The sequence below is a fragment of the Leucoraja erinacea genome, chromosome 8 (assembly GCF_028641065.1).
Source record: "Leucoraja erinacea ecotype New England chromosome 8, Leri_hhj_1, whole genome shotgun sequence".
NCBI classification, from domain to species: Eukaryota; Metazoa; Chordata; class Chondrichthyes; order Rajiformes; family Rajidae; genus Leucoraja; species Leucoraja erinaceus.
Window position 1 is genome coordinate 53,291,899 of NC_073384.1, and position 72,089 is coordinate 53,363,987.

Genomic DNA, 72,089 nt, shown 5'->3' on the forward strand with positions numbered 1-72,089 from the left:
TATATGTTTGACAGTATTTTGTAAAGATTGAATAAGTAGAAGCTGTGGGTAGGGTAATGAAAGACTGTCAGTAATGATCAAAGGTATAGTCTCTCTGACACGGTTGTAAATCTGATATTCCAATGGGGTCTAAGCAGAGTGATTGGTAATATTGTGAAAAATGCTGTGGAAGATGATGTGATAAGAATTTCATCCTGTTTCTATGGCTGAACCAATGTTTGAAGGGAGAAGGGCAAGGACAAATCTCAGCCCAACATTCTTGAGCCAATGGAAGGTGTCCAATAAACTTCCAGGCTTCCATGTGCAGGTTTACTTTCACATCACATCCTCAATTCCATGACCATTTCTGACATCAAGTTACAATGGAGGACACCTTCCTTCATATGAACATGAAGGTGGAGACTGAAACTGTTAGTTTTGAAGTCCAGCCCATAGTTTAATCACTTCTTCTTAACATTTGTATAGTTGGACATTGGCCTCTGAGTTGACCAGGAGGTATGATTTCTATTCAACAAGTTTTCCATCATTCCTAGGCACACATTTATTTGCTTCTGCTCAACATATTCGCTAATTAATACCTCTTCTCTGTCATTTCTTAAACCGTTCCTTGAAGTCCATCTGCACATATTGCCCTCAAACCACCTGTTGCTGTTTCATTCTAATGCCAGGCATCTGGTCTTCTTACTGCTTTCATGTAAAGAGCCACAGGACATCTTGCATGTTAAAGACACTGTATACGTTGTTTCCTTGAATTCAATTCTCATATTTCAGTATATGGATCGACTGTAAAAACAGCTGGTTCCTATACAAGTGAGAGAGGTCCTTCACACTCAACAGAAAGCAACAAACAGCCACCTTTAACTTTAATTACAAACACATTTGAAATGTGATGGGAAGAAAAAAACACTTGGAAATTATAATGTCCGGTACTTCAAACAAAAGCTGTTAATTCCCCGATAAAGACTTCTCATTGCAATATTGCAACAATATTGCAAATACTTTTGTTTTTGCATCAATAAAATGTATTTTTCAAATTATTATTGATGGTATGCACTTTAGTTCTCTTCCTTGTTCAGCCTTTGTGATGCTAGGATTTGTTAGCACGGTAGCGCAGCGGTTGAGTTGCGACCTTACAGCGCTTGCCGTTCCGAAGACCTGGGTTCGATCCAGAGTATGGGTGCTGTCTGTACGGAGTTTGTATGTTTTCCCCGTGACCAGAAAGGTTTTCTCCGAGATCTTCGGTTTCCTCTCACACTCCAAAGACGTACAGGTTTATAGGTTAATTGGCTTGGAATAAGTGTAAATTGGTGCTAGTGTGTGTAGGATAGTGTTAATGTGCGGGGATTGTTGGTCGGTGTGGTCTCGGTGGGCCAAAATGCCTGTTTCCACGCTGTATCTCTAAACTAAACTAAAATGAGGAGCCGATTGTGTGGAAAATCTCAGGCAAACACTTCAGTCCAGGTCTCCCTGAGTTTTCAGGTGGTGTATTGCACTTTCCTTGGTGTGCAGTCCAGAAGCAAGTCATGGCTGACATTGGGTCTGGGCAACAGGTTAGTGAGTGAGCGTGTGCAGCATGTGCACTGGTCTTGAGGTAGAACTGCAAAGAGTGCAACTTAGCGAAAAGCTGCACTGGGATTGGAGTTTCATATATGTGGGATGATGAAGAAGGATTTTCTTGTAAAAACCACCTAAGGATGCTAAGCTAAATCAGGGTTCATGTTTTTATGCTTATTTCTGTATGGAATTTTGAATATTTTTGTTTGCCCGTTGAGTAATGAAAGGTGTTAGCGTGAAATTGGCTGAGAACTGATGCCGAATCCTACTGTGTTAAGGGATTTGAATCAGTAAATACATTTAAAATAACAAACATTACAAAAGTGCTCAAGAACAATGTGTGCACTATTATTGCATAGTTATTAATTCAATTTATTATGTTCAATAACTCGTCCTAACTGGTCCTAAATAAATAATCAGATTTCAAAGTTAGCCTTGTTTCTTTTTAAGTTGATCTCCCATGAGTAGCACACAGGTTGCATGGCATCTGCATTACAGATGTGTTGCTTGGTTGTTAATCTGGTCTGTTCCTCTAACATTATTACTTCGATGCCTGAGGGTTTGGTCTAACTAGATCTCAAGCTCTATCTGATTTCAGCTATTTTCTGAAAAGCTGCAAATATCCACCTTAAGGTCAGAAATATTGTGTGCCTTAACAAATATTAAAAAAATATCTTGATATTTAGTCACAATTACTTCCATATCTGTAATACGACTATCAATACCTAACCATAGAGTGGTGATTTTTAACAATATAAAAGTCAACGCTTGTACAGTTATGAAAAATGTTATGTCAATATTCTCAAATGACATAGAAATAGCAAACAATAAAATAGAAGACTATTTCAGCTGTAATAAGATGGGAATGGCCTACTCATGCACATGTTGTCTATTCAAATAAAACATTTTACTTTTTTTTTGTACTTTTACTTCCTCGCTTCCCACCGTTCATTGCTCCACGCCGCGGTTAACTTGCATTTCTTCTCATTTAGTGCTTTCTACAGTCATTTCTTATAATATAGTCTCCATTATGTTTGAAATCCAAATGTAGCTGAGAGACTACTTTGCAGAACACCTCCATGCAACAATAAATCAGAGTTGTGTAGGAAGGAACTGCAGATGCTGGTTTAAACCTGCTGGAGCATGTAAGCGTCTCTAGAGAGAAGCATCTCTGGAGAGAAGGAATGGGTGATGTTTCAGGACGAGACCCTTCTTCAGCCTTCAGCTGTGTGCACAGTCCCTTACTCTACTCTCTCTATGCTCAGGAATGGTCGCTCTGTGCAGACAATGCTCCAGTTTCATCTTTAAATTTGCCAGACCACACTTAGTGTATTGTGTGCAAATCTATAGGCAGGATGTAATTAACTTGAAAGGATGCAGAAAAGATTCAAGAGTAAGTAACTGGAGGGCTTGAGTTATAAAGAGAGAGTGGATATATTATGTATTTTTTCCCTGATGTGTGGAAGATTGAGGAGTGACCTTAGAGAGGTATATAAAATTATGAGTGGTGCTGACAAAGTGAATGGCCACAGTTGTTTCCCCAAAGGGCCTGTTTCCATGATGTATAAATCCATCACTCTATGACTTTATCTGGATCTAGCTCTCTCTCTCTCTCTCTCTCCTCTCTCTCTCTCTCTCTCCTCTCTCTCTCTCTCTCTTTCTCTCTCTCGTCTCTCTCTCTCTTTTTCTCTCTCTCTCCTCTCTCTCTTTTTTCTCTCTCCTCTCTCTCTCTCTTTTTCCCTCTCTCTCTCTCTCTCCTTTTGATGTAATTAATTTATTTTTTCTCTTCTGTTTCAGACTGTTAGTTTTTAAAGTAATTGTTATCCTGACAACTTTAATTGGCCAGCCTAACATTCCCTCTTTCTCCAATCCCACACTCCCACCACATCTCCCTGCCCCCCCTCCCCACCCCCTTCACTGTTGTATTGTAGCAATTAACATGCCTATAAATGTGTACCAAGTAAGAATGCAATTGTTCTGGTCCAGGTGCATATGAAAATTAAACACATTTGTTCAAATGATCAAATTTCCGATTCCCATTCCTGTTCTGATAAAGGGCCCTTGGCCTGAAATGTTCATTCTGCTCCTCTCTTCACTGATGCTGTTGGACTTACTGAATGATTTCCAGCATTTTATGTTTCATTTCAGACTTTTAGCATATTCATATATTTGCGTGATCTACACATGGACATTTATTCATCGAGTGTAAATTAATCACTCAGGGGACTAGTTATGAATAACTGAAAGTTCTGAAATAACCTGTACGATATCTGCATTCTCTTATACATACCTTATGGGCCTGTCCCACTTAGGTGATTTTTCAGGTGACTTTCGGCGACTGCCAAATTGCCGGCAGTCGCCTGAAAAACCAGCAACTGGAACGGCGACTGTCAGAGTGGAACACACATACACACACACATCGCTTCCTTCCCAGTCCGTTATTCAGGCGGGGGGCCTCGCCTTCCTCATTGGATCCTCGATTTCCTCATCCACAGACCACAGTCTGTCCGTATTGGTGGAAATGTGTCATCCTCGATAACAATCAGCACAGGAGCACCTCAAGGCTGCGTGCTCAGCCCCCCGTTGTACTCACTCTATAATCATGACTGCGTAGCTGGACATAGTGCGAACTCCATCATCAAATTCGCCGACGACACCACTGTTGTGGGACGAATCACTGATGGTGATGAGTCAGAGTATAGAAGTGAGATCGACCAATTGACCAAATGATGTCAGCACAACAACCTCGCTCTCTACACCAACAAAACCAAGGAACTGATTGTGGACTTTGGAAGGGGTAGGATAGGGACCCACATTCTCGTTTATATCAATGGTGGAAAGGGTCAAGAACTTTAAATTCCCGGGCGTGCATATTTCCGAAGATCTCTCCTGGTCCCAGCACACTGATGCAATCATCAGCGCCTCTACTTCCTGAGAAGATTACGGAGAGTCGGTATGTCAAGGAGGACTCTCTCGAAATTCTACAGGTGCACAGTAGAGAGCATACTGACTGGTTGCATCGTGGCTTGGTTCGGCAACTTGAACGTCCAGGAGCGGGAAAGATTGCAGAAAGTTGTGACAACTGCCCAGTCCATCATCGGCTCTGACCTCCCCACCATCGAAGGGATCTATCGCAGTCGCTGCCTCAAAAAGCTGCCAACATCATCAAGGACCCGCACCATCCTGGCCACACACTCATCACTCCTTTGCCATCGGGAAGAAGGTACAGGAACTTGAAATCTGGAACATCCAGGTTCAGGAACAGCTCCTTCCCCACAGCCATCAGGCTATTAAACTCGCCATCAAACAAACTCTGAACAATAACAGCCTTTTCCACTTTATCTGTTTATTTATTGTGTATATATATATGGTCTATGGTATATAGACACGCTAAACCTTTATCTCCTGTTCTGTATTATGTTTACATATTCTGTGTGCTGCAGCAAGCAAGAATTTCATTGTCCTATTTGGGACACATGGCAATAAAACTCTCTTGACTCTTGACTCTTGTCTTGACTCTTGACAGGGCAAGTGGGGGGAGTGCTGTCTGAGTGAAATTCACACGGTGCAAAGCCAAGGTGATACCGCGATGAACAGGAAGGTTGACGCTGTAATTAAGATGGCTAAGCACAATGTACGGTAAGTCCTTTAAAAGAGAGGGGGAGATGGGGGGGAGAGTGGGGAGAAGGAGGGAGAAGGGGGAAGAAGGAGTAGAGACAACTTTTAAGAAGCCAGAGATACATGGCTGTGAGGGTCAGCGGACATTCAACGTTGTCTGGCGGTTATCCTTGGTTCTGAAAACTACTGCTTATGTTTTTTTCCCCCAATGAGCCAATGAAATTCACCGGTCAACACCGGCTACAACCTACGAGAACTTTCGACCTCCTGGCGACCCACCTACGGAACGAGAATTCTCGCTACTCTCCATGGCGGCTTCATTCTAGTCGACGTTAATTTTTCAACATGTTGAAAACTTCACGGTGACCATAATGAAGCCACGACTAGTTCCCAGAATGCGGGAACTCCTCACGACCATGAAGGCGACTCCCCGGCAACTACTCGTGAACATGTGGCGACCATGTGGTGACTGCATAGTCTCCTGCAGTAGCCTAAAAAGTCGCCTAAGTGGGACAGGCCCATTACCCTCTTCATCACATCACAAGCTGCAATGCAACCATCCATCTGGGCCCTCAGCTTCAGAATTTCCTTTCTAAACAACACCATCTTTTAATCGAAGATAGACACAAAAAGCTGGAGTAACTCAGCGGGACAGGCAGCATCTCTGGAGCGAAGGAATGGGTAACGTTTCAGGTCGAGACCCTTCTTCAGACTGCCTCTCTCCTCTTTACCTGCCTTAAAAACTAACCTTCTTGAATTTTCTTCTTTAGTTCAGGGTGAAATTTTTATATACGGTCCTGTGAGTGTTTTTACATTAACAACATCACATAATTGCAAGCATCAATTGGGCACGGTGGCACAGCTGTAGAGTTGCTGTCTTACAGTGCTAGAGACCCGGGCTTGATCCTGACTATGGATTGCTGTACTGTATGGAGTTAGCATATTCTCCCCGTGACCTGTGTGGATTTTCTCCAAGATCTTTGGTTTTCTCCCACACTCCAAAGACGTACAGGTTTGTAGGTTAATTGGCAAGGTATAAATATCAATTGTCCCTAGTCTGTGTAGCTTTGTGTTAAAGTACGGGGATCGCTGGTCGGTGCAGACACAGTGGGCTGAAGGGCCTGTTTCCGTGCTCTATCTCTCAATTAAACTAAATCAAACAACAATTTACATAATCACAAGTTTTCTAATCTCTCCTTTTCAATATTGTTATCCTATCCAATGATCTTTAGTTTTCCAGCTAGGTTTCTCATGGAGATCTGGAAAGAGAATACATCACCATCACCTGCATAAGAAAAGAAATAGGGAAAAGATCTGGAAAGGATGATCAGTAGAAAATGTAGCAAAAGCAATGGTCCCTTAAGAGGTTATGGAAAATTGTAAGGAAAGTAACAAAATAGAAATGCTGGATGTTGGAGCTCTGGTGCAGGATGTCATTGTGACTTAAGTAGCAGCCAATGCAAAGGTACAAATTCACAGGGATGAAGGGTGGGCACAAAGGCTGGTCATTGAAGTAATGAGATGTGAGAAATGGAGTGATCTGAGGGGCAGAGAAAGAGCTTAAAGCCAGGACTCTGAGGCTTAGGGGGGTCATTTTTATTTTTGATAAAGCTTTGGTAATGGATCAAATTGTTGCGATTCTCTCTGCACAAAATCTAGTTTCTTCTTAAAATGCTGGCCAGGTAAAAGTTGTAGTCATTGGTATAATTGCATCACTCTGCTTGTTCCATCATTCTGCTGTTCTTCACAGAAATCGTGCAACACATTTTCAACACATTTTAAAACATCCATGCAGCCTTTTCAATTGAAAAGATTTTGTGAATTTTCTTTTGGAAATGAGTCCCGTTTGTGCAACAGACTCCGTTAACTTAAATGCGCTAAAGGACCTCTCCTAAATGGTTAACAGATCTCCTCATGCTACAATTGGCTGCTATCCAATGTAGCCTTTCAAAGACTTCAGGTCTCATTGTTTTTGTCTAAGTATTTAGTTTTATACACGAGCACCGATAAAATTGGTTATTGAATACAGAAGCCAAGTTATTTCAGAGGCGTTTTGGTGTGTTTTGAAATGTCCTCAAGTAAAAATGCACTGTGGTGCACCACATACATTCTCTGAAAGCAGTAGCTACAGCAATAAAAACCTTAGACAATAGCAGTACTGTTACCGTACATCTGGAACTCTTGTGAAGGCATGGAGTAAAGAAATTAAAAGGAAAGATCCAGATGGCAAAAATATTGATTAATAATCAAAATAATAAAAGATTGAAAATCTCGTTTTAATGGCCTCAAACAGCTTTGCACAAAGCCACTCTGGAATCAACGGCAACAGTAGACAGTGTGGTTCCCCCAGGGTCAGCACGAGGACCTGTGGCTTTATTATGATTTGGAGATGAGTTGCAGGGTAAAATTTACAGATGACATTGAATTTTAACATGTGGTAAAAAGTGAGAAAGATAATGAGAGACTGCAAAAAGGCACAGATTGGCAGGGTCATAGACAGATGACAGACAGATGAAATATAATACTGGAAAATGCACAGTGAGACATTTTGAAAGAAAGAACGAGGAGAGACAATAAACTGAACTGCACTTTCGTAAGGAATGTGCAGAAACAGAGAGATCCGGGTGTGTATTTGCATAAATCTTTATTCAATTCAACTTTAATGTCATCGCACAAATACAAGTATGAGTACAATGAAATGCAGTTTTGCGTCAGGCCGTAGTAGTTGTGCATAAAGAAATAAAAAAATAAAAAAATAGAAAGAGAGAAGATACAGAATAATCAAAAAATACAGAATAATTAAATAATGGGGACGGAGGGACCAGAGAAATCTATCGGCTGGACTATATATTATGATGGTCTTTATGCAGGTTCTCTGTTTAGACCAGTTACAGACCAGTTACAGACCAGTTAGTCTAACATCGGTGGTGGGAAAAATTTTGGAGCCAGTTATTAAAGATGGGATAGCAGCACATTTGGAAAGTGGTGAAATCATTGGACAAAGTCAGCATGGATTTATGAAAGGTAAATCATGTCTGACGAATCTTATAGAATTTTTCGAGGATGTCACTAGTAGAGTGGATAACGGAGAACCAGTGGATGTGTTATATCTGGACAAGGTCCCACATAAGAGATTAGTATACAAACTTAAAGCACACGGTATTGGGGGTTCAGTATTGATGTGGATAGAGAACTGGCTGGCAGACAGGAAGCAAAGAGTAGGAGTAAACTAGTCCTTTTCAGAATGGCAGGTAGTGACTAGTGGGGTACCGCACGGCTCAGTGCTGGGACCCCGGGTATTTACAATATATTTTAATGATCTGGATGAGGGAATTGAATGCAACATCTCCAAGTTTGCGGATGACACTAAGCTGGGGGGCAGTGTTAGCTGTGAGGAGGATGCTAGGAGGCTGCACGGTGACTTGGATAGGTTGGGTGAGTGGGCAAATGCATGGCAGATGCAGTATAATGTGGATAAATGTGAGGTTATCCACTTTGGTGGCAAAAACAGGAAAGTAGACTATTATCTGAATGGTGGCCGATTAGGAAAAGAGGAGCTGCAACGAGACCTGGGTGCCATGGTACACCAGTCATTGAAAGTAGGAATGCAGGTGCAGCAGGCAGTGAAGAAAGCAAATGGTATGTTAGCATTGATAGCAAAAGGATTTGAGTATAAGAGCAGGGAGGTTCTACTGCAGTTGTACAGGGTCTTGGTGAGACCACACCTGGAGTATTGCGTACAGTTTTGGTCTCCTAATCTGAGGAAAGACATTCTTGCCATAGAGGGAGTACAGAGAAGGTTCACCAGACTGATTCCTGGGATGGCAGGACTTTCATATGAAGAAAGACTGGATAGACTCGGCTTGTACACGCTAGAATTCAGAAGATTGAGGTTGGATCTTATAGAAACTTACAAAACTCATAAGGGGTTGGACAGGCTAGATGCAGGAAGATTGTTCCCGATGTTGGGGAAGTCCAGAACTAGGGGTCACAGTTTAAGGATAAGAGGGAAGTCTTTTAGGACTGAGATGAGAAAATCATTTTTTACACAGAGAGTGGTGAATCTGTGGAATTCTCTGCCACAGAAGGTAGTTGAGGCCAGTTCACTGGCTATATTTAAGAGGGAGCTAGATGTGGCCCTTGTGGCTAAAGGGATCAGGGGGTATGGAGAGAAGGCAGGTACAGGATACTGAGTTGGATGATCAGCCTTGATCATATTGAATGGCGGTGCAGGCTCGAAGGGCCGAATGGCCTACTCCTGCACCTATTTTCTATGTTTCTATGTTTCTATATCACAAATCTGGAAGATAATCTGCATCACATAATGGTTTATGACATATTTTAAAGTCATTCTGGGATTGTGGACTTCGATTCTAATGATTTCAATTGGGTCTATGTTTTATTTGTATTACTGCTCAGAAGAGCGTTTAAAAGGTCTCTATACAAGCTCATCAGCAGTACTTCTACAAAGGGGATATGTGCATGTCATAATATGATAAACAGCCAATCATGAAATATTTAGATAAAATATATTTATTTGAAAATTAACACAATTTCAGAAAACCAGGTTTCACTAAATTATGTGTTCTGTAATATATCACATCTGTACATGTGGAAGATTAAAAATAGCTTGATTGATTAACTAGGCAAATGGAATTCAATTCAGAAATGTATGTGATAATGCATGCAGGTATGTGAGGGCAGGAGGATGAGGGGTGGCCTTATAGAGGTGTATAAGATCATGACAGGAATAGGTAGGGTAAATGCACACAGTATTTTATGCAGAGTTGGGGCATCGAGAACCAGAGGACATCGTTTTAAGATGAGGGGGGAAAGATTGGAGCTGAGCGGGCAACGTTTTTACACAAAGGCTGGTGGCTATATGGAACAAGCTTCTGGAGGAGGTAGTTAAAGCACTACCTTTATTGATAGAGGTGCTATCACAATGTTGAAGAAACATTGAGAAAAGTGCATGGATATGACAGGTTTGGGGGAATATGGACCAAACGCAGGCAAGTGGGACTAGTGTAGATGGGGCATGTTGGTCGGTGTGGGCAAGTTGGGCTGAAGTCCTGTTTCCACGCTGTATGACTATGACTCCCTGTGCATCTGGGAAAGACAAAGAAGGTGAATGAATAGGGGTACAGTGGAGCCCTATTGTACTAAGATTTCTGATGCAAGCAGGAGATGTACACTAGGTGGTTAAAGAAGCATATGGAATAGTTGCCATTATCAGCCAAGATACAGTACAGAATGCAGAAGCAACAAAGCCACACTATGACTTTATAAAACATTAATTAGGCCTTAGTTAGAATGCTGTGTCCAATTCTGGTCATGGGATAATAAAATGGACAATGGACATTTAAAAGGAAACAAAGGAGACTTAAGTTGATATTTTCAGACTGGAGAATTTTAGCTCCAAGGCGAGAATTGGTAATGTGGACAAGCAAACTTTTTGCTGCAAAGCATCTGTCTGTAGAGAATTTAAATTACCTTTCCTCGATTAATTTGTGGACTTCAGAATGGACCCCACCCATTTCTCAAGGGCAATTAGGGATAGGCAATAAATGGCCTTGCCAGTGACACCAACATCCAGGAAATGAATAGAACAGAATAGCTATTCTGGTATTGGTTTATTATTATCATGTGTACTGTGCCATGCATCTCAAAATGAGAAGGAAAGGACAGATGGAGAAGGCTAGTGCAGTAATTCTCGACACTGCCCAGCTCTGGACAAACAAGAGAAGGGAGACTGAGATGCATTAAAGACTGTACTTGGAGAAACAATTATCTTACATTTAATGGGTTAGTTGAGTTTTTGTAAACAGGGAGAGAGGAGACTTTATCAGGATTTCAAGGTCAACAGGGATTTAATTTGAAATAAGTAGGGAGGGGGAATCGACGTAGATCAATGAGGAGCGTTTGAAGGCTCTGGGTCTGTACTCGTTGGAGCTTAGAAGTATTTCTCATTGAAACCTACTGGATAAGGAAAGGCTTAGATAGAGTGGATGTGGATAGTATTATCCTAGTAATGGGAGAGTCTCAAACCAGAGGGCACAGACTTAGAATAAAAGGACACCTACAAAATGGAGATGATGAGGAATCTCTTTAGCCAGAGGGTGATGAATCTGGCAGCTGTGGAGGCCATCATTGGGTATTTTTAAGGTAGAGATTGATTTGGAAGGGTGCCAAATGTTAAGGGCAGACGGCAGGAGATGGAGTTGGAAAGGAAAAATGAATCAGCAATGATTGAATAGCAGAGTAGACTCAAGGAGCTAAATGACTAATTACTCTCCAATATCTAATGGTCTTGAATGAATCAATGGATAAATGGAACTTGGCGCAGCTTACAATACAGGAAGAAGAGACGCATCCAGATTTCTTTTGCCTTTCCTTTTTTTTTTAGTATTTTTCTCCCTACTTGACCTTCTAAGAGCCTCCTCAATTTACAGCACATTCGTAAATAACTGAGCTGCTGGATTAAAATTAGTTCAAATCAGCAGGGCATCTGCAACATTGATACATGATGGTGTTTTTTTTAGTGAACTGTCTGTCAGCAATTGAAATTGGCCATTTTAAATATTAATCACAAGAGAAAGCTTTCAGTATCAGAAGTACATTTATTTCTGTAATTCACCACTGTATTGGAAATATGAGCACAAACAGGCCAGTATGCTGGATCACTAAGTTCATGGGTGAGCCAATCTTAGCTTTAACAGCACTTTCCTGCCTTCCCCACATGCCCACATCAAAGCAATGGCCAACAAAGCACACCAACGCCTCTACTTCCTTAGGCTTAGGAAGTTCGGCATATCCCCAACAACCCTCACCAATCTTTCTCTGTCAACTTTTTATTTTCACAGACATTAGCCTGGCAAACCTCTGCACTGCCTCCAATGTAAGCACACCACTCCATAAATTATAGAGAGCAAAATGATGTGTCGTAGTCAAGTTGCTGGTTCACCAGTGCCCTATATCTTTCAGCAAAATATCTCTACTTTTATACTACATAGGCCTGGCAAATGTGGCTAACATTTCATGACCTTTTAAAATTACTTGCATGCCAACATTCTAGGACCCATACTCCTTTGTACAGCAACGTTAATAATTTGCCTTTTTAAAGTTTTTTCTTCGAACGAGGACAATCTTACATTTTCCACATAGTTTGTAACACGTTTCAACTTTTTATCCACTCTAAATGCCTTTGCAAGTATGCTTACTTTCAGTGACTGATGTACAAGGACACCCAGGTCTTGTTGTACTTCCCCTTTTCTCAAACTGACACCATTCAGATAGTAATCTGCCTTCCTGTTCATTCCACCAAAGTGGATAACCTCACATTTATCCACATTAAACTGCATCTGCCATGCATCTGCCCACTCACCCAACCTGTCCGTCACCCTGCATCCTCATAGCATCCTCTTCACAGTTCACATTGACTCACAGCTTTGTGTCATTTGCAAATTTGCTAATGTTTCTTTTAATTCCTTCATCCAAATCATTAATTACATTGTAAATAGCTGCGGTCCCAGCACCGACCCTTGCACTATCCCACTAGTCACTGCCTACCATTCTGAAAGGGACCTGATAATCCGTACTCTTTGTTTCCAGTCTACCAACCAATTTTCTATCCATGTCAATGCCCTACCCCCAATACCATGTGCTCAAATGTTGTCCACTAATCTCCTGTGTGGACCTTATCAAGGTTTTTCTGAAAGTCCAGGTACACTACATCCACTGGCTCTCCCTTGTCCATTTTACTTGTTACATCATCAAAAAAATTCGAGAAGGTTAGACAAGCATGATTTCCCTTTTGTAAATCCATGCTGATTTGAATCAATCCTGTTACTGCTATCCACATGCGCCACTATTATATCTTTAATAATCGACTCCAACATCTTCCCCACCACCGATGTCAGGTTAACTGGTCTATAATTCCCTGCTTTCCCTCTCCCTCCTTTTTTAAAAAAGAAACAGCTCCTATATCCTCTAGTATATTACTTCAGCAGCTAATGTTAATGTTCCAGGACAATGCAGATTGGCTATTCAGGTATACAGAAGGCATTATTGACCCTAATACTATCCCCATTTCTACATCACCTTTTTATTATTTATGTTTTATGTGCCATTCCTAACTGTCACTGAATGTTATGTTGTCACTTGCGGGCAGAGCACCAAGGCAAATTCCTTGTATGTGAATACATGGACAATAAACTTATTCATTCATTCCGTGCATATCTCCAGCTCTAGAATTGCTTATTTTCATGAACTGGTTCTCTGCTTCTCTCTGAACACCCGAAACGTTGTCTAACCATTTTCCGCCACAGATGCTGCCTGATCCACTGAGTTTCGCCAGCTGCTTGTTTTTTAGTCGCTGTTCCAGCGTCTGCCATCTCTTGAGCTTCCAGAAGAGGTCAACCACTCTTCTTAATGCTGCCTCAGGAAAGATGACTATATCAACATGAGCTGAAGTGAGTCTTTCTGTTTTATTGTTTGCCTTGGGAGGTTTGATAAGTTAACAGCAGCATTCATTGCCCATCTTTGGTTAACACAAGGGCTTTTCGTCCCAATCACATGGTGTGAGGATTTTGTCATGCACAATCTATAATTTTGGTGGGAAGAAGTCATAGTCTAGGCCCCAAGCTGAAAGACATGAGTCACCCATCTATGTTTTAAAAATGATTCAGATTGTACTTAACTTTCAAAATCACTTCTCCAGGCAGTATCCTTCTGCAGTCATCGTGCTTGATGTGTCAACCCAAGGCGTACTATCAGCAGGCTACTTGAGCAGGAAGGATGTGAGGATCGTGCCCAATGCTGACATTCACAGAAACATCAGCTTCAGCAGGAACCATGGGAGTGCAGCCAAGGATGAACAGTCAGGCAGTCTTTTATGTACAAATACTAAGGCCAATTGTGATTCTAAACTATCTCCGCCAAAGCCATCCCCACTCCTACTCAGAGGCCGGCTAATTCAGTACATCCGAGAGATATGCTCTCATCAGTTTGACTCACTTACCGCATTGTCTGCTTTGGTTAAAAACCTGGAAAATCAAAAACACTCAGAGAAAAAAACAACGTCGACATCTTCTTCTCCAGAAAGGTAGAACATCATCAGAGATCATGTGTTACAATGTGTAGATAGAAGGCTACGTCTGTGGTGCCTCTGTGAAAGAACTACTGGTTAGTCATATTCTTCTGATGTTTCCTCATGGTATCACAGTTTTAAAAACCAATGAATATGCATTCACTTGCCTTTTCTAAAAGTACCATTGAATCGAACTGCAGAATACTTCTAGACTGTACATTTCACATCACTACTTCTTGTGTCAAATAATTCTCATTTGTTTCTGGTTATCACACCAGGTATATTTAAATGTTGCATTTGGTTAATGACCCCACTGATTTATGGAAACATATGCTCCCCATCAAAACATTTTGACCTGGAATTGTTGTGCTCGGCAATAATATCTGAAAGAACTGTGAAAATTGATATTTTACTTAAATTGGTTTGCACTCTGTGTGGACCGAAGTAGACCAAAGCAGCATTTGTGGCTTAGAGGTGGACTGCCTGAGCAAGGTGCTTGGTTGTTGCTGGTAACGTGACTCATGTAAGGAGCTCTTTAAGGTATACTGTATATTTACTTGGTCCTCCTTTGAACTCTCATTTTTCCCCTCCATAGCCAAAGTCCTAAACTTGACAACTTTGCTCATGTCTTGACTCTGCCTCCTGATGATACTGATGCAGCAAAGCCACACCTGGTTCCTCATTGCACCCCCCCCCCCCCCCCCCCCCCCCCACCCCCCTCCCCCCCCATCCCCCCCCTACCACTGTCTACTGAACACCAATCGCTATCACTTTCATTGATTACTACGGCAACCTCACTGTCATCTACCCAGCCACCTCATCCCAGGAATGAGTAGGTTAACCTATGATGAACGTTTGTCGGCACTGGGCCTGTACTCGCTGGAGCTTAGAAGAATAAGGGGGAAACCACATTGAAACGTACCAAATAGTGAAAGGCTTGGATAGAGTGGACGTGGGGAGAATGTTTCCACGAGTGGGAGAGTCTAGGACTAGTGGTCATAGCCTCAGAGTTAAAGGACGTTCTTTTGGGAAAGAGGTGAGGAGAAATTTATTTAGTCAGAGGGCAGTGAATCTGTGGAATTCTTTGCCACAGAAGTCTGTGGAGGCCAAGTGGACATTTTTTAATGCAGAGATAGATAGATAGATAGATAGATAGATAGATAGATAGATAGATAGATAGATAGATAGATAGATAGATAGAAAACAACAGCTCCTCCTGAGTCACGTGACCGCTGCTTCCGAACGCCAGGTTCGATAACTGCGTGCGCTAGGAGGCACCACTACATGGACACCCCCCTGAATCTGCAGTATGGAAACGCACGGGTAAATGGACGGTACGACCGGAACGTGTAGTCCGAGGTCGCAGGGCGAGCGTAACACTTGGGACCAGTAAAACAGTACTGGAGGGATGAGAAAAATGCAAACGAGGGACAGGCGTTACAAAAGGGACTGGAGAAACGCGACTGGAAGTAACGGGTGCAGAGGGCGGCAAAACAGCAGGTGGACGTCCTCTACGCCGTGGAGTAGCCACTGTCAATGGGCTATCCTCGTCAACGTGTGCAAGGGAAAAAACGTGCGAAAACAACAGCCCCTCCCGAGTCACGTGACCGCGGCTTCCGAACGCCGGGTTCGATATCTGCATGTGCTAGCAGGCGCCGCTACAACACACTATTAAACTGTGTACAGCTCTGGATTATTTAACTATTTTGTTAAAGCCTATTCCCAAAACACATGAATCATGGGCTTTTAAAAGACCAAAGACAATGAATAATTTCATGTTGTGTCTGGTCATTTGGAGCCTTCTGGCACTCCATTGGATTCTGATTTGTACAATTGCATGAAAGAAAAGTTTACAAAGAGTTATTTCCTTTTTAGTTCTCATCACAGTATAATAAGGTACAAACAGGTTCTTAAATCTTAAGCAGTGTAGAATAATTTAGTTTTATCATTAAAGTTTTATTATTATTAATGTTTAGTGTTTTCTGAGTCATTCCTAACTGTCACTGTATGTCATGTTGTTACTTGTGGGTGGAGCACCAAGGCAAATTCCTTGTATGTGAATACTTGGCCAATAAACTTACTTACTTACTTACTTAAATTAGTCCCAACTGCCAGGATTTTTACTCATGAAGGATTTGTGATGATAACTCCATTGAATGTCATGGGAGGCGGGGTGATTTTTTCTTGTTGTAGATGAATTTGCTATGCAGGTATGTTGTGATAAGTATGTGCTGCTTATCAGGTTATGTATTAATATTTTCTAGATCTAGTTTCTGCAGGTGTGAAATATCTAATGGACCGTTTTGTGTTAAGTGGACTCAGCCACTTCTTGATAAGACATAGAGTGAATCAAATTGGGTCTTCTTCTTCTTCTTCTTCTTCTTCTTGCGAATGAAACATAAACCAAAGGAATAGTTAGATCTCAAACCTGACTGTTGAGCAGCCAACATTTGTTGTTGTCTCTGCGTCAATGTCTGCCAGGCCCTGAGCTCCATTTGGTGGGTGGTAGAGCGGGTAACCAAAGATGACATGGTTGGCTGTCTGTTGTTCTGCTCCTCATTCACAGGCTGGGCTCTGGCGGAGTCCTCATCTCCACATGCTGGCATTGAAACGCCCAACTCCAGTACGAAGTCTGTTGAGCTTCACCTATGCTCCTCTGGGGAGATCAGACCCTGGACAGCTTTTATCTGGTGAAGAGATGTAGCTGTGTAATGGAGATGAGGTTGCCTTCCACTCCTGTGACCACTTGGTAGCTATCCAGTGTGCTTTTGTCTCAGTTGGCTGGATGGATGTTAGAGTTGTTTTCCATGTGGAGCAAAGGGATGATGGGACTTCAGTCAGGGTGGGCTCTATGCTGATAGCCTGATGGAGGAGGTAATCTGGGTCCATGGCACGATGAGATAGTGCCAGAGTTGCTGCTTGCCTTTGGATCCCTGCAGGCGGAATGCCTGCAAGTATAGGGAGCTGCTCGACTGGAGTAGATTGAAGGCACCCAGTGATGGTTGCAAGGTGCTGTTCAGGCTTGTGTCTACCAGGCTAGTATGTCTACTACTACTCCATATGGGTGTGCAGTACTCAGCTGGGGATAAGGCAGAAGTGCGAAGAGTTGATGGACTGGCTCCCCAACTTGTCCCTGCCAGGCGTTGGATGAGGCCTCTACGTGCCATGACATTCAAATTGGGTGAATAATGGTTTCTGTGTGGTTGGGATTTGAAGAAGAAGCTGAGATGGATCATCCACTTAGCACCTCTGATTGAAAGCAGCGGTAAATGTTTTAGCCTAGTTTATAGCATTGCATGTTGAACCTGCAACAACAAGGACAGAAATGTTTCTGCATTTTCCTCTACTATTCATCACTGGATGTGATAGGATTGCATAGCTGGAATCCAATGTGTTTACTGTGAGATTGCTTGGGTCTAATGTGGTGTGGTAGTGTACATTTCTCCTGCTGTTGATGCTCCCAACACCTTATGGATTCCAATTTTCTGAGTATCCTGTTTTTCACAATTATAGTCCCATACAGCATGATTGAGGGTGTTCTCAGCATGAAGATGGAATTTTGTCTCCATAAGGACTATGAGGTGGTCACTTCAACCAACGCTGTCATGGACAGATGCAGCTGCCAGCGGGTAGATTGGTGAGGAAAAGGTCAATTAGAATCATTCCTTCCTGCTGGATCACTCACTACTTGCCAGGGACCCATTCTGGTCACTAAGTCCTTCACGACTGGCAGCTATGTCTGTGATGGTGCCACCAAGCCACTTGGTTCAGGACATTGAAGTCCCTTGTTCAGGGTTTATTTTTATTCGTATGACTGTCAGTTAGTCCTCCAAGTGTTCAATATGGAGAAGCACTGGGTTATCACCTGCAGGAGGTTGGGTGGTAATCAGGAGAAGGGTTCTGTCTATCATACCCCATGCCTACTCCTTGTAGAGCATGGTTCTGCACCTGCTGGTGCGTCTGGGCTACCCGTGGAACAAATATACAGCCAGGTATTGTGGCAGGAGGAGTCTGGCACATTGTCTGGATGGTAGAATTCTGATTGCAGCTGTTGCTTGTTTAGCCTATATATAACTCTCCCAATTTAGGCAGCAGTCCTAAGATATTTGTGAGAAGGCCTTTGCAAGGTTGAGTTGTTGAATATGATACCTAAGCTTATTCAGTGACATATTCTTGTTTTAGTTCTCTGAATTAACATTCTACGGTTAATTGATCAGACAATGACAGAGTATTTTAATTTTAAAATACATGCAGCTGTAATTATTTGTCAAGTAATTATGTAATATGTATCTGTAATGTTGGCTTTAAGGAATATCATTATAGAATGCTAATAATGAAAATACCTGTATAGAATTTCAGTCATAATTATATTGTGTATTTATTCAATATCACTGGAGAAAGAATAATCAGAAAGAAACTTGCATTAAAAAAACAAAAGCATTCTCTGGCGACACGTGGAAAGTTAAATTATATTTTTGAATAAATGATAAAAGTTGTGACAGGATTGAGAACATCGAGTAATGTTTGACCCTTTTGGCATTATGTATCTTCTGGTCCCGCGAGAATACCCATGAGCACCACCAATTGTTCACAATATTGAGCATAGATTTCTTGTAAAGTTTGTTGCCATTTAAAACTGGAATATGCCTAATAGTTCGAGATGATTATAAAATCACTTGCAGATGGCATAGTTTATAATTAGAACTGCCAGTTCTGATTGTTAATTTGAAGTTGTAGCATTAAGATAAATCATCTCAATACCTTTTCCTATTATTAATGGAAATTAGAATATTTTTGCGACAGTGACTATTTTAAATATACAAAATGATATTAAAAGAAACACGAGAGAGTAGAAAGCCATGTAATGTTTAAGTCTCACCCATCTTTTAGCACATTAGAAGGATCTTAAGAATTTTGTGTTCTTAAGAGAAACAAATTCACTCACAATTATATTGAAGCATTGGCTGGGCATTTAAATATTGTGTAATGGAATTTATTTCTGCAAACAATTGGGAATAAAATATAATTTTAATGATTAAAATACAACAAATTAAAAAAAAATATGCTTGATGAACTATCAGCATTTAGTATGTGTAAGAAGGAATTGCAGATGCTGGTTTAAACTGAAGATAGACACAAAAAAGTGGAGTAACTCATCAGGCCAGGCAGCATCTCTGAAGAGAAGGAATGGGTGACTTTTCGGGTCGAGGCCCTTCTTCAGACTGGTTAGGGATAATGATTAGTTAAGGTAATTTCCCTTATCCCCAACCAGTCTGAAGAAGGGTCTCGGCCCAATACGTCATCCATTCCTTCTCTCCAGAAATGCTGCCTGTCCTGCTGAGTTACTCCAGTGATTTGTGTTTGTCATCAGCATTTAGTCATTTAGTTATGCAGCACAGAACCAGACCATTCAGGTCAACTTGTCCATGCTGACCAAGGTGCATACCTGAGCTAAACACATTTGCCTGTATTTGGTCCATATCTCTTTAAATCTTTTCTACTCATGTATCTGTCCAAATGTATTCTGAAAATTGTAATTGTGCCCACCCCTACAGCTTTCTCTGGCTGCTTGTTCCATACACCCACCACTCTGTGTGAAAAAAGTTGTCCCCCAGCTGCATTTTAAATCTTTCCAGTTTCACCTTAAATATATGCCCTCCAGCCTATCCAGCCTCTCTTTATGACTCAAGTTCTCCAATCTTGGTAATATCCTCAGGAATCTTTCCAGCTTAATGACATTCTTCCACTAGCTGGGAGACCAGAATGCACAAAATGATTAGTACAATTGGAACATGACATCCCATTGACCTTACTCAGTGCTCAGTACCGATGATGGTAAACATGCACAGGAACATTGTAACTGTGCCTCTTGGTCTCTCTGTTTTACAACACTCTCCAGGGCCTTGCCATTTACTGTGTAAGTCATGCCCTTGTTTGCCTTGCCAAAATGTAACATCTTGCACTTGTTCCAGTTGAATTCCATCTGTAATTCCTTCACCCGTTCTTTGGCCACATGATAGCTATTTAGATAGGAAATTTATTTTCCAGTGGATACTACCCTGTGAATGCTCATTAGATTTGGGGTTATTTATTTAAAGAATTTGAGTCGCTGCCTCAAAAGGGCAGCCAGCATCATCAGGGACCCACACCATCCTGGCCACACACTCATTTCACCCCTGCCATTGGGAAGAAGGTACAGGAGCCAGAAAACTATAACGTCTAGGTTAAGGAACAGTTTCTTCTCTACAGCCATCAGGCTAATAACCACTACAACCTACAAATAAGCTCTGAACTACATAGGCTTTAGGGCATTGGTTTTGTCTTTTGGCATTATTATTGCGTATATATATTGCGTAGCTGTCAATGAGGGTGTGGGGGAACCACCTTGAGGGGGGGAGGGGGAAGAACAATGGAGGACCTGGTGTGGGGGACCGCCGTAAGGGAGGGCGTAGAACAATGGAGGAGCCAGCGGGGGTGCTTTCTAACTTTGTTAGCATCGTAAGTGGCACATATTTGCATACCTTGCATATGCAAGGAAATAATTTTGTGACAAGAAAGTATTCCATTCTATCCCATGCCATGTGTGTATATATATATGTATATATACCACACTGAACCTATTTTCCCTGTTTATTATATTGCTTACAGTGTACTATGTTTATATATTCTGATGTGCCTCTGCAAGTAAGAATTTAATTTTTCAATCTGGGACACGACAATAAAACACTCTTGACTTGAAAAAGACATTGTCGTAATATAATAAAATGACGTGTGCAGTTCAAAAGAGATGTAGTTCAGTAAGAAATTGAAAAGATTTGGAGATTACAGATTATAATATTTGGTAGTAAGGAACAAAGGAATCAATTTAAAGAAATATAAAGTTCTTCATAACTTTACACTCCATTGAGAAATAAAAAAATGCACAAGTGGAACTAAGTGTATAACTGGGATGTCAAGGATATTAGAATAAAAAAATGAATAATGTTGCCAAAAACATAGTAAGCTAGAAAATTGGGTATAAAAGTCAATGGCAAAATGTAACCACATTTCAGAATTGAACTGAAGGTATACAAATTGTCTTCATGGTAGGAAGCTGACAGAGATGGTAAAATGTTGTTTCTCGGACTGAAGGCCTGTGAATGGTGTGCCTCGGGGATCGCTGCTGTCCATTGCTGTTTGTCAGCTTTACCAACAATTTGGATAAGAATGTACAAGGCATGATTAGTAAGTTTGTAGATGACACTAAACTCGGCAATAGTGAAAAGAGTAATGACGGTTACCCAATATTGCAGTACTATTTTGATTAGTTGAGCAAGTGGGCCAAGGAATGCTAAAGAGGTTTAATTCAGTTAAATGTCAGATGCTACATTTTGGGAAGTGAATCCAGGGCAGGGCCATCACAGTGAATGGTAGGACTGTGGAGAGTGTTGTAGAGCAGAGGAATCTAGAGATAGAAGTACTTAATTCCCCTGAAAGTGGCATCACAGGCAGATTGGGTGGTGAAAAAGGCTTTTGGAACTTTAGCCTTCATCATTCATGGAATTAAGTAGAGAAGTTGGGGGCATTATGTTACAGTTGCACAAGTCATTGGCAAGACCACACTTGGAGCATTGTGTTTAGTTTTGGTCACCCTGCTCTTGGAAAGATGCCATAAAGCTTTTGAGGGCCATGAGGCAGGAGTTGGACAAAGTTGACTGGAAAGATACACTAGCAGGGATGGCAGTGGAACAAAAATGGCAGGAGTTTCTAGGAATATTACAGAAGGTGCAGGATCAGTTCATTCCTAGGAGGAAGAAAGATTCCAAGGGGAGAAAGGGACGACCATGGCTGACAAGGGACATCAGGGGCAGGATAAAAATTAAAGCAAAGAAGTACAACGTAGCAAAGATGAGCCGGAAGCAAGAGGATTGGGTAATGTTTAAAGAACAACAGAAGCTAACCAAAAAGACAATACGGGGAGAAAAGATGAGGTACGAAGGTAAGCTAGCCAAGAATATAAAGCAGGATAGTAAAAGCTTCTTTAGGTATGTGAAGAGGAAAAAATTAGTTAAGACCAATGTTGGACCCTTGAAGACCGAAAAAGGTGAATTTATTATGGGGGAAATGGCAGATGAGTTGAACAGGTACTTTGGATCCGTCTTCACTAAGGAGGACACAAACAAACTTCCTGATATAGTAGTGGCCAGAGGATCTCGGGTGACCGAGGAACTGAAGGAAATCCACATTAGGCAGGAAATGGTGTTGGATAGACTGATGGGACTGAAGGCTGATAAATCCCCAGGGCCTGATGGTCTGCATCCCAGGGTAGTTAAGGAAGTGATCTAGAAATAGTGGATGCATTGGTGATAATTTTCCAATGTTTTATAGACTCAGGATCAGTTCCTGTGGATTGGAGGGTAGCTAATGTTATCCCACTTTTCAAGAAAGGCGGGAGAGAGAAAACAGAATTATAGACCAGTTAGCCTGACATCGGTGGTGGGGAAGATGCTGGAGTCAATTATAAAATATAAAATAGCCGGACATTTGGAAAGCAGTAATAGGATTGGTCCAGGTCAGCATGGATTTATGAAGGAGAAATCATGTTTGACTAATCTTCTGGAATTTTTTCAAGATGTAACTAGGAAAATAGACAAGGGAGAGCCAGTGGATGTAGTGTACCTGGACTTTCAGAAAGCATTTGATAAGTTCCCACATAGGAGATTAGTGGGGAAAATTAGAGCACATGGTATTGGGGGTAGAGTGCTGACATGGATAAAGAAGTGGTTGGCAGACATGAAACAAACAGTAGGGATAAACGGGTCCCTTTCAGAATGGCAGGCAGTGACTAGTGGGGTACCGCAAGGATTTGTGCTGGGACCGCAGCTATTTACAATATACATCAATGATTTGGATGAAGGGATTTGTAAAGAGTCCAAACTCACACAGGTTGAAACACAAGCATCTTTATTGTTCAGGTCATTAACTACTAAGCAGGTCATCACTCGTTCACACTGCTACTCTGACTGGTAGCAGTGGGTAAGATCTTACACTATGAATGTTACAATTAGGCGGGGTTATAATTACTAAGCATTCTGATTGGCTAACATGCTATAGCCAATCTACAGGATTCAAAGTAACATTAGCAAATTTGCAGATGATACAAAGCTGGGTGGCAGTGTGAACTGTGAGGAGGATGCTAGGTGACTTGAGCAGGTTGGGGGAGTGGGCAGATGCATGGCAGATGAAGTTTAATGTGGATAAATGTGAGGTTATCCACTTTGGTAGCAAAAGCAGCAAGGCAGATTACTATATAAATGGCATCAAGTTGGGAAAAGAGGAAGTACAACGGGATCTGGGGGGGTCCTTGTACACCAGTCTATGAAAGTAAGCATGCAGGTACAGCAGGCAGTGAAGAAAGTGAATGGCATGTTGGCCTTTATAACACAAGGAATCAAATATAGGAGCAAAGAGGTTTTCTGCAGTTGTACTGAGCCCTAGTGAGACCACACCTGGAGTATTGTGTACAGTTTTGGTCCCCTAATTTGAGGAAAGACATTCTTGCTATTGAGTGAGTGCTGCATAGGTTTATAAGGTTAATTCCCGGGATGGCGGGACTGTCATATGCTGAGAGAATGGAACAGCTGGGCTTGTGCACTCTGGAGTTTAGAAGGATGAGAGGATATCTCATTGAAACATATAAGATTTTTACGGGTTTGGACACGCTAGATGCAGGAAACATGTTCCCGATGTTGGGGGAGTCCAGAACCAGGGGCCACAGTTTAAGAATGAGTAAGCCATTTAGAACGGAGGCGAGGAAACACATTTTCTCACAGAGTGGTGAGTCTGTGGAATTCTCTGCCTCAGAGGGCGGTGGAGGCGGGTTCTCTGGATGCTTTCAAGAGAGAGCTAGATAGGGCTCTTAAAAATAGCAGTCAGGGGATATGGGGAGAAGGCAGGAACGGGGTACTGATTGGGGATGATCAGCCATGATCACATTGAATGGCGGTGCTGGCTCAAAGGGCTGAATGGCCTACTCCTGCACCTGTTGTCTATTGTCTAAAGCTAAAAAAAAAACACAAAACCCTAGGTCTCAGTAGATTAGAGGTTCTAACCACAATGTCAGCCGACATTGACCATTGGCCAATCAACCGACATTGGTTGTTGAAAAAATTCGGAATCCATGAATAACATTGTAGTAATGAAAACCAGTCTGAGGAAGGGTTCTAACCCAAAACGTCACCTGTCCATGTTCTCCAGAGATGCTGCCTGACCCGCTGAGTTACTCCAGCACTTGGTGACTTTTTAGCCTAGATAATGGATTGATTGAAGGAGAAAAGCTAAAAGAAATTAGGTGTTTTTTCAGTTTGTCAAATTGTCCCTAGCAGAGTATTAGTTCATAACTTACATAAATATTTCACATAACTTACAAGATGTCTTTTTTTCTATATTTGCTTATGATGAGACTGTAGGAAAGTGTGCTTCGAGGCCATCAAGAGTCTATGATAGTACATGGGCAGGGTTAAGCAAAAGGTCAGTAAGATGATAAGTGATACTCAGCATGGGAAAAATGTAAGCTTGAGTACTTTGCTTGCAAGAAAATATATTTTTTTTTAATGGTGAGAAACTAATGAACTGTTGTGGGCAGAAGGATCTGGATGTGCTAGTTTTGGGATCAAAGAAAATAAATATCTTGTTAGAGCATGCAATTAGTAACACAAATGGTATGTTGAAATGAAGCTGAGATCTGTTCATGGTTTCCACATTGAAACAATTTACCCAATTATTTGATTAATTATTGTTTCTGAGATCTCTGTGTGTGCGACCTCATCGCTTCATTTGCCTACAAAATAGTAGCGGGTTTACAAGGCTGTGAAATCCTTAACAACATGAAGAATGTTGAAGCCAATGTGAATGCAAGCTGTTTCTTCCTGCAATTCACAATTCAACAGTGCGATTACTGTATCATTGTAAGGGCTGCTGTGGTTTAATGGGAAATCCAATCCCTGCCGTTTCAGGGCAGCTTGGAGTGATAAATAATTTGGCCTTGCCTGGTTTTACCACCCCTCATCAATAAATTAAATGCAATAGAAGGAACATTGTGTGGAGCTGAAATGATAGAGAAAGTAGATTGGGCGTTGTAGAAAGAGAAGAAGTTTGATCCCAATTCAGAAATTCTTCAAGCACTTGGTAATGCCATTTCCATCTATAAGACTATAAATGGACTGATGGAAAGTTTCTGAAGAAGCGTGTGGAGTTGAGAAACAATAATATATTTGAGGGCCATCAGGAAGAAAGAAAGATCAGAAACGTGTTAGGTTTAGAAGATAGTTTAATAGTGTTTGGTAAGGAAAGGAAAATGGAGGTTCTTCAGGACAGTGTCAAGTCTAGGGAAAGAAAGATGCCTCCGAATTTGAAATGAATCACATTTTAAGTAGAGATAGGGATAAACGTTGTAAAAAGGCACATTCTTTCAACAGTCACTGTTTTCTTAGAAATAAGAAAAGCAGCTCAGTGACTATTGAAAGAATATGTGAGGATATAGGTAACCTTGTACATTGCTTTGTAAAGGAAGCCCAAAGGCTAGGCCTATTTAATGAATGTCTGTGCCGCACTGATTTTAATGCAGCTTAACTGAGCTGTGCAAGTGCAGACATTCACTGATATAAAACAATACAATCTGCTGTTAAGATTTGGAACAGGTTGGCCAAAAGTAAAATTAATCCAACAACTTCCATAAAAGTTCTGAGAAGGTATGTGATAAAGAATTTATTTATCTCACTACAATTTTAACACCAACAGGTAGAAATGTATATCCCATAACATCTGTTAAACTTGCAATAATGGCTGTAGGCTTCTGAAATCTGCATTTATTGCTTTGCATGGAAGTGAATGTTGGAGGTGTCACAGAAAATGTTGGGCACGATAATGTAATAGATTTACTTTATGTGATTTTCTACCCTTTTTGAACCTCAAAGTAAAAGTTGAACCATATAGTGGAATTACTGACATCATAAGGCATGGTGGAGCAGTGGTAAAGTTGCTGCTTTACAGAGCCAGAGAACTGGGTTTGATCCTGATTATGGGTGCTGTCTGTATGGAGTTTGAATGTTCTCTCCGTGACCGTGTGGGTTTTCTCCGGGTGCTCTAGTTTCCACCCACACTCCAAAGATGTACAGGTTTGCAGGTTAATTTGCTTCAGTAAAAATGTAAATTGCCCCTAGTGTGTAGTGCGGGGATCGCTGGTCGGTATGAATTCGGTGGGCTGAAGAGCCTGTTTCTGCACTGTATCTCTAAATTAAATAAGGTCTGTAATGCCACATCAGTGTGTAGTCCTCCTTAATAGACAAATCCAAAGTGACACCTCTTGAAGAAGAAACTTTTGATGTAAATGTGTTTCTTTTATTAATCCACAAAAGGCTGCAATACATTCATGGTAAAAATAAAATTTACATCTTTTAATATTAGCGAGCACCTCTTCATTAAGTTTGACATAAAAACCCACGGCTTATTTATTTATTTTACTTGTGTGTATCTGCACATTTCCTGCTGCTACTATTTCACTTCCTATTGATATATTTTAAACATACTTTTCAGTCAATTTCAGCTGTATAAACTCCCATTCCTAAATTTAGGATAGCAAACACATAGACACAAGAAACCCCAGATGATGGAATGCTGAGTGTAACACAAAGTGCACGAAGGGTTCTGATCCAAAATGTTGCCTATCCATGTCCTCCAGAGATGCTGCCTGAACACACCGAGTTACTCCAGCAATTTGTGTTATAGTAAACTTAGTTTATTGCAATGTTGCTGACTATGCAACAGTGCTTTGTGTTAAGGATCATTTGCTCCCACTGCAATTCTCTGGGTTTTGGGATGGCCCACTATTCCTATGAAAAATCACCAGACCAGAGGTTTCTTGCAAATGCCTGCTTCTTCAGCTCAGTTCAGTTTAGTTTATTGTCACGTGTATTGAGGTGAAAAAGTGTTTTTGTTGCGTGCTAACCAGTCAGCAGAAAAACAAGCATGATTACAATCAATCGATTTACAGTGTACAGATAGAAACATAGAAAATAGGTGCAGGAGTAGGCCATTCGGCCCTTCGAGCCTGCACCGCCATTCAATATGATCATGCCTGATCATCCAACTCGATATCCTGTACCTGCCTTCTCTCCATACCCCCCCCCTGATACCTTTAGCCACAAGGGCCACATCTAACTCCCTCTTAAATATAACCAATGAACTGGCCTCAACTACCTTCTGCGGCAGAGAGTTCCAGAGATTTACCACTCTCTGTGTGAAAAATATTTTTCTCATGATACATGATAAGAAAATAATGTTTAGTGCAAGGTAAAGCCAGCAGTTTGGTCAAAGACCTTCTTGTACATGATCTGCACATGGTTCCTCTGGAGAAATGGACTGCGTCCTAAATGTTTTACCACCACTTTGGCCAGTTTTGTTCCAGTGATTCCCAGGAGCAAATGATTTTCAAGGGTATGATTCTGTTTAAGATCAAAACCTTAATGTTCTTTACTCTTTATATACATGTAGAGCCTCAGGATTTTTCTTTGTCATGTCCTAATTTTTCCCTCATGAAATGAACTTGGCAGGCAAGCTAACATAGAATGATCAGAAAACTGCTTCACAATTTCCCAGTCCAGTATGCGAACATTCAGGCTTTGATTTAAAACAGAATCACACCCTTGAAAATCATTTACTCCTGGGAGGCTGCGACTAGTTCCCAGAATGCGGGAACTCCTCACGACCATGAAGGCGACTCCCTGGCAACCACCCGCGAACATGTGGCGACCATGTGGTGACTGCATAGTCTCCTGCAGTCGCCTAAAAAGTCGCCTAAGTGGGACAGGCCCATTAGCAACTAGTCAGGTGAATATACACGGAAGACTTCAACTTCAAGTTAGCGTTTATTGTCACTTAACCAGTAAAATTTGTGTTACCATACAGCCATACCAAGTGAAACGAACACAATACACACATAAAATAAATTTTAACATAAACATCCACCACTGTGGAATCAACACTCCTCACTGTGATGGAAGGCAATAAAGTTCAGTCATCTTCCTCTTCGGTCACCCATGGCCGGGGCCTTGAACCCTCCGCACTTGCCGTTGTCGATGGTCCGATGTCCAAGCCATCTCGTCGGGATGATCGAAACTCCGGCGTCAGGATGGATTGGAACACTCCGGCATGGAGTTCCCGAGTCTTACCGGAGACTGCGGGCTTCACGGTGTTAAAGTCTACAGGCCCCATGGTCGGAGCTCTTCTTCTGGTGATCCTCAGCAAAGGATCCCCGGCACCACGATGGTAAGTACGCGCCGCATCCGCAGCATGAAGCTCCGGGCCGATCTCCAGGAAAGGCTGCACCACTCCACGTTGTAAGGCCGCAAAGGTGGGGCGGAGATGCGACGCGGAGAAAATAGCATCTCCATCGAGGTAAGTGACTGAAAAAATGTTTCCCCTTATTTCTGCTCCCCCACCCCTCACATAAACTAACCAAGAAACATTGAAACAAACTTTTAGAGCATACTTAAAGTAATAAAAACAGTAGAAAGGGCACACAGACTGTTGGCGAGGCTGCCACAACGGTGGCGCCACCCGCCATCAGTAGTGGGTCACTGATCGGTGGGGAAACAGAATGGCCACTCAAGTACAGGGATGCTTTGTGGGTAGCTCTGGGATGTACAAGGCTCATGAATCATTCACAGCCTTGTGGAAAGGATGGAAATGTTTTTTATGGCCAACAATATATTGAGGTGGAAACCATGCAGAAATTGCACAGGCACTGAATGCCGAAGGGAGAGAGCAAAAGAAAATACTTTTACTCACTGAAGTTGGCTCTCAAACAATTTATACAGTCACCTACCTAACTGGGCCGCAACGTGATTGAGATATCCCATTTACTGAGGTAATACAGAAGCTGGAAAAGTACTTTAAACTACAGTCATTTGAGATAGTGGATAGTTACAAATCTGGCACCCACAACCAGAAAATGGAAGAGACACTGAGTATCATATTGCCAAGATGAAAGATTTATCAAGCAATCATAATTTTGGAAAGTATTTATAATGCACCTGAGAGACAGATTCATATGGGGGTTGAATGATTAAAGGATCTAGTCTAAGCTTTTCAGCACAAAGAGCCTTACATTTGATCCTTACATTGCAGAATTTCAACTTCAAACAAAATCAAATGGCCAAAACTGCTAGAAAAGGCACAGAAGGCAGGAAAAGATAGGAGGGTTGTTTCCCAGGCAATACTGGTCTTCACTAAGAAATCAGTGTGGGAATCTCTGCAACATCAGAATCTATGCAGGGAAGCTTGAGTTTAAACTGCACAGCATCAATGCTATCGATGTTCATCATGTTAAGCTGCAAGATTTTAAAGCTATATTGGTGATTAATGATAAATTGTTAATGTAGGTTAGTACAAAATCAGATTTTTTTTATTATGGGTAAGGATTCCTATAAAGAGAAGTTTAGTTAGCTAAGTTAGCAAGGAGCAGAGTAATTTTCATAATCTACCTGTGTGAGCTCCTGAAGGTAACAGCACAAATACAATGCAAGCTATGGTATCATGGCCAGCATCTTGAGTTTAAAATAGTTGGAAGTGATTACATGGTAAGATCAACACTGTGGGCCAAGAAGTCTGAAGGGTATCGACTCGAAACATCACCTATCCATTTTCTCCAGAGATGCTGCCTTAAGAAAAAGTTACGACAGGTACATGGATAGGACAGGATTGGCAGGATATGGACCAAGCACAGGCAGGTAGGACTAGTCTAGCTGGGACATGTTGCCCGATGTAGGCAAGTTGGCCCAAAAGGCTTGTTATCACTCTATGACCTGCTGAGTTACTCCAGCATTTTGTATCTATCTTTGGTATAAACCGGCATCTTCAGTTCCTTTTTATTACGTTACTGTGGGGCAAGGATAAAGTTTGAAGGATATATTCAATATCCTGACAGACATTCAAAACTCGAGCTTAGAGACATTTTTCAATTATGACTTTGTCAGGAATTCTTATCAGGAATGACAAGTAAGATCAATGTACATTTCAAACTTGGAATCAAACTGGTCCACTGCAAACCCAGCTAATGTCTTATTTTTAAAAAGGAATGTTGAGGGCAAGTCAGTCGATATATTTAAGACAGAGGTAGATACGTTTTTGATTAGTACGGGTATCAGAGGTTATGGGGGGAAGGCAGGAGAATGGGGTTAGGAGGGAGAGATAGATCAGCCATGATTGAATGGTGGAGTAGACTTGATGGGTCGAATGGCCTGATTCTGCTCCCATCACATGATTGCATGATCTTATGAATGTAAAAGAAAAACTGGCCACAGGACAGAAATAGACTCAAGGTGAAAGTAATTCCCAGTGAATGGGCAAATGCTTGGAGGAATATATGGAAAGGCAAAAGGAACACAAGCAGGTGATTGGAAAGGTCCAGAGATTATGAAATGGCTCTGGTGAGTCAGATTAAAGCTTATCCTAAGGCTTTTTATACCCACATTAAAAACAAAAATGTAACCAGGGAGAAGGTAGAGTGCTAGTTAACACTCAAGGATAAAGGAGAAATGTTGTGCTTAGAGTCAGATTATGTAGGCGAGGTACTACATCAGTACGTCACATCTGTTTTCACCAAGGTGAAGGCCATGGAGGACACTGAGATCTATAGTGCAGCAGAGGAGCTGTTTGAATATTGAAGAACCTATCATTTCAAGTTGCCGTAGTTCGACAATGAATCATAGGTTGGTTAATTTTTTTTATTGATGTACCACACCGCACACTACCACAGCTTTCACTCCGGCACATCTGTTCATGGAATGTGAGCTTCAAACTAGTTGAACCTTAGTACGTTAACCTTGGAGGAACAGTGGGAAAGTACAAATTAACTGTCGACAACACGAGACTGAGTGAAGCAAACCGTAAAGTCTTCTGATCAATGAGCAAGCAAAGGCACATAGGCAAAGTAATCCAAACCTGAAATGGGGTTAGAGATGCCCATGTCGATCAGATGTGTACAAGAGGCAGACAAAATAATGAAGGGATATGTGATAATGTATCTATTTTCAAGGCAGATGTAGAACCAACCAATTTTGAAATGCTATAGAATAGCAGTGAATCACATGCTCTATCTAAAAAAACCTGTGCAATGCCAGAGATACAATTGAGAGGGTGTAGAAGTTTAAGGAAGCATGTGATTGACTAAATCTGCAATGGCAGTGCATGCACCTTATTCAAGGAGGAATATTAATGCAGTGTATTTGTACATAATTGTACTGAGGAAAGAAAAATGCAGGAGTAACTCAGCGGGTCAGGCAGCATCCCTGGAGAACATAGATAGGCGACATTTCGGGTAGAGTCTGAAGAAGGGTCTTGACCCTAAACATCACCTATCCATGTTTTCCCAGGGATGCTGCCTGACCTGCTGAGTTACTCCAGCATTTTGTGTCTTTCCTAGGTCATGTTAAGACTTAAATTTAAAAAAGCATATAGTTGTTCTTGTTGTTGGTGTCTTATAGAATATCTATAAAGTGAGAATATCCATGTGTGGCTAACACTCCCAGCCCAGTTCACTGTCCATGCCAAATATATCATACTGTTCACCCATTTTATACAATTTGCTTTGGCATAGAAATCTGCAGAAGACTGCATTCAATACACATTGTTGTTGGTGTTGATATCAAGAACAAATCTTTAAAAAATAGACCTAGCAAACAGAAACATTCCTTTCAAAAAAACAATATTCTTTTTCCTTTATGGAATATTTAAATAGCTTTGAATTTCAGTACCTCTGACCTAATTCGACTTTTTATTACTCAAAACGTGATCCTTTGTGCAATTGTGAGAAGGCAAGTGAAATCATATCTCACTAAAAAATCTACTATTCAATATGGCATCAGAAACGTATTCTCTCTATACTTTAAAACCCTCAAGGGGAAAATGATGGGTGAGAGCTTTGAGTATGTAATGAAGACAATACCTGTCTGAGTCTCACCATTGTTGCACTTCACTTCCCCAGAGATATTAATTTTATGGCATTGTTTAAAATGACACTTCTTTTTGTCCCACCTGTATCTAATTTATGTACCATAATTCCACTCATCTGGAGTAGGTGCCTGGAATTGCTAAAATAAGGAACATTTGATATTTAAAACAAACCTAATGGATTTACTGGTGAGCTAAATACCTTATAAAACGTACTCAATTCTTCAAAGAGAACACTGGAAAAACAGTTGCTGAACAGATCTGATGACATAATCAAGGGTCATGTGTAACTCACAAGTCTGCAAATACAAAGTGGCTATAAATATTTGCATGTAATGAAAGCTGCTGGAAAATGTGTTGATGTAAACCACAGTGTCATATTAAATATTTAATCATGCAAATTATTTCAAAGGCAGATCAGATTTTGAAACAAACCTTTACCTTTCTGAGAAAGTTTGGAGAATTACTCAGTTTTTCCAACTGTCTTGAGGCTGCCTTGATCTTTAGTGGTTAGTGTGGGGGCAATAAGATGTTGCTTTGATAATGCACAGAGAATACAATGACAGATTGGTTCTTGAGATTCTTGGGGAATGATGAAAACATTCTAGTGAGACATGAGAAACCACATCATCATCGGTAATCTAATTTGACCCAAAAGCAAATGTCAAATGTTGAAATAGCATGACATAGTAGCTATGTAATGTGCTTCGAACACTGAAATCATTATTGGCACTACTGTTTTGGCTCTTTGACAAATGTCTTCCATAGTTTTAAGTGTTCACTTTTAGTAACTGTTGTTTTAACTGTAAAGTGTAAAAGTCACAGCCAGTAAATCTTCAGGGATCACAATAGCATACTGCGAATCGTATTTGTGAATTCTTTAAAAATAATCATGGTAAATTTGGACTATTATTTTTTTTTAAATGGATGAAATATAGTTTGATCACAAAGTCACCGATGCAGTGAGCAAGAAACCACATCAAAATATTTATTTTAAGGGCCTACGAGGATTCTCTTTGATAGACATGACATATCTTGATGGGCTGCATCTCAACCTGGTATGGCGGCTCCTCTGCTCTTGACCGACTGAACCTGCGGAGAGGGTGAACCTGCGGAGAGGGTGAACCTGCGGAGACGGTGAACCTGCGGAGAGGGTGAACCTGCGGAGAGGGTGAACCTGCGGAGAGGGAGAACCTGCGGAGAGGGAGAACCTGCGGAGAGGGAGAACCTGCGGAGAGGGAGAACCTGCGGAGAGGGAGAACCTGCGGAGAGGGCGAACACAACCCAGTCCATCACAGGCTCGTCACATCCTTCCATCCAGTCCATCCTCATGGTGCATTGCATCTGGAAGGCTGGAAGTGTCATCATGGAAGCCTTCCACCCTCGCCAAACCTTTTACACTCTTTTACCTTCTGGTAGAAGATACAGGAGCATGGAATCCTGGATGCCCAGGGTTGAGAACAGCTTCTATCCCATGGCTATTGGACTCCTGAACCAATCACATTTACAAAATCAAATTTTACATTTACCAATTAACCTATAAACCTGTACCTATACGTCTTTGGAGTGTGGGAGGAAACCAAAGATCTTGGAGAAAATCCACGCAGGTCACGGGGAGGAACATGCAAACTCCGTACAGACAGCACCCATAGTTGGGATCGGTGGCGCTGCATTTGCTGTATGTAAGGCAGCAGCTCTACAACTGCGCCACCGTGCCACCCACTGCGCCACCATGCCGCCCACTATATGTGTTCCTTAGTGTCTGAAATCTAAGAGTACAAGTAATTCAACAATCACTCACAAACATCAGACAAGGCCTTAAGAAAAGATTTTCAATTTTTGTTATCATTTATAATTGTGCTATAAAAATCCATTGAAAACATTAGAAATAAATAGCAGATTTGTGGATGCTGTTAAAAATGGCTTAAAACGGACAATGTTATGTGGCATCAGAAAATCTGATTGTTATTGGCAGAGCCACCTAGCCAGAGTATTGACAGAAAACTCCTACTCTAACAAAATAGTAGCAGGAATGCCATTCCGTCCTATCCAACACCTCACTTTCCTGCACTATTTCCATTTCCCTTATAATATATAAAAACATGATAATCTCCATCTTGAATTCTGTGACATAGCCTTGTTGTGCTTTTGGCTATTAAATTCCAAACATTCACTACACTCTGGGTGAAGACATTTCTCGTCATCTCCATCCTAAATGGCTAACTGTTTTTGTGAACCCATAGGGGAAACCATGAATTCTGCATTTACCCAGTCAAGCCCTTTAAAAATGTGTACACTTCAATGAGATTATCTCTCATTCTATCCAACTCAAAAGAGCATAGACCTACTCTGCTGAATTTCTCCTTCTATGTCAGATCCTCATCAAGGCAATCAATTCAGGGGATCTTTGTTACATTTCCACAATTGCAAGTATATTCCTTCACCAGACAGACAAGACCTGTACAAAATATTCCAGATTATGTCTCACAAGAGCGCCACAGAAATGACTCAAGACAATCCCTACTTCTGTACTCATATCTTCTTGCAATAAAAGGCCAACATATTGTTAGCCTTTGTTAATATTCATATTGACCTTTAATGATTTATGCACATAGGTTTCCAGCTTTCACTGAACATTTTTCATTCAACATTAAAAATATAGTTTTTCAACCAAAGCACCTAACTTCACATTATATTTCATCTGCTACATCTGTTTTTGTTCCCGTTAACCAAGCCTCTATCCACCCCTGCATTGTTCCCGCAGTGCCAGATGGTTTAATTTTGTTTAATAATCTCACTGAATGTCTACTTAATGTTTAAAAACACTGCATGAACGGGTGTACTCTAATCTTTTCTTTAAGAGATCCCAACAGATTTGTCAAATGTGATCTCCATTTTGTGTTGACTCTGCACAATCCTATTTTTCCTATCACTGATTTCAGACTGTCTGGGATACGATTCCTTTTTGTCTCCTGTTGTTCATCTAAACAATGGGGTTACATTTTCTATCTACTAATCTGTGCATGTCATTATACAAATGGAATTTTGAAAGATGACCTGTTCATAGCCACCTCCTTCAGAACTCTGGCATACAGACCATTTCATTTATCATTAATGTCTCCAATTAAATTCTGAGAGGGGCCATGAATATGGATGGAGGCCTTGTTTACACATATTAGAGAATTTTAAAGATTGACCAGATTAAAGTGCATTGTAGATGCACACATAATCCATGCCTAACGTTGTGAAGCATTGTAAGTGCCATATCTGATGTTTGCATGCAAATCTGGGTATAAGTGCAGAAGCAACTGAAGGTTTTTGTTAACATGCACTCTTATCCCTTGGATAACTGAGTTTCTTAAAAACCTTTCAGTTTTCTCTCAATTAGGTCAGTCATACGATGACTATCTAGTGCTGACTATCCAAATTTACATTAGCCTTTACTCCAAATTGAATTTTTTAATAATTATCTGTTGATCTGTCCAAGATTAAATTTATATCAATGCTGTCAGTTACTGTATACAGGAGTATATAATACTAGACCAAGTGCAGACCCGTTGGGTCCGTTTCCCCAACAGCGTTTGCGGGGGGGGGGGGGGGGGGGGGGGGAAGGGAGGGGGGGGAGCACTCATATTAACCACCACCCAAACTCACAGATGGGGGGGGGGGGGGGTGAGAAGAGGGGAGGGAGGGGAGAGGAGGAGGAGGAAACGGGACAGATTTGGGAGGGAAGGAGAGCGGGGTAGGGGGTGAGAGAGGGGGATGGGGAGAGAGATGGGGGGGGGGGGGGGCAGGGAGAGAGAGGGAGTGGGAGAGAGAGAGAGGGGTGGGGGAGAGAGAGGGGAAAGAGTGGGGAGGGGGAGTGGAGGGGGAAGGGGGAGACATGGAAGAGTGGGGAGGGAGGAGGAGAGGGGTAGGGGGAGTGATGGAAGAGGGACAGAGGGGTAGGAGGAAGGGGGTGGGTGGAGAGAGGGAAGGGGGTGGGGTAGAGAGGGAAGGGGGGTGGGGGAGAGTGGGATGGGTGGGAGAGGGAGAGGGAGAGGGGTGAGGAGAGGGAAACATAGAAATTAAGTGCAGTAGTAGGCCATTCGGCCCTTTGAGCCTGCACCACCATTCAATATGATCATGGCTGATCATCCAACTCAGTAACCTGTACCTGCCTTCTCTCCATACCCCCTGATCCCTTTAGCCACAAGGGCCACATCTAACTCCCTCTTAAATCTAGCCAATGAACTGGCCTCAACTACCTTCTGTGGCGGAGAATTCCAGAGATTCACCACTCTCTGTGTGAAACATGTTTTTCTCATCTCTGTCCTAAAGGATTTCCACCTTATCTTTAAACTGTGACCCCTTGTTCTGGACTTCCCCAACATCTGGAACAATCTTCCTGCATCTAGCCTGTCCAACCCCTTAAGAATTTTGTACGTTTCTATAAGATCTGCCCTCAATCTTCTAAATTCTAGCGAGTACAAGCCGAGTCTATCTTGTCTTTCTTCATATGAAAGTCCTGACATCCCAGGAATCAGTCTGGTGAACATTCTCTGTACTCCCTCTATGGCAAGAATGTCTTTGACCATTGGACATTGTGACATCACACGATGGAACGTTCAGCGGGTGCTGGTGCTCCTGCAAAGGCATATGTAAATGATTCCATTCCGATTGGACATATGTGAACATTGGGCATTGTGACATCACACGATGGAACGTTCACCAGGGGCTGGGGCTGATTCTATGGGTGAGATGCCAGTTTTTTTTTTTGAAATATTGGGAGGGGGAGGGAGAAGGATTTGATTAAAAATGTGTACATAAATACGACAAAATGTAATCAGGAGTTTCTATAAGATCCTCCCTCAATCTTCTAAAATCTAGCGAGTACAAGCCGAGTCTATCCAGTCTTTCTTCATATGAAAGTCCTGACATCCCAGGAATCAGTCTGGTGAACCTTAACCATATAACCATATAACAATTACAGCATGGAAACAGGCCATCTCGACCCTTCTAGTCCGTGCCGAACACGTATTCTCCCCTAGTCCCATATACCTGCGCTCAGACCATAACCTTCCATTCCTTTCCCGTCCATATAACTATCCAATTTATTTTTAAATGATAAAAACAAACCTGCCTCCACCACCTTCACTGGAAGCTCATTCCACACAGCTACCAATCTCTGAGTAAAGAAGTTCCCCCTCATGTTACCCCTAAACTTCTGTCCCTTAATTCTCAAGTCATGTCCCCTTGTTTGCATCTTCCCTCCTCTCAGTGGGAAAAGCTTATCCACGTCAACTCTGTCTATCCCTCTCATCATTTTAAAGACCTCTATCAAGTCCCCCCTTAACCTTCTGCGCTCCAAAGAATAAAGCCCTAACTTGTTCAACCTTTCTCTGTAACTTAGTTGCTGAAACCCAGGCAACATTCTAGTAAATCTCCTCTGTACTCTCTCCATTTGTAGACATCCTTCCTCCCTCTATAATTGGCTTTGAGACCAAAATTGTACACCATACTCCAGAATTGGCCTCACCAATGCCTTGTACAATTTTAACATTACATCCCAACTTCTATACTCAATGCTCTGATTTATAAAGGCCAGCACACCAAAAGCTTTCTTTACCACCCTATCTACATGAGATTCCACTTTCAGGGAACTGTGCACAGTTATTCACAGATCCCTCTGTTCACCTACATTCTTAAATTCCCTACCATTTACCATGTAATTCCCTACCATTTACCATGTAATTCCCTACCATTTACCATGTAAGAGGAGAGAAGTGGGAGAGTGGTGAGGTAGGGGTAGAGAGACTGGTGGAAGAGGGACAGAGTGGTAGGGGAAGGGGGTGGGGGAGAGAGAGATGGGTGGCAGAGGGAGAGGGGTGAGGAGAGGGACACATGGAAACATAAAAATTAAGTGCAGGAGTAGGCCATTCGGCCCTTTGAGCCTGCACCGTCATTCAATATGATCATGGCTGATCATCCAACTCAGTAACATGTACCTGCCTTCTCTCCATACCCCCGATCCCTTTAGCCACAAGGGCCGCATCTAACTCCCTCTTAAATATAGCCAATGAACTGGCCTCAACTACCTTCTGCGGCAGAGAGTTCCAGAGATTCACCACTCTCTGTGTGAAAATATGATTTTTTTCCTCATGTCAGAATGACAGTTAGTGAAGAATTTGAATAATCGCTGAGCGTTCTCTATGGCAACAATGTATTTGAGCATTGAGCATTGTGACATCACACGATGGAACGTTCACCGGGGCTGTGGCTCCTGCAAAGGCATATGTAAATGAATCCATTCTGATTGGCCATCTGTGAGCATTGGGCATTGTGACATCACACGATGGAACATTCACCAGGGGGCTGGGGCTGTATCTATGGGTTAGAAGCCAGTTTTTTTTTTTGAAATATTGAGGTGGGGGGGGGGGGGGGTGTAGGATTTGATTAAAAAAATGTACTTAAACACGACGAAATGTAATGAGGAGCGGATACTTAGAAAGAAAAGCGAAATCTCTACTGAAATGGAAAAGACGTTGGCGATTCTGCGTCCGGTTTCGGAGTTGCGGAGAATCAAAGGAAGAAACGCGGCCGGGAGCCGTACATGCAAATGGATCCATTCCGATTGGACGTCTGCGAGCATCGGGCATTGTGACATCGCACGGCGGGAACGAATCGAAAGGCAGGAAGGGAACCGTACTACAGGCGGTCGGATGGGGTTTGAGTTTTATATATTAATAGACTAGACCAAGTGCAGACCCGTTGGGTCTGCTCCCCCAATGGTGTGATCCCCCAACCCAATATTCCACCATGCACCCGTCTCCTCCAATGGAACTGAAGCCGTTCTCAAAAGTAAGATTCCAGCACTGCCCTGCCTCTTTAAAAAAAAATCCAATGGCACCTCCCCTGCCTGCTGCAGCAGTGAAAAGTTCAGTGTTCCTGTCTTGAAACTTTGTTTCGAAGTGTGTTGGAAGCTGACATGTAAATGGAGAAGCCTGTTTATTTTTGAAATAATTACTTGGGGGTGGGGGGGAGAAGGATTTGATTAAAAACGTGCACTTCAACACGACAAAATGAAATGAGGAGCAGATACTTAGAAAGAAAAGCGAAATCTCTACCGAAATGGAAAATATCTCGGAGATTGAGCGTCTGGATTGAGCGTGGCAATGAATCAAAGGAAGAAATGCAGCCGGCAGCCGTACATGCAAATGAACCCGTTCCGATTGGACATCTGCGAGCATCGTTCCGATTGGACATCTGGGAGCATCGGCCATTCCGATTGGACATCTGCGAGTCTCGGGCATGAATCGAAAGGCAGGAAGGGCGCCGGTCGGCAGTCGGTCGGATGGGGCCAGAGTTTTAAATATATATAGAATAGAAGATAGATAGATAGATAGATAGATAGATAGATAGATAGATAGATAGATAGATAGATAGATAGATAGATAGATAAAGACAATCTCTTTGCAGTGATTTTATTTTGATGCAGTTTTTGAAAATGTGTTAACCATCCTCAGTTTAGAATAATATTCTATGTTTGTCTGTGCAAAAATCAGAAACAAAATACCAGGAACATTTTGTAAATGTTTTTTATCACTGTTTTTATTTTGTACTTTATGATTTATTTTATGGTTTAATCATGCTTTACTTTGACCAGAAATTTTCCTGCACTGTTTTTGTTGTTATTTTTAACACGATTGTACAGAACACTGGAGCAGATTATTTATCAATATTTAGTATGAATGCTAGCAAGTCACCCACACCAAATCAGTTCTGGGCTCATTAATGGTTGGCACTGATGATCCAGTTGGCAAAGCGGAGGTGTTCTGTGGAAACACTGGCAGTTACAAGGAACAAACATTTCTTTCATGGATCAGATTTACTCCTTCAAATGCACTAATGGCACCAGTTATTTTCCATGACAAAATTATAGGCACAGGAAAATGTCTTAATCACTATAATTTGTTAGTGTCAAAGCTACCTTGACAATAAATGTTATGTTTCTACATACTGACCATATTCCATTCAACACATCCCAATTGTATTTCCTTTCATCCCATCCACATTTATTTCATATGTTGTTTCTTTATTTAATGTGCCTTATCTGTTGCATTACGACATTGTTCCTTTCACGCATATTAATCCTCAATAAGAAATCAAATTTTTTGTCTAATGTTATTGCACATTTTGGGAACTTCCAGCTTCACAGGGAAGAGAATGAGTGTTATACAGGAAAACTTGGCAACCACTCCCAGAACACCAATAAGAAGGGTGACAATAAGCAATAACAAGAAGCAACATCTAAGAGTGACACAAGATAACTGGCTTTTGACGGTATCACTACAGACACAATTGGGGTAAGAGGCACTGTAGAGAATTCCTTCACAAAGTCTTGGTTCAGCATCTTATGATGTGTTGGTCTAGTTCATTTGGCAGATTACTCAATATCTAATTGCATATCCATTCCCTCCCCAGATGCAGGCTAACAATCAAGCCCCCCTCATCTATATCCACCTATTACTTGCCACTCATCCCGCCACCACTTCTCTTTTCCAGTTTCCTCTTCCCTACTCAAAACAGTCTGAAGAACGGCCCCTAAAACAATGCCCACCCATTCCCTCCGCAGATGCAACCTGATCTACTGAGTTCTTCCAGCACTGTATTTTGCTCAATTTCTAAGTCATTTCAAGTCCCAGTCTAGGCACATGGATGTATAAATTAAGCCAACATTTCAGTCAGCAGTTGGGTGAGATTTTCTATACAGGTATATGGATAGGATAGTTTAGAAGGAAACGGGCCAAACGCAGGCAGGTGGATCGGCCTGTTAGCTGGTGTGGGCAAGTTGGGCTGAAGGGCCTGTTTCCAAGCTGTATGGCTTCTCTCTCTCTCACTTTCTCTGTGGCCCAGGATGAAATTGGCAGATTAAAATGTACATTAAGAAATCATCCTTCAAAGATGAACAGAGAATTGGTGAATATGTGGAATTCTTTGCCACAGAAGGCTGTGGAAGCAGTGAGTGGATATATTTAAGGCAGATATAGATTTTTGATTAGTACAGGTGTCAGAGTTTATGGGGAGAAGGCAGGAGAATGGGATTAGGAGGGAGAGACAGATCAGCCATGATTGAATGGCAGTCGACTTGATGAGTCGAATGGCCTAATTCTGCTCCTAACACTAATGACCTTTACTGGAATTCATCCACAACTCACCAAATATCATTGACGTTTTGGGGAAATTTCTCCATGAGGAATGTTTCTTGTGTTCACAACAACAATATAATTCTTTGTACATCAAGTGCATCAGTACACTTCAGGGATTTCACAGGTGCGATGTAAATACATTTTGATGATGGCACACCCTCAAAAATCCATCGGTGACAACCTAGATATACAATGAGAGCCTGATCAAAAATACTATTAACTGGTCTAAGTTGGCACATTACTCTCAATAATTGTCATGGTAATTAACTGTCAGACTCATCAAATTTAATAACAGTACTCAAACCAAACTGTTTCATCTGTATTGGGGAAAGCAGTCAGCATTTGACTGCATTTCTTTGAATGATGATTCTTCAACATCTATTTGATAAAGATGACTTCATCCCAGTTTGCTATTTCGTTGAACCTATACATTGAAATGTTGGCCTAATTAAGGTCTCCAAGAACTTCTGACTTGGAGTTAGCGACTCCGGTTGCCTAATTCTGAGATAGCATCAGAAAAATGGGAGAATTAAAGTATAAGTAAGCACAACAATAATGGAGACAAAACATTTCAAGCAATGTTTAGACATGGAGATACAGAGATATTAGCAACAGCGAACTTTAGGGAATGGGCATTAAATTGAGATTAGCAATGCCACACATGTAAATTTCAATTAATGTAATAGTGCCAGAATAACAATCCTACGCCCAATGCAACAAGACCAAGAAGCTGATTGTAGACTTGGCAGGGAAAGCTGAGGATCCATTAACTTGTCTTTATCGATGTGATGGCAGTGGTGAGAGTCAACAGCTTCAAGTTCCTGGGAATGCATATTTCTGAAGATCTGTCCTGGGCCAGGCATATTGTGGAATCACAATCATAATTACATTAACGTTTTGCTTCCTTACCCGAGGACAGTTGGTGTGTCGCCGAATACTCTATTGAAATTCTGCAGGTGTATTGTAGAAAGCATACTGACTAGTTGCACTGCAGCCTGGTTTGTTAACTCAAATGCCCTGGAATCAAGGAGACTGCAAAAAGTGGTAGACACTGCCCAGTCCATCATTTATATAGGAATCGGTGCCTCAGGTCAGCAAAATATCATCAAAGACCAACACCACTTTGGCCACACTCTCATCTCGCGACTACCATCGGGAAGTGGGTACAGGAGTCTGAAAATCATGATGTCCAAGTTCAAAAACAGCTTCTATCCAACAACCATCAGGCTGTTAAACACTGCACAACACTAACCACAACACTACCTCAGCAACTATGACTTTGGTTTGGGTGCACTGTGCACTTTTTTTTTTGCACTATTATGGTCTGATTAACAAATCTTATGGATTATTCATTTATTGTATTATTGATTATTGAATACTTCCACTGATCCTCTCTCTTCAACGGGTAAGCCAGCTCCAAATAAAAACTACCAGATTGCTGTGGATCCTATGCATATTTATCTTTTGGATCAGTCTACCATGAAGGAACTCACCAAATGCCTTACTCAGGTCCATGTGAACATCACTGCCCTACCATCATCAATCAGCTTCAGCACCTTCTCAAAAAACTCAATCAAGATTGTCAGGCATGACCTGACCAACGCAAAGCCATACTGATTGGCCCTAATTATCCAATTTTCTTCAAAATGTGCGTACATCCTGTCCCTAAAAATCCTCCCCAATACCTTCCCTGTCACTGATCTGAGGCTCATCAATCTGTAATTGTCTGGATTATCTCTGCTATGGGAAATAAAGGAATTTAAAAAATAACATTGGCTACAATCCGGACCTGTGGGATCTCGTCCGCGGCGGAGGGGATACAATATCATCATCAGGACCCCAGAAATCTTCTCTCGTGCCTATATAACCTGGGATATAACCCATCAGGCCCTGGTGACCTTACAAACATTAATGCTCCTCAAGAACTCTAACATCACATCCTACTTGATCTCAAATTGACATCGTACATTAGTAAACTCTGTACTGATCTCTCCAGTCTCCACATCCTTCCCCTCCGTGAACCCCGTTGCAAAATATTTGTTTAGTACCTTGCCTACATCCTCTAATTCCAAGCAGAAATCCCCTCCTTTATTTGAGTGATTCCTTCTCTCAATAGCCATTTTGTATTTAATGTAATTTATAAGAATTCCAGGGAATTTCATTAATTTGACTTGCCACTGACACTTCATGGCCCCTTCTGGCCCTTCTAATTACCCACGAGTTCTTTCCAGCTTTCTTTACGTTCCTCAAAGGCCCTGGTGGATTTCATCTTCTTAAACCTCACATATGCTCCTTTTTCCTTTTTAACTAAATTTGCAACCGCTGTCATTATCCAATGATCCTTACCTTACTGTGCCTATCCTTCCTTCCTTATTGGAACATTCCAGTCCTGAACTCTGATCAGTTGCTATTTAAATGACTTCCACATGTCAGTTGTTAATTCACCCAATAAAAGCTGCTCCCAATTGACTCTCCTGAGCTTCTCCCTAATAATGTTGTAATTTCCATTCCCCCAATTTAGTAATTTCCCCCCCCCCAAGGTCTACAGTTATCCTTATTCATAACTTTCCTAAAACTTAAGGAGTTATGATCACTGTTTCCAAAATGCTCTTTCACGGAAATGCCAATCACCTGGCCAGGCTGGCTTCCCGTACATTGTTAAACTTGTTCAACAACATTATTCAGAATAAAACATATGTTTCTCACAACAAGTGTTGGATTTACACAGAGGCATGCCATTTAGCTAGAGGGTCTATAATGGAATGACATAAAGTCATTAAAATAATGTAAATTTAGGCAACTGAATCCATTCTGCCTCATACTCAACCAATGGCTTTTGCCTAGAATAGCATTTTCTCTTTCAAGGCCAATGATCAGTCACCGATTTGGAATCAAAGTAAAAACTATCATAGCACCACCTTCAGGTACACCTGGCATTACAGGGACATTCTTAAAGTGAGAAACCATAAGGAGCATGGACTGCAGATGCTGGAATCTTGAGGGAATAAAAGACTGTGCTGGAGGGACTCAGAGGGTCAGGCAGAATCTGAAGTAGTGTCTCAATTCAAAATGTCATCCATCCATTTCCCTCCTCTGATGCTGCCTGACCCACTGAGTTCCACCAGCACTTTGTAACCATAAGAACCAGTTGAGATTGATGGCTTCTAGGTACTCAGACAAGGCCAACCTACTATTTTCAAAACATAATAGATGCCAGCCCTAAAGGATTGAAGTTGGGTATTCACAATGAAGTGTACATACGGAACGAAGGCAATGAAAAGAATAGTCATTCTGTTTTTGGAGGTTTCTCAGCTTTAATCGGAGACAGTAAAAGATGGAATAGAAATGTGTATAATAATGATCAAATAGCTCCACTTTTAACGTAAGTGTAGATATTTAATACTATAGCTGTCTGCTAATAATATTTGCAATAAAGAATAGGAGCATGCAAAACAGACTGTTGTGCTTCATCTGTAAGTAATTTTAAGAGCATAATGATAATGACAATCTACTTCATATATCAGAGCATTTCATCAGAATAAGTCTGTAATGCAATTCAGGAAAAGTACTACATTAGCTCAATAGTTCATGGTGATTCTTTTTTGCCTTACTCACACAGTTCTCACTGGTGTCTTCTGACATATTTTCATCCCCGATGCATGGTTCACAAAATAAATGTACATTTAGTACTATTTTATTCAGAATGAATAGTATTATTGTTCATTATCAGGCAGCTTATGTAAAATCCATGACTTCAGCTGTTCCAGCTCTGGCTTGCAAAGTTCATGCTGGAGATTAGGAAAAGTATTAAAAGTGGTTTTCACTCCCAGTGAATGTAGAGTTTCACAGGTCTCTTTACCCCACTCATATAAAACGAGTTGGTCATTGTCTCCATGACTTTGGAACAATTCAGGCATTGGCAATTTAGCATTCTGTATAACCTGAAGACAAGAATATGTTATTCACATGCACCCTATATATAACTGATATTTTATTGTCCTTTTAATTAAACAAAATAGAAAAGAGTAAAACTTCCAAGAAAGATCAAACTTTTTTTCAAAGTACCAATTGACTAGATGCATCGAAACTTGTGTACAAGTATAATTAATAAATCCATTAAACATTTCCATGAATACTAAAAAATGTAGTAGACAAAAAGGTAAAATATTGTTATGATTGAATTCACCATTCATAAGGCTTAATATTTAGGTCTAGCCAAAACTTAGAAACTCAATGGAGTTAGGTTAGTGGTTCCCAACAAAAAGGCAATGTACTAAAATGTTTTAAAAACAAAAGCTAATCAATATACATATAAAAATTCCCAAAATGACACAAATCAAAAGCTTTTAAATAGTTTTACTCAAGGATTCATTGCAATACTTCAAAATAAACTTAATTATATTAAAATTAATTAAAAGTTAATTATTTACGATGAGAACGTATTTGGAATTAAACTGTACTGGGATACTAACAATAAATATTTTCCTATATATTTGCTGTAAATGTTAGCAATAACACTAAATGCCCATCTTCTTTAGAACAGCAAAAGATTGTCCTATACAGTGCCCTTCATAATGTTTGGGACAGAGACCCATTCATTTATTTATTTGCCTCTGTACTCCACAATTTGAGATTTGTAATAGAAAACAGCCACATGTGGTTAAAGTGCACATTGTCAGATTTTAATAAAGGCCATTTTTATACATTTTGGTTTCACCATGTAGAAATTACAGCTGTGTTTATACATAGTCCCCCCCTTTCAGGGCACCATAATGTTTGGGACACTTGTCCTGACAGGTGTTTGGAATTGCTCAGGTGTGTTTAATTGCTTCCCCAATGCAGGTATAAGAGAGCTCCCAGCACCTAGTCTTTCCTTCAGTCTTTCACTTTTAGAAACTTGTATTGCTGTTTATCAACATGAGGACCAAAGTTGTGCCAATGAAAGTCAAAGAAGCCATTATGAGAAACAAGACTAAAACTGTTAGAGACATCAGCCAAACTTTAAGCTTACCAAAATCAACTGTTTGAAACATCATGAAGAAGAATGAGAGCACTGGTGAGCTTACTAATCGCAAAGGGACTCTACAGCTGATGACAGAATAATTCTCTCTATAATAAAGAAAAATCCCCAAACACCTGTCCGACAGATCAGAAACACTCTTCAGGAGTCAGGTGTGGATTTGTCAATGACCACTGTCCGCAGAAGATTTCATGAACAGAAATACAGAAGCTACACTGCAAGATGCAAACCACTGGTTAGCTACAAAAATAGGATGGCCAGGATACAGTTTGCCAAAAAGTATAATTAATACCACAGTTCTGGTAAAAGGTCGTGGACAGACGAGACAAAATTAATTTATATCAGAGTGATGGCAAGAGCAAAGTATGGAGGAGAGAAGGAACTGCCTAAAGATCTTATAGCGAGCAAGATGGTCCACTCCTGCGAAATACAGTGGACTGACGTGTAGTATGCACCGGAGTCAAGGGAAAGGGGAGATATAGTCATATCTTCCATTCATTTGTCCTTAGTACCGTCTATATCTCTTGCTCCTCTTTCCCCTGACTCAGCCTGAAGAAGGGTCTCGAGCCGAAATGTGACCTACAAAGATCTTTGGTAACCTATTCCGCTCTATGATCCTTGCTTTCGTCTGTCTGTCTGTCTGCGGGCTCGCTCGCTCTTGGTGCCGGCGCTTCTCCCCTCAGAGAGAAAGAGAGAGACAAACAAACACACACAAACACACACACACGGGTCGTGGCAGCTATCAAAAGAGTACGGAAGTGGTAAGGGGGAAATTAAAAAAAACCTGAAGGAAGTAGATGTTTAACAAAAAAAAGGGGTGCCGGTGTCGGAGGGAGGGAGGGGAGGGGGGAAATGATTTGAGTTCCTCTATCCCCTGACTCAGTCTGAAGAGGGGTCTCGACCCGAAATGTCACCTATTCCTTTTGTCCAGAAATGCCGCCCGACCCACTGCATTTTGTGTCTATCCTTTAATCTCTCAGCCTGATATAGCAGAATCTCCCCAAATTAGCTTGACGCCATAACGGAAGCCGGTTACGGAAATGGCGCTGAAGATTACCCATGACCCTACTACGGCTTTTTAGCGGAGTGGACCATCTTGCTCGCTATAAGATCTTTGGAACTGCCCAAGATCCAAAGCATACCACCTCATCTGTGAAACACGGTGGTGGGGATGTCATGGCCTGGGCATAGCCTGAAGGTACTGGCTCACTTATCTTCATTGATGATACAACTGCTGATGGTAGTAGCGTAATGAATTCTGAAGTTTATAGACACATCCTATCTGTTCGTTCAAACAAATGCCTCAAAATTCATTGGACGGCGGTTCATTCTACAGTAAGACAATGATCCCAAACATACTGCTAAAACAACAAAGGAGTTTTTCAAAGCTAAAAAATTGTCATTTTTTGAGTAGCCAAGTCAATCACCCAATCTGAACCCAATTGAGCATGCCTGTTGTATGCTGACGAGAAAACTGAAGGGGACTAGCCCCCAAAACAAGTATAAGCTAAAGATGGCTGCAATACAAGCCTGGCATCACCAGAGAAGACGCCCAGCAACCGATGATGTCCATGAATTGCAGATTTCAAGCAGTCTTCAAGCGGGGGGGGGGGGGGCTATGTGTGAACACTGATGTAATTTCTACATGGTGAAACCAAAATGTTTAAAAATGGCCTTTATTAAAATCTGACAAAGTGCACTTTAACTACATGTATTTTCTTTCTATTATATATCTCAAATTGTGGAGTAGAGGCAAATAAATAAATGATGGGTCTTTTTCCAAACATTATGGAGGCCATTGTATGTGTTGTGCCTCATTGGTAATGTTTCATTCATCCCAATAAAGGTGCTGTCGCCCTTCAGTATCAATCACAATTCAGGTAGATTTTGTCTACCTAAACATATTTATCCTGACAGAATCAGTATGGCTAATTGGCAGCCATCCCAGGTAAGTGAGAAGATAGTGGGTTAGAATTTGTGTGACATATTGAAATGGTGATGAAACATCCAAAGACTACCAAAGCCAAAGCAGGCTATTCATTCATTATATAACCCCTCGGACTTTTGTGCAAACTCGCTGCACCTTTGAAAATATAAGTCAAACAATCATAACCTAAGAGGCTATTAAATTATTTAAGACAGCCTGAGATCATCAAAATTGCTAAAGGAACACAAGTCCCACTTCTTACCTGGTAGACAACAGAATTCTTATTCAAGAAAGAAGATAAAGCAAATACTCCTGCTACTTGTGGGTGAAATCTATAGGCCAAGTGCATTGCCATCGCCCCACCCATTGAAAATCCTCCTGCAGAGTCAAAAATTGATTAAAATCAATTGTTCCATAGAATATAACAAAAGCTATAATTTTGCAGCATTTGTAAAATAACAGCATGTAAAGGCTGTGATTATTTATAGGTGTAATTGAAAATTGATTTACTTTTATATTTGTAATATTCCATCCAGGGCTCAAACCAAAGAATTTGGCCAATTTCTTGATTAACACATGCCTTTCCACACTTACCAACTTCTAATAATCCGAAAGGAAAAAATGCAGAAACCTGAAATAGAGACACTCAGCAAATCAAGCAGTGGCTGTGGAGGAAGAAATAGTTAACACTTGGGGTTGAAGACCCTTCATTAAAACTAGGGAAAGTTAAAATAAAATGTGCAGAAAAGGATGGGGTGGGGTATGTAAAGAGAACAAAGGGAATGGGTACGTTAGGATAGGGACAAAGAGTGACTGACTGACTTGACGAAAATGTTGTACCAGCAGTTTGTTAATCACATAAAACATGTTGTTTGCATGCAATGTAATCACTGGGAGCGATACTTTATACACCAAAATAATATATATAATATATTTGGAATATAATGTTTTTGGCCATCTTTAAAAAAGGTAAAATAACAAGGCAAACTAGTATGAAAGAAAAGATAAGAAATGAATTTTTGGTGTATAAAGTACACCAAGATTGTTAGTGTTTATATTTTACCAAAGAAGATTTGGCAAGCATTATGATGTAGGACAAATAGCACAAAACTCATCCAGTTAAATATGATAATTAATGACTCAAGCTTCCCTTATAGGAAGAAACCAGAAACTGATGAAGATACATCTGCTCAACTGAAATGGCTTTTTTTCTGTGAGATAAGATGGGATGTTCCAAAAATATATTACAATGATAAAAACCTAGGTTAATGTGTATCATCACATCCTTTGTCCTGCACTGATCTTTGACATACACTTAACACTGCCTTTGAAGAAGAAATATCACTGATTAAAACGAATTGGAAGTAGGATCAATTGAGTTTTCAGAGAGAATTCGAATTAAAAACCTAAATAAAGAGGAGTCTTTGGTTGTATTAATAATAACCTCAGGTACCCAACCGATAAGTAAAGGTAAACCTATATAAAGCATTGATTTAGTTCAGCGGTTGTCAAACAAAAAAAAGAACCAAATGGAACAGAATTGGGGATTTGGTACCCTATCAATCAGTGTTTTTATTTAAAATGTTCACCCTTGTTTTCTAATCCTCCTATGGACCTGTCTCTCTGTCCCTGTAATCACCTCCACACCCCTTTGCGTCAAACTCCTTGTTTACTTCACTTTTTTCCTTAAACCTAGCACTTTGACCAAATTTTTGGTCTGCTCTAATATTACTTATTTGATTCTGTGTCACATTTTGTTTGATCGTGCTTCTAAGAAATACCTTGAGGTGTTTTCTTAATACCTAACAGCATTGTATAGATAGAGGCTGGCCTTGTGGTTGAAATCTAGTTCAACAGGCCAAATGGCATTTCATTTTTCTGACTTTTTAACCAGAGAGTCTGTGAACATCTTTCCAAGCAGAAGCTTGTTGCAAAAAAAAGGCAAAACAGTTTGCTTGATTTATTAGTGTGTTTAAAACATAATACAGTTATAGAGATCAAAGCAAAGTTCCCACACACAGCAATGCAATTTTAGTAACAGCCTTTCAAGTGACACTTTATAAGGTAAATCACTGCATTTATTTAGTCACATGCTGGCAAGAAGGTCTGTAGTTACTCATGATGGTATCTTTACACACATATATTAGGCACCATGAGATTTGAATAACTATGTAATTACACATTTTATGTGGTTGACCAATTCATTTTCTGTTTGAAATTATAATATACCAAAGATTTGCACTCTTGATTTACTTTTCTAAAGAAAACCCTGCAATTTGTCTGTCAGTACCATAATGCCTTCCCGTTGAGTATAGTGAATGTAACACACTTGTTGATTTCAGTTAACATGTTTCAAGAGAAACTGACTGTATCTTGCAACTGGGATAAATTTTCACAAGAACCAAATTTCAATATGTTAATTTCAAATGATTTTTTTTGGCTTGCATAGTTTTAATTAATTCAGTCACAAATGTATTATACGTAGTTGCCAGTTTCTTGAAGCACAAAACAATGTTATAAGTCTTTCTGTATCATTTTGGATAGCAAAGAGAGATTAACTACCCACTGTTGACTGGCAAGGATATTTCCTTCATGGTGACATTAAGTGATTTATTCAGGGATTCAACAAACCTTTCCCACATAACTGCCAATCTTGTTTTATTTCCTTAAGGATTTAATAGTCTTCAATCTGTAACATACATAATGGCATTTCAAAATGTGCCCAAAAAGAAACTACATTCTACTAGGCTGTCGTACAATCCAAAACATTATAAAAAATATGATCAGCTTATTTATTAATTATTATTGCATTTTATGATTAGAAACATGGAAACAATCCTTTAATTTAACCTCGGGTATTTTTCATGGAGTTACTGAAATAGAAATTCAATATCATACTGGGGTAGTTACAACTTGTTTGCTTGCAAAATGTGTTCTTCAGTATTAGAGCATGTTTAAGTATCAAGGACATTGTTGATTGCCAATATGCCACGATTGCCAATATATGTTTAACCAATATTGCATTGTTTTGTATTAATCTGTGATGTCAAACTCATAGTGCCAATTTTGTTTTTCAATGGATGACTAGTCATCAGCAGAAATATTTACATCTTGGAGAAAAATATTACATTTATATTGGGACTTGGTCTAACTTGTTAAGTATGCAACCATTCATGACTTTAATTTTGCACAGCCTTCGTTCATCTGGTTGAACAATCCTCAATTACTCCATCCCATTCTTCCCTGGCCTTTACTCCCTAGTTTTTGTTCAACATTACATGTATCAGCAATCCTTCAGCCAATCCAAGTACAGTATTCATTTTTCGTCTGCCGATTTTAGTTACTATATTATGTATTGATTAAAAATAAAGAAATGTGTCGACACACTAATAAAGTAGTTTGCATGAGCATATTGTGAAAGTAGGAAACATATCAGAGGGTAGAGAACAATAGGAAGACTTTTCAAAAGTGGAAAACTATAGGGAGAAAATTAGAGCAAACAAATAGTCAAAATGTAAGCCATGCAAAAATGGGACTTTTAACTTTAGACTTGAATCATTTAGAATGAGACACATAATAGAAGTATATAAAATGATGAGAGACGTGGATAGGATAGACTTGGAATAGATGGATAGATTGATATGATAGATTGGAAATATCAAATACTAGAGGGCATAGCTTAAAGGTGAAAGGGGCAAAGTTTAAAGGACATCTACAGGGAAAGTTTTTTTTAAACAAAGGGTGGTAGGTGCCTAGAACACTGCCGGTAGGTGGTGGACACAGATGCGATGATGATGTTTAAGAGGCTATTAATGGCTACATGGATGTGCAGAGAATAGTGGGGGTATGAATCATGTGCAGGCAGATGCGATTAGCTTAGCTTGGCATCATGTTTGGCACAAACACAGTGGCCTGAAAGACACAGCATGCTGGAGTAACTTGACAGACCCGCTAAGTTACTCCAGCACTTTGTGCCTGTAGTATTCTACGTTCTAGGAAATTATAGTAAGCACATATTTGCTGCATTCCCACTGTGTCCTATGTATGAATCAGAGAAAGCAGAATTAAAGGAAAGGAGATGAGTTTTCACATTGTGCATAATTGAATCTTTCCGATGAGGTAATCCAATACATTTTAAACGTTGGGCTGTTAATCTGCAGGAAAAAAAATGTAACTAAGAAACAATTAGTCTCACACCTCATTACAGTTGGCTATTTTGCATTTCTAGATTAATTGAGGCAGGATGCACTTTGCTAATTGAGAACAAGGAAAAGCTGTTTCGGTTGGCAATTGTTCCAGTTGCAGCCAACAATAAATTTGGTAATTGTAGTTTGTACTTTTTACCCGAATGTGAACAAAACTGCTGCAAGCACAATAATACACAAGATGCTAGTGTAACTCAGCATGTCAGGCAGCATCTCTGGAGCACATGCTTTGTGTTTTTACTCAAGATTTGAGCATCTGCCATCCGTTGCGTCTCCATTTTGAAGCAAGCTCACATTGTAGTGGAGCACAAATATCTAACTTTTTGCAATGGTTATAATGAGCTGACCATTTCATCATTTTTTTTTCTGAGTTAAATGATTAATAGTTTCACAACAAACAACAGATGTATATTTTCAGCAGTTCTACAAAGTCAGAAAGATCAAATTTTCACATCACTTAATCAATTAAAGGGCTGTCCCAATGCGGCGACCTAATCTCCGAATTTAGATGAGTTTGCCCTCGACTCAAACTCGCAGCATGGTCGACACGTGGTCCTAGGTGGTCCTATGAGGTCACAGGAACTCTCCTTCATGCTCGAGGGAAGTTCCAGAATACTTGCGGCCTCAGCTAGGTTGCAGAAACATTTTCAGCATGTTGAAAAATTTTCCCCGAGTAAAATGTGGTCGGCATGGTTCTTTTTAACTCGTATTGCAGTGGAGTGGGGTTGCTATTTAGTTACAGGCAGTCGAGGGCAGCCGTAGGTAATCTCCTTCGTTGACTGGGCATTTTGATTGACTCATTGGAGTTTTCAGGACCAAGGAAAACCAACCGATAGGTAAAATGCCCGCTAAACTTTGTTATACTTCTTAAAAGTGTCTCTACTCCTTCTCCCCCCCTTATCTCCCCCAACCCTCCCCCACCTCTCCGCGCTTTCTAAAGGACTCACCGTACACTGTGCAGCCATCTTTAACCTTCCTCTTCATCGTGGGTGTGAATTTTGGTCAGCGCTCCCCCGCTTTCCCTGGCCCCCATCTTTGCTCTGTGTGTGTGTGTGTGTGTGTGTGTGTGTGTGTGTGTGTGTGTGTGTGTGTGTGTGTGTGTGTGTGTGTGTGTGTGTGTGTGTGTGTCTGTGTGTGTGTGGTTGTGTGTGTGTGTGTGTGTGTGTGTGTGTGTGTGGTCGATCCAGCTCGCGGTTTCAACGCGGACGGTCGATCCAGCTCGAGGTTTTCCAGGCGAGTGCCCTCGAGCTTAAAGGTTGAAGACACTCTTCTTAACTCGCGGATTAGGTCGCCGCAGTGGGACAGCCCCTTTACAATCAGGAATATACAATTGCCAAAATAGTGACATGCTGGAATTGTTAAAAGCTTGTATACGGATGCTGCTTGTTCTAAAAGCACTTCAGATTAAAACACATTTACTTTTCCATTTTCTTTGAATGTTTGAATCAAACTATTTTGAATAGTTAATTTATTTAGCTAGGGTATATTCAAGGTATGGACTTGCAGCATCAAGATTTGATATCTGCTGAAAATGTACATTTTTTCCCAATAATGATATCGGGTTACACAGGATTCAATGAAATAAATCACAGAGAAAGGAAATTGATTAGACATGTGTGCATTTTTTCTAAGTAAAACAATCCTTGTTTGCCCTGAAGTTAAAAAAAATGATTGACTTCACAAATTAAATGATATGACCAGAATTCTAAGTACAAAAGGACATAATCAACTACATACATCATTATTTTTAGACAGCCACTCCATGATACAATCCAGTGACCATAGCGTGATAATCATGTGGGGATAGTGGACAGGAAATAGGAACTAAAAAGAAAGGTGGATTCTCAGATTACAGACCATATTAATGAAAATGTTAAGAAACCGATAATGTATTTTACCTAAGATTATCCTGTCCTTTGCAATTCCAGCTCTGACCTCTTCATCTATCAACCCACCCAGTACACTGGACATTGAGTCCATGGATTCAAGATGTTCTGGGCTGTTAAAGCTGATTTTGTACCTGTCGAACCACGTATTTGATAGCATTCTATTCATTGGGGTGTATGATCTGAAAAGGTGATCAGACAATTATTTTCCATCATCACTAACATATACAAAGCTATCTTAGAACAGTAAATCAACAAGTATCCTTTGAGCGGGTCTGAAGAAGGGCCTTGACCCAAAACATCATCCATTCCTTCTCTCCAGAGATGCTGCCTGCCCGCTGAGTTGCTCCTGCATTTTGTATCTATCTTTAGTTTAAATCAGCATCTGCAGTTCTTTCCCACACAAGTATCCTTTGAGCTCAACTTAAAAATATTGCAAAACAAAAGTAAAGCTGGGATGTCTTAATTGTGTACACAATGGTGAATGGTGAAAATATAATAAAAGCAGACTGACTTTGCTCATTTTAATGTTTCAATGTTTGTCAAATTAGATTTATTGAACTGAACAAAGCCTCGTTGAGGAAAATAAAAAGTCAATATGCAGCGTAAAAAAAACCTACCACAAATATCCAGAAAAAAAGTAAAATGAAAAGTGAACAAGTAAACCTAATCAGATAAGGGAAGGGAATAAGAGCAAGGAAACTTCAATACAAAGACCTAAGTAAGACCTACATCCTGTAACTTGTTAAAACACACACAAAATCCACTGCTATCCACTGAACATCATTTTCTATAGATGACTTGAAAATACATAAACTAAATGTTTTCTTTTCCAATGAAACACATTACAAAATTGTGAAATATAAAGTTTAAAGAACAAACTTCTCAAGATTATTGGGAATGAGTAGTTCAAAACATGCCACTTTTGAACATATTATCTTCACATATCCTCTTCACACTGAGCAGGTGGTACAGAAACATGACCAGGTTCATGATAACTACTTTCCTACAACCTTCAGGTTCTTGAACAGACTCTCACAACCCTAATCCTGTCTCAGCAAAGGAACACTATGGACCATCTCCTGCCCAACCAGCGACTTATTCACTGATTTGGAATCTGTCTTGGTTTTTTTTAAACCACAGACCTTTTTATTTGTTGTTTTGGTTAATTTATGTATAATTTATATTTTTTGTGTTGTGAGAGTCGATGTGCCTGCGATGCAAGTTCTTGTACTTCGCAGTACTTGTGCATAGGACAATAAATAAAAACATGTACACAACTCACTTGTTAAGTAATTGGTAATTTGGTAATTTTACATTTACCATCTACTTTTAGTTAGCTAAATGATACCTTGCTGGTGCTGTTGGATAAATTATTCGTATATGTTGAAAGGTCAAGTCTTGTTCCAATACACTTTTAATCCACGCTCTTACACCTTGCCCCGTATCACCTACAGGTAAGAAAAATAAACTAGAATGTAGGAACGTTTTGCATTTCAAGGCAAAGTCTATTATATAAAAGGGAGAGAAGCCATGAAAGTGGCACAATAATGACAAGGTTAAAACATATTTCCCTGTAACTATGTTCCATTCGTATGCAAGTCCTGGGGACCTAGAAATATAACATACTGGCTAATGCCTGGCATTAGTATGGCATCGGAAAATAAAATGATGACTATATTTCCTCATGAATTAATTTTTATATTGGTTAATGCAGAGAACATTAGAACTGCTATGCTCACACAAATCAGAACACAAAAAAGTGAACATGTTTCTACAGAAAAAGAGTTGCCACAGAGGCAGAAGTGAATGAACACATTCACTGGGAATGTGCAGTGAGAAATTAGTAGCTAAGTAACAAAGTAAAGTTTACACAGGGTTACTTGGAATAAAACGGTCATAATGGAGAATCTTGAGAAACTGGAATTAATTTTTATTAGATCGGTTTAAGAAGAATTCAGTTTGATGTTCTCTAAAGTGGTGTGGTTTTGATAAATAGGAAATCATCTTCCATAGCTGATCACTAAAAGAACAAAGCCAACCTTCTTTGAATGCAATGAGTTTGGATACTGAAAGCTGCCCCAGAAACAACAATGGGACAGATTCAAAATATAATTTATCAGAAGCAAATAATTTATTTTAAAATGTTAAAAAGGATTAGGAGAAATAGTAATGAATAAGACAAGACACAAGGAACTGAATGTGATGGAATCCAAGACTAATCTCTGGAAATTGCATGTGTGTTATGTTGCACTTCTCTGCAGAAAACTAAACACAATGATGCCAAATAGATGCCTGGATCTGAAATAAATAATAACTATGCACCTAAATCTTATGTATCCTTCTTCAGCTTGATTTTTTTTTGCACCTTTACTCAACTGACCCAAATTTGAGACACCTCACTGAGACATCCTGGCATTTGCATTACCGTTGCACGGATGCTTATTTCTATTGAAGATAGACACACAACGCTGGAGTAACTCAGCGGGGCAGGCAGGACCCCACACACATCCAATATCACACATTCCTTCTCTCCAGAGATCCTGCCTGCCCCGCTGAGTTACTCCAGCATTTTATGTCTACCTTCGATGTAAACCAGCATCTGCAGTTCCTTCCTACACGTCCGTTCCTTTTTACAGATGCCCTGAATGGAACAAACTGCACCAGATTAACAAATATCAGCCAGTAACAGTTTTGGCCTCTGGAGATTGCATGAGATGTCCCAATAGGGTGGACAAGGGGGACCGGGCAAAGGGAGGAAAGGTTGGAGGGGGCAGACAGCTGTGTTCAGTCTAAAGTGACGAATGAATCGCTGCAGCCTAACCTGAGCCGTGAAGGAAGATGAGAGAGGCGGTGTGTCGCTTGGTCTGAGCAACAATGCTCCTCTGCAGTTGCATCGCCATGGCTGCAACCCGGCACTTCCTGGAAACCAAAGCTCCAGTATCTTTGCTGGAAACTGCCCTGCGTCTGACGCCACACGGCACGTCGCTGTGCGTGTGATTGCAACATGAGGAGCTGGTGTTGCAACCTCTAGTATGTTTGGTTGCAACTTGCGACCTTTTCTCAGTTCGTAGCAAAATAACAAAAAACCAACGCTCCTCTCTTCTGTCCTGTCCTGTCCTGTCCTGACAGTGCATTAATTACTATGTTAACCTTGTTCCTGAAAGCCATCCATCACGGCTCACAAATACATTTCCCTTTCAAAGATGAATTAAAGGTTGGCACTTGTCATTGATGGGAAAGATTATTGCTACTTTCTATTTCACCGTACAAAAATATATCCTCAGTTTTGAATTGTCTTTTTTGGCGGCAGGTATGTAAAGCAACATGTCAAATGGTTTTTCAACCCTTGCCATCACTCCCATTATTATGACGATAGACACAAAATGCTGGAGTAACTCAGCGGGACAGGCAGAATCTCTGGAGAGAAGAAATGGGTGACGTTTCGGGCCGAGACCCTTCAGATTGAGAATCAGGACAGAGGGAAACTATAGATATAGAATGGTGTGAAAGCGACAGATCAAAGCAGGGGCTGGTCAAGGTAATTTAGGCTGCGGGGGAGGTGACAACGAGGCATACAAACAGTAAAATTAATCAGTAGAGCAGTGAAACGAGCTGGAGAACTAGGGTACGGGAGGGACAGGGAAAGGGGAATGAAGGGGTTACTTGAGATTAGAGAAATCAATATTCATACTGCTGGGTTGTAAGCTGCCAAAGTGAAATATGAGGTGCTGGTCCTCCAACTTGCGTTTGGCCTCATTGTAAGTGGAGGAGGCCCTGGACAGAAAGGTCAGTATGAGAATGAGAAGGGGAGTTAAAGTGTTTAGCAGTCTGAAGAAGGGTCTCGAGCTGAAACATCACACATTCCTTCTCTCCAGAGATGCAGCCTGACCCGCTGAGTTACTCCAGCATTTTGTGTTTATCTTCAGTGCAAAGCAGTATTGCAATTCCTTTCTACACACTTTCATTATTATCGTTAGTTAGAGTGAGTGTTCCTAAGATTAATGCGCAAAGTGAAGTGAGGAAAAATAATTATCAAAGTTCTTGTCGAAAACATTAATTTCCTTTTATTTTGAGTTTACACCCTAGGATTTGTCATTCTTTAAACCATTACAGCTGTGCTTACTTACCAAAATATTTCATGTATTTTATTCTCGACTTTTGATTGTTGGAGTCAAGAACCTAAATGTCAGCTATACCAACATTGTATCTGCCAAGTCTTATTCATAATGAAATAAATTGGCTCTATTTGGTGATAATTCAATTGGAAGAGATGAAACAAACTGATCAATATATTTGCATCTACTTTTGAAGACTTACTCCTGAGATTCACTGTTGCATTGATTGATGCAAATGAGAGATTTTTTTGTGTTGATTTGGTTTCGTTCAAAGATAGAAAAGCCTTATGCAAAATCTTCTAAAGTACTCATTTCCTAATTAATCGCTGAATGCCAATGTAAAAATGCTTATTTGATAATTTATGTTTATCTTCTTTAAAACAACTCCAGAGTCATGTTATTCAATCACGGTTCAGAATATCTGAAAGTTGCCAAACTTCTTGGGTGTGAACATGTTACTGAACAAACTCTCTGGCACCAACTTCTGAAGAAACTCCTGAGAATCTAGTTGGCTTTGTGGTGGGTCTTGGATGAACACATTTTTGTTTGAAAAGATCATCTTGAAATAGTATATTTTGGCTTTAACATCTTGCCAATATGCAAAAATAGTACAAACGAAATATAAAAATGTATTTGCGGACAGCACGTACCAATGTTCTTCACACAAGAGACACTTCATTTATATTATTATGCAATATTTTTCCACCATGTGCTGCTCTGCAAAATACTTTTCATTTCGGCATTGTAAAAAAAGTTATTGTCGTGGTAGCTTTAATGTGGGTTTACAAGCATGGTGCCATTTTCTGGGTGTCCAAATGTTTCTTTAACCTGGAGGGACTCTGCTAACAAGAATATCCTGGTTTCTGTTGAAAATGATAAAGTGTGCAACACCATGTAAAATGATAATTAAAAACCACTGAAACGGGATAAAATGACCTAATAGACTATCACCTTTGTTTGATTTGGCAGAGGTTTATAAGATGAGGATTGATGATTTCTTTACCACTTCAAAGGCAAATTGAAAGGTTAGTAATTAAACATAGAAACACATCATTGGATCCAGGCAGTGCATTCATTTACTGTTCATGGAAGGAAATGGTTTATTTGCTCACCCTCCTCCAGTTCAATTGTCTTCCCTTCATTCATTTATTCAATCCAATGGTAAGCATAATTTCTACCCAACTGTTAATCATGAACGTGAGCCCAGATTTATGCCAGGTAACATTCCAATGAATTTGCATTCTAGCCTCTCAGAGCTACAGTCTCATTCATAGATTATGGTATCCAATAGCATTCAAAGTACTTCAAATCAGATTGTTAAAGTATTATGAGCATATCATTGTATCCACGTTTATATTCGATGGAGCCAAAAGTGCATCCATGCGTGTACTTACAGGTGTCTATAATGTTTTAACATTTCCAAAATTGACATCAATGTACATATAGAAATACATTTGATGATTGGATTTAATGCTATATTGGTTAGGTCATTAGCTCACATATAAAGAGAAACAGGCCAGTACAGGCCAACAGATATGTGATGTTAAGGCACAAAATGCTGGAGTATGCTACAGGCAGCATCTCTGGAGAACACATATAGGTGATATTTTGTGTCAGAACCTAGAGTCTGCAGAAGTCTGACTTGAAACATCACCTATCTATGTTCTCAAATGATGTCACCTGACATGCTGAGTTACTCCAGCATTTTGTCCCTTTCCTTGGTAAACCAGCATTCGTAGTTCCTCGTTTGAGATATATGACATTGTCATATTGGAGCCTAGCACACAATAATAAACAACAAAATGGAAAATGTTGGAAGTACTGAGCATGTCGAGATGTTTCTGCGGAGCGATAAACAGAGTCTATGCTTCAGATCACCTGCATCTCTCTACGCAGATGGGACCTGACTGCTTTTATTTCAGTTTTTAACATCTGCAGTGTTTCACTTTTCAACTGCTGTTAATAGCTTGAAAGCCTTTGACAGCCAGACACACATTCAGCAGCAGGACGACCCGAGCTTATCCTCAATCCCTCAGCACTGTGCTTTGAATTAATCAGCTTTGGCAGATGCAGTAAACCTGTGTGGCTTTTTACAGTTATTTGAACTTGACCAAGTCAATAAAGAATTGTGTAAAAACTAGTGATAAAACGTTTTGATCACTTCAAAACTAGTTACTCATGTACGTGGATATATTGATAGTCATTGGACATTAATGCATTACATCTTAATGGTGCCTGCAGGCAAGGACAAGCTGCTGGGAGGAGGAGCAAAGAGAAAGATGACTCCCAGCAGGGTCTCTGATTGACCAGGGTGATCACAAGCAATTGTCACATCTGAGCCTTAGTGAGGAGCATAACTGCTCCAGGGGAATAGAGTACCGCCATGTGACAATATTTGGCAACTTGGTCACTCTGCTGAAGGCACAGATAATATTTAAGATATGCTGTATGTTTGCAGTAATCCCCAACAGAAATAAGATCATTGGAATGGTCTAGAGAGTGTGATGTGGAGAGGATGCTTCAGTATTGGGAGAATCTGGGAAAAGAGAACACGCCACAGAATAAAAGGAAGTACCTTAAGAATGTGGCGGGGGGGGGGGGGGGGGGGGAGTGGGGGGGGTGGGATTTTCTTTAGCCAGAGGGTGGTAAATATGTGGAATTTATTACCACTGATGGATGTGGAGTGTCATTAGGTGTTTTTTAATTGGAAATTGATATGTTCTTGATCAGTAAGGGCATCAAAGGTTATGGGGAGAAGGCAAGAGAATGGGGTTGAGAGGGAAAAATATTTCAGCCACGATTGAATGGTGGGTCAGGCCCAATGGGCAAAATGACTTAATTCTGCACCTACATCTTTTGGCGGGGTGGGGGGGAGGGAGGGTTTGATGGGCATGTGAGAAAGAATAGATGGGAGAATGGGGCGGATAAGAACCGGCATGCGTTCAATGGACCAAGAGATGTTATTTAGCAACAGAAAATATCAAAGCATTACCAAAATAATGTTTTCAATAAATAAACAGAGTAGAATCCCTTAAAAAACCTTCTAAATAACAAGAAAGGATGGAACCTGGTGGATTACTACCATTAAGGTCCTAATGACGTAAAACGTATGATTTAAATTCTTCCATCTACCTCAAACAGGAACTCCAGATAGCTCCAGGATTAATAATTTTAATATTACTTCCTAATTCCAGGTGATGAAATAGAGGGACATTCATAATCAACAGGCCTATGTCAAAGAGACACAAAATGATGGAGTAACTCAGCGGGACAGGCAGCATCACTGGAGAGATGGAATGGGTGATGTTTCAGGTCAAGACCCTTCTTTAGCCTATGTCTCCTGATCAGAAGATCAGAAGCACACTTAATTCGCCAAGTATGTTTTGCAACATATGAAGAATTTCATTGGCCAGGTCAGTCATACAATTAAAAGCAACAAATCGCTCAAAAACACATTTTAATATGAACATCCACCACAGTGACTCCTACACATTCTTCACTGTGATGGAAGGCGAAATAAGTCCTTTCTTTTGTTCTTCCTCGGTCAGGGGCCTCGAGCCCTCCGTTGACGGGATGTCTTGACTCCCGTAGCTGGCGGCGTTCGAGCCCTCCACGTCGAGGCATTCAGCCCCTGCATCAAGGGAATTTCAGCTCCCCCGAGCCAGGCGATCGAACCGTATGTCGGGGTTGGTTATACCTTCTGCAACGTTGAAGCTCCCGACTAGCCTTTGCCGAGACTGCGAGCCCTTGATGGTAAGTCCACAGTGGTCGCGGTGGGAGCGATCCCAGGCAAGGATCCGCTCCGATGTTAAGTCCGCGCCCCGCGGTGGGGCTCACGACAGTCCGAGGAGGATTCCAGCTCCAGCGATTTTAGGCCGCAAAGCCCGGAAAATGTGATCCGAAAATTGATCACATCTCCGGGAAGGTAGGAACATGAAAAAAAGTTTCTCCCGATCCCCTCCCCCCTACCCCCACATAAAACAAACCGAAGAACATTAAAACTAACTTTTAACAAACTAAAAAATAACAAAAGGAAAGAAAAAACGAACAGTCTGTCAGCTGGGCTACCATCTTCCCGGCGCCCCTGATGAGTTTATTTATATAACTCCAGAGACAGTAAATATCTAATGTTGTTTCATGCCTGTAGTGAAAATGCAGTTTGGTGTTAAAGGGTGAGCTGAACCTTGACAGGATTGGCAAGAACTGGTTTGTCTCTCTGCCCACCCATTCAGCATGGTGTCACAATAGGCTTCTGTATGCCTCTTGGATTCCAATTTGAATCTGTTGAATCTCAGTCAACATTACATATTCATCTGGGGGAGGAAACTCAAATCCTATCAATCTGGACTGGATTCAAACACAACCTGTGGCATGAAAAAACAATGCTCCTCCATTTCCTTCCCCTGGTTTTAATCTAACTCGAGGAAACGAGAATCTGTCTTCCAAAATTCTTCACAGTCATTTGCATTTGCATGTTTTTTGGAATAACACTTGCCATTTCCCTTTTCAAAAATATTTAAAAAAATAAAATTTAGTTTCTATTGTCTATTAGATCAAAAGGTTAATTTTAATTTCCTGGTGGGGTTGCCCTTTGAGTGCTGCAGCCCTTAAATGCAGCAGCACTGGGTTAAGGCAGTGTTGGGAGATTGAGCCTGCCAGGGTTACGTCCGCAGGTCAGTGAGAGATTGTAAGCATAGAATATATCACTGGATGTGGGAGTCTATAATTGCAGAACACCCTCTGACTTCTTTACCACCCTATCAACTTGTGTTGCAACTTTCAGGGAGCTATGGATTTGCATCTCAACATCCCTCTGTATATCCATGCTCCCAAGTGTCCCACCATTTACTGTATGATTTCCTCTTGCATTTCACCTCCCAAAATGCAAGACCTTACTTCATCTTGTCCAGACCATACCCCCTAAGCCATATCTCTGACCAAATTTCTAATTGATCTATATCCTGTTGTATCCTTAGACAACCTACCCGCTATCCATAACTCCACCAATTTTCATGCCATCTGCAAATTTATTAATCAGACACATATATTTTCATCCAGGGGTTGAAAGCAGAGTTTGTAGCACCGATCCTCATGGAACACCAATGATCATAGACATCCAGTCAGCAAAAACATCTTTCCACTAGTTCCTTGTCCCAGTGGACGACATCGTCGGGAGCTCACAGGTCACAGGTTGGTGACCTGTTCTCCGGAGCTCCCGCAACAACAGCTGCGTCCGCTGGACTGGAGGGCCGCAGCTTTGGCAGCTTCGACCACCCCGGGCCGCGGAGTTGAACCGGCCCGTTCGCGGAGCTCGGATTCAGCCGCGGGACTGACATTACTTACCATCGCCTGGCGGGGTCACAACATCTGAAGCCTGGATCGTCTCGGCGCAGAGGGAGAATAAGAAGGTAAGAGACAAAGACTTTTGTCTTCCATCACAGTGAGGAGGTGCCTAGTGAACTCACTGTGGTGGATGTTAATTTGTGTTTATTGTGCGTTTTTGTCATTTTTACTATATGTAGGACAGCAAGGCAACACAATTTTGTTCAGACCACAAGGTCTGAATGACAATAAAGGCTACTTTGACTTTGACTTTGACTTTGTCTGTCTTCTATGATCAAGTTAATTTTGTATCCAATTTACAAACTCACTGTACATCCCATATGACTTAATCACCTGGGCCAGCCTACTATGAGTGACCTTGTAATACATACACTTCACTGAAGTTCTTGCGGACAACATCTATTGCCCAACCCTGGTCAATCATCTATGTCACTTCTTCAAAATACACAATCAAATTTATGAGATAGGACCTGCCCCACACAAAGCTATGCTAACAGTCCCAAATAAGTCCATGCTTTTCCAAATGTGAGTAAAGTCTGTCCCTTGGCGTTTTCTCCAATAATTTCTCCATCACGGATGGAAGACATTTGAAATACCTCTGGCCCCATGTATTTCACAGGAGCCTGAAATGTATGAATTCATGATCAGGCTGGAACCTCAGGCACACCGAAAAACTCTGCTATGATTTAACTCTGCTTCTGCTTAGTTCCTGCTCTTCAGAGAGTTAAACATCAGTGCTCAAAACCTACTACACTTTGCAATGCACAAAGTGAGCCTTCAATGCAGTACAATTTTGTACTGCACGCCTTGTCTATGATGTTTATGTTACTTGCTGAGGAAGAATGTGCATATGGTTTTAGTGTAATCTGCCTGATAGGCAGATATCCAATGTTATTAACTGTAGGAGCATACAGATAGTTTCTTAAGAAACTCAGTCTTACGGTCTGAAGAAGGGTTTTGACCTGAAACGTCACCCATTCCTTCTCTCCAGGGATGCTGCCTGTCCCGCTGAGTTACTCCAGCTTTTTGTGTCTATCTGATAGTTTCAGGGTGACTGATTCAATGGAATGTCTGTGTCTCTGACTAAGTGCCAGCAATGTTTTTTTTAACTTTATTGGAGATATCATCCAGGATCACTTTTAATGGTAAGCAGTGCATTTTAAATGTTTTATTGGTGTTTGAGGAAAAGCAGTCGAGCTTTCTCAGACAAATGGAATTAGAATAAAAAGGTTCCACATAGTACATGCTGATAAATACAGCAAGAGACAAGGCTGGAAAAATGGATGCAAACCGCAGCATTGCCAGTATTAAAATGACACTACACCTATTATGACCCTCTTGGGTCATGCTGCAAAATATTAAAAATAAGTTTATTCCTTTTATGGAATCGCACTCCCCATTTTCCTATTTGCAACTTATTTTGAAACCGCCGACCTTAGTCATTTGGGAGAGCAGGCATGGGGGATCGCAAATTCCTCTGCAGCCTCCAGGGCTTGGAGCACATCGTATGCTTTCTAATGTGATCAGTTGACACACAATAGTGGGAGAAGGCACAGAAAGAACAGAACAATCATAAACCAATTTTATCACATGAACAATCATCTTACAACTGAAACTATATATTATGAAGCACTTTGTTGGCCGGTGCACTAGAGTATTATTCTGTGTTGATTTTTCCACCTTTTGAAATCGGGACAATTAAAAAGCAAATTCTGAAGATAATGAAGATAAATGGTAGATCAAGGTTGAGTCACAATAATAGTAGGTATAGGATGTGTATGAGATGGAACTGCAGATGCTGATTTACACCAAAGATAGAAACAAAATGCTGGAATAACTCATCGAGTCTGGCAGCATCTCTGGAGAAAAGGAATATGTGACATTTCAGGTCGACCTGAAACAACGGGTACTGCAAGGCTCAGTGCTGGGACCCCAGCTATTTACAATATATATTAATGACCTGGATGAGGGAATTGAATGCAACATCTCCAAGTTTGCGGATGACATGAAGCTGGGGGGCAGTGTTAGCTGTGAGGAGGATGCTAGGAGGCTGCAAGGTGACTTGGATAGGTTGGGTGGGGCCAAATGCATGGCAGATGCAGTATAATGTGGAAAATGTGAGGTTATCCACTTTAGTGGCAAAAACAGGAAAGTAGACTATTATTTGAATGGTGGCCGATTAGGAAAAGGGGAGATGCAACGAGACCTGGATGTCATGGTACGCCAGTCATTGAAAGTAGGAATGCAGGTGCAACAGGCAGTGAAGAAAGCAAATGGTATGTTAGCATTCATAGCAAAAGGATTTGAGTATAAGAGCAGGGAAGTTCTCCTGCAGTTGTACAGGGTCTTGGTGAGACCTTACCTGGAGTATTGCGTACAGTTTTGGTCTCCTAATCTGAGGAAAGACATTCTTGCCATAGAGGGAGTACAGAGAAGGTTCACCAGACTGATTCCTGGGATGGCAGGACTTTCATATGAAGAAAGACTGGATAGACTCGGCTTGTACACGCTAGAATTTAGATGATTGAGGGGGGATCTTATAGAAACTTACAAAATTCTTAATGGGTTGAACAGGTTAGATGCAGGAAGATTATTCCCGATGTTGGGGAAGTCCAAAACCTGGGGTCACAGTTTAAGGATAAGAGGGAAGTCTTTTATGACCGAGATGAGAAAATCATTTTTTACACAGAATCTGTGGAATTCTCTGCCACAGAAGGTAGTTGAGGCCAGTTCATTGGCTATATTTAAGAGGGAGTTAGATGTGGCCCTTGTGGCTAAAGGGATCAGGGAGTATAGAGAGAAGACAGGGATGGGATACTGAGTTTGATGATCAGCCATGATCATATCGAATAGCGCTGCAGGCTCGAAGGGCCAAATGGCCTACTCCTGCACCTATTTTCTAAGTTTTTATGGGTCTAGCACCTATTCCCTTTCTCCAGAGATGTTGCCTAACCCGCTGTGTTACTCCAGCATTTTGTGACTATCTTCAATGCTAATAGGACTCTCTTTACTCTTTGTGCCTGTCCTTGAGTGCTGTTACCTCTGGCAGCCAGAGTTCTGACTTCACAGATCTTTACTGAGCAAATTCAATTTTTATCTCCGGAAAACCTCAAGCCGAATTATTGCTTATGCTCTAGGCATTGTCATTTTGCAGTCCAGCCGAGGCGCTTACTGATGAGCTAGAAATGTTCCTTTGGCCGTCACAAATCTAGCTCGGACCTCCCCTGCCCAGGTTCATGTTCTCCCAAAAACTGTCTGGCCATTCGTAATTGTACTATGGAAAATTATACCCCATCATACACATATTTTGCACACAGAGAAAACAAATGTAGTCAAGCAGGGGACCTGTATTATACCCAGCCTAATGTTCCTTCAAGGAAAATTAAATGGGCCGCATAATGAGCAGCTGATTCACTACTACCCATATTTTCTCTGCCAAAGTTATCTTTCATCACCTTTGTTTCTCAAATATTTTTCTGTAGTGACCACAGAAAGGTTAATTCACCATTCTTGAAACCCCTTCACTATTTTATGTTTTAATCACTTAATTTTTATGGATCTGATTAATGGCTCTTATGCTGAGCAGACCGATGTTAGTTCAAAATAATGTATGTGTTTTTCCTCAAACATCCTCAGGGACACATAACTTGAACCAAGAAAAAGGACTGTATTTGCATTCATGCGTTACGCTATTTGTAAATGACATAAGTGTATGTGTATTGGAATGGCTTCCTCTTAGCAGGAATGCTGGTCGTAATTTGCTAAACTGAAAAGGTATGGCTGACAGAATTCCAGTGGTCTTTGGAGAACAAGATTATAGATAGTGTCAAACATGGTTCTGTTTAAAATTACAAAATTTGGTTTACAGCCTGTGGTTAACCACCCACTGTTTAGACAGCATGCAACACAGCATGCAACATATAATGTTTTGTGACAGGACTAAAGTGCTTGTCATGTCTTCCAAGAGGTTTTGCAAGACAACTTTATTCTTCCTTTCAAAAATCATTTTTAAGAACAACGTTATGCACATTTTTTACTACGAGCCCGCAAGGACAATTTTAATCAAACCCATGGCTGACCTTTTGCAAATGGCAACACACTTCTGCCAAGAGGTTATAGCATAAACCATGGGTTCTTCTGGATTGTTCAAGCGAAATGTCTCACTTTAACTTACTCAGAAATAAAGCATCAGGTAAAGACAATGATATTTGTGGTAATGAATCTTCAACTGAAGCTGCAGTCATGATATAATAATGTTTCTATAGATATTTGTATGACTTCTTGTCTCGATCCACCAGCTTTAAGGTGCAGTTGTATTTAACAGCTAGCAAATGTACACCACCAGATTGGGCCAGTTGGATCTTATCTTATCTTTTGCTCACTGAGTCCAGAACCAGGTTCACATCTAGCTCTGCATCCAGAAGTAGCTCAATTGTAGCACAGGTCTGTGACGCTAAATCAACCTAAAATGCAAGTAGACACAAATCAGTGTAACAGTGCTGGGGCTTTAGGACTGTCACTACAGCAATGGGGATCAAAACTGATGGGCACTGATCTGCAAACATACAACAATAAGGTACATACTGTTAGTTTTTAAGAAGGAACTGCAGATGCTGGAAAATTGAAGGAACACAAAAGTGCTGGAGAAACTCAGCGGGCGCAGCAGCATTTATGGAGCGAAGGAAATAAGCAACGTTTTGGGCCGAAACCCTTCTTCAGACTGATGTAGGGTGGGGGGGGGGGGGGGGGGGGGGGGGGGGGGGAGAAGAAAGGAGAAAGGAAGAGGAGGAGGCCGAGGGCTAAAGGACAGTTGAGAAGGGGAGGAGACAGCTAGGGCTACCGGAAAATGGAGACATCAATGTTTATGCCGCTAGGGTGCAAACTGCCCAAGCGGAATATGAGGTGCTGCTCCTCCAATTTCCGGTGGTGCTCACTCTGGCCATGGAGGAGCATCAACGATTGCTTTGGTGCTACCGCCTGCACCCACATACAACTGACTGACTCCATCCACTTCACCAGTAACTTCCCTCCGGCTCTCAAATACACCTGGACCATTTCCGACACTTCCTTGCCATTTCTTGACCTCACTATCTCCATCGCAGGTGATAGACTTCTGATCTACATCCACTATAAACCCACTGACTCCCATGGCTAGACTACACTTCTTCCCACCCTGCTTCCTGTAAGGACTCCATCCCCTACTCCCAATTCCTCCGCCTACGCTGCATCTGCTCTCAGGCTGAGGTGTTCCACACCGGGGCATCGGAAATGTCATAATTCTTCAGGGAACGAGGGTTCCCCTCCCCTACTATAGGTGAGGCTCCTTCATCTCTGCAGGGTCTCTTCAATACCCCGTAACGTTGCTCTCTCTCCCCATCCCCCCATAACAAGGGCAGAGTCCTCCAAGTCCTCACCTTTCACCCCACTAGCCGTCACATACAACAAATAGTCCTCCGTCATTTTCGCCACCTCCAACGTGACCCCACCACTCGCCACGTCTTCCCATCTCCCCCCTGTCTGCTTTCTGTAAAGACCGCTCCCTCCGTAACTCCCTGGTCAATTCTTCCCTTCCCAACCACACCACCGCCTTCCCGGCCCTTTCCCTTGCAACCGCAAGAGATGCTACAGTTGTCGCTTTACCTCCCCCCTCGACTCTATTCAAGGACCCAAGCAGTCGTTCCAGGTGCGACAGAGGTTCACCTGCATCTTCTCCAACCTCATCTATTGCATCCGCTGCTCTAGATGTCAGCTGATCTACATCGGTGAGACCAAGCGTAGGCTTGGCGATCATTTCGCCGAACACCTCCGCTCGGTCCGCATTAACCAACCTGATCTCCCTGTGGCTCAACATCTTCCCAACCGCACCTCCCCCTCCCATTCTGAATCCGACCTTTCTGTCCTGGGCATCCTCCATGGCCAGAGTGAGCATCACCAGCAATTGGAGGAGCAGCACCTCATATTCCGCTTGTGCAGTTTGCACACTAGCGGCATAAACATTGACTTCTTCAATTTCCTTTAGCCTTTGCTGTCTCCTCCCCTCCTCCCCTTCTCAGCTCTCCCTCAGCCCTTGGGCTCCTCCTCTTCCTTTCTCCTTTCTCCCCCCCCCCACCCTACATCAATCTGAAGAAGTGTTTCGGCCCAAAATGTTGCCTATTTCCTTCGCTCCATAGATGTTGCTGCACCCGCTGAGTTTCTCCAGCACTTTTGTCTACCTACATACTGTTAGATCAGGTTCATCACCATAACATTGCTACAGTACCAGAGGGTATTGGTCACTCATTTGGCTGTAAGATTCTTTGAATTACTATCATTGCCATGGACACCCACCCATAGTTTCCATTTGTTCGTGACAGGCACATCCATGTGAAGTTTATGGATTTCAGGATAAACGGATTCCATTGAAGGTAGATGGGGAAGAAATGTCTCTTGAATTGGACGAGCTGGAAATGCATGCCATCAGATAAGAATAGTTAGGTCTTTAGATGGTTTGTACAGTCAGTTGCAGGAGATAATGCTACATTGAGGCTTGTTATGGTCCTCACTCACAACAAACCCTACCCACAGCTCACTGATGGAAAGCAATGCTGGCAAATCCTGGTGAAAGGTGCTATCTTCCCAACAATAGCCTGACTCACTTCAACTTGCTCAAACCACAGGGTGAACCTTACATATCATAGGCAGAAGGTTTATTGCATTGTTGTGAAAATATTGAAAGATTGATGGTGTTCACTTTCTGCTGTGATGTTAAAGCCCTGGTTTTACGTGTCCGTTGAGGTAGACATTGTAGATCTAAGAGATGAATTCACAGCAATGCCAAGGCAGATTTTTTTTTGATGTGTTGATGATCATTAATCACAAACTAAGATAGATGAATGGGCTGAATGTTATATTTTCTGTTTCTAAAGGCCATGCTGTGGATAAATTCCCATGTTTAGTACAGCAATAGTAAATACACCAAGCTCAAACACGGGGGTGGCATTTTGAGATGTAATGAAGGCATATAAAGAGTCAAGTCAAGAGTCAAGAGTGTTTTATTGTCAAATGTCCCGGACGGGACAATGAAATTCTAACTTGCTGCAGCACAACAGAATATGTGAATATGTAAACATTGTATATAACGGGGAAAAAAAGAAAAAGTTCATTCAATAAATAACAAATATAGTGCAAATAACAAATGATAATATAGTCTTTTGCAGTTCAGAGCTTGTAGCTTATTCATTGTGTTTAATAGCCTGATGGCTGTGGGGAAGAAGCTGTTCCTGAACCTGGACATTACAGTCTTCAGGCTCCTGTATTTCTTCCTGATGGCAGTGGTGAGATAAGTGTGTGGCCAGGATGGTGTGGGTCCTTGATGATTTTGGCTGCCTTTTTGAGGCAGCGACTACGATAGATCCCTTCGACGGTGGGGAGGTCAAAGCCGGTGATGGACTGGGCAGTGATCACAACTTTTTGTAGTCTTTTTTGCTCCTGGACGTCCAAGTTGCTGAACCAGGCCACGATGCAACCAGTCAGAATGCTCTCTACTGTGCACCTGTAGAAGTTTAGGAGAATCCTCTTCGACATGCCGAATCTCCGTAATCTTCTCAGGAAGTAGAGTCGCTGATGTGCCTTCTTTACAATTGCATCGGTGTGCTGGGTCCAGGAAAGATCTTCTGATATATGCATGCCCAGGAATTTGAAGTTATTGACCCTCTCCACCATGATATAAACAGGATTCTGGGTCCTCATCCTTCCCCTACCAAAGTCCACAATCAGTTCCTTGGTCTTACTGATGTTGAGAGCCAGGTTGTTGTGCTGGCACCATTTGGTCAGTCGGTCGATCTCACTTCTGTATTCTGACTCGTCCCCATCTGTGATTCGTCCAACCACAGTGGTGTCATGGGCGAACTTGATGATGGAATTCGTACTATGATCAGCTACGCAGTCGCCGATGCATAAATGCAAGTCCATTGCTTTATAGTTTGAATTAAAGGGTTGCTGAAGGTAAATAATAGATGCTAACTATAAATAAATTTAAAGTACATCCGCTGCTAAAATTAAATAGAAATCTTGGACAGGCTATTACACAATTCTGTATATTGAGGTTTATAACACTGGATGGACTTACACTTTCCAAATTTGATTTGTGATAATATGATTTCATGAGGTCATTTA

The 72,089-nt window shown here is 41.1% G+C and overlaps 1 protein-coding gene across 1 annotated transcript; it reads right to left on the minus strand.

Annotated features, from left to right (window-relative positions):
• Window positions 1–44,725: 44,725 nt before the first annotated feature.
• lyplal1 (lysophospholipase like 1) lies at window positions 44,726–57,454 on the minus strand. The gene is made up of 5 exons (XM_055639724.1): window positions 57,299–57,454; window positions 55,826–55,925; window positions 54,487–54,656; window positions 48,646–48,761; window positions 44,726–45,377 (listed from the first exon to the last, which is right to left on the minus strand). The coding sequence occupies exons 1-5, from the start codon at window positions 57,375–57,377 to the stop codon at window positions 45,150–45,152; spliced, it is 693 nt and encodes a 230-aa protein (XP_055495699.1). The 5' UTR covers window positions 57,378–57,454; the 3' UTR covers window positions 44,726–45,149.
• Window positions 57,455–72,089: the final 14,635 nt, after the last annotated feature.

Coding starts and splice junctions, on each gene's coding strand:
- lyplal1 (XM_055639724.1), bottom strand. CDS start 57,377: ATGGCGATGCAACTGCAGAGGAGCATTGTTGCTCAGACCAAGCGACAC. Junction 54,657..55,825: donor TATCCAACAGCACCAGCAAG/GTATCATTTAGC, acceptor TCACCTTTTCAG/ATCATACACCCCAATGAATA. Junction 48,762..54,486: donor AAAGGACAGGATAATCTTAG/GTAAAATACATT, acceptor TTGACTCTGCAG/GAGGATTTTCAATGGGTGGG.